General features: G+C 43.5%; 1 protein-coding gene, 2 long non-coding RNA genes and 1 pseudogene across 42 annotated transcripts in view; all 4 read left to right on the forward strand.

Annotated features, from left to right (window-relative positions):
- Positions 1-6,417, forward strand: part of LOC148003991 (uncharacterized) — a 34,629-nt gene extending 28,212 nt beyond the window's left edge. Inside the window, exon 3 of the long non-coding RNA XR_015627559.1 lies at positions 4,829-6,417. This is a non-coding gene — a long non-coding RNA (uncharacterized LOC148003991). The remainder of the gene's footprint in view (positions 1-4,828) is intronic.
- The window catches only part of Bbs9 (Bardet-Biedl syndrome 9), a 423,050-nt gene extending 404,618 nt beyond the window's left edge, over positions 1-18,432 (forward strand). For all 34 annotated transcript variants that reach the window (XM_087561778.1, XM_087561774.1, XM_087561752.1 and 31 more), the window contains 2 exons: positions 17,740-17,847; positions 18,021-18,432. In XM_087561778.1, coding sequence (XP_087417904.1) covers positions 17,740-17,847; positions 18,021-18,052 — 140 coding nt within the window. In that variant the 3' untranslated portion in view covers positions 18,053-18,432. The remainder of the gene's footprint in view (positions 1-17,739; positions 17,848-18,020) is intronic.
- An 8,791-nt stretch (positions 18,433-27,223) lies between these two features.
- Positions 27,224-28,312, forward strand: LOC148003992 (replication factor C subunit 4 pseudogene; annotated as a pseudogene).
- Positions 28,313-48,438: 20,126 nt separating this feature from the next.
- Positions 48,439-58,907, forward strand: LOC120094093 (uncharacterized). Of its 7 annotated transcripts, none has more exons than XR_015627561.1 (6): positions 48,439-48,532; positions 48,658-48,705; positions 48,989-49,275; positions 52,291-52,324; positions 54,237-54,321; positions 58,628-58,907. It is a non-coding gene; the product is annotated as an uncharacterized LOC120094093 (long non-coding RNA). The 7 variants fall into 7 exon arrangements; XR_015627564.1 differs by lacking the exons at positions 48,439-48,532; positions 48,658-48,705 and adding exons at positions 49,779-50,480; positions 52,814-52,986 and having other exon boundaries at positions 49,039-49,275; XR_015627562.1 differs by lacking the exons at positions 48,439-48,532; positions 48,658-48,705 and adding an exon at positions 52,814-52,986 and having other exon boundaries at positions 48,896-49,275.
- Positions 58,908-72,089: the final 13,182 nt, after the last annotated feature.

Raw genomic sequence — 72,089 nt, forward strand, 5'->3', positions numbered from 1 at the left:
TTTTGAAATTGCAGGCAGGTGGCCCGATGTTTCTTCTCCGTGTTTGTGGAGCTGGGGTTGAAGTGATGCAGTTTGGGGACCATGATCGGTAAGAAGAAAGACTGCCGGGAAGACCGCCATTTTCATCTTCAAAGGAAACAGAGCTGGCTTAGTCCAAGTTGTTTTACTGTTGGAAGGGAATCATAGTACCATAGTTTGGACAAAGCCTGGCATTTTATTGCCAAAAAAGTATAAGATAAAAATGGAGTTAGATGTGAATAATTCAAGGTAATGTTTAAACATTGAAGATATTTCACCTTCTCTGGAATCAGAGATTCAAGTTGGACAGAACTAGGGAGGAATCTGAAATGTTTATGTTACGAAAGCATAAAAAAACATTGTCCAGTTGTTTATCTAATCTTTCCCTGGGCTTGATTTTTAAAGCATGCTTAGATTTGAAGGAGCCTGGGAAAAGTAATCTGTCCCAGGCCATAGCTTGATGGTCCACCAGAAAGAAGATGGATTTAAGAGGCTTCCCAGCAGACAGATGTCTCTGTGCCTTCCTCTGGAGTGTGTTCATCTACAAATCACTAGCATGAACTAGACTCCCAAGTACTCTGTTACGCCTTTTAGCGTCAGCTCCCACAGAAATCACCGCTGACACCTGGCTTCTGGTGAGGGCTGAATGCGCCTGCTCCCTCTCAGAGTCTCCACAAGTTGTCATCCTGATGTCATGCCAAGCCCGGTTCTCACACTCTGGGTGTAGCAGCAAACAAAACAGACAATGGTCTTTGCCATGCGCAGCTCTCATTCTCAGGGGGAACAGAGAACACTAGGCATCGTGAGTAACCTGTGACCCACTTAGTGTCCTAGAAGGCTAAAATGATCCGTGTTACAGAAAAAGAAATGTGTGTGAGGCGTCAGGCTTTGCCCTGTTATAATTTTAAGCTGGGTGGTAAGAGCAGGCTGTGTTTAGACGATCTCTTTTCAGTAGAGATTTAGAAGTTTAGGGATTGGTTCATGTAGTGACCAGACAAATAAGTATTGTGGGTACCATCCACAGGGTAGAAATGTCCCTGGCATGTTACAGGGGGCAGCAAGGAAGCCAACGAGACTGCATGGTTAGGCTGCTGTTTGGGAAGTCCAGTGGGCAGTGGGTAGAGGACACAGAGTCTGAGTTACCCCTGTTAACAGTTAACACTGTTGGAGTGGACAGGAGACAACGGTGAGAACTACCACAGTGGTCCTGGCCGGGGAGATGGCAGAGTCTGGATATATTTTAAGCATAGAAACAACAGATTTAATGATTAGAACCAGAATATAGCCTAGTATGACTTCAGGAGTTTTGGTCCAAACCACTGGACAGGTGGAGTTCGGCTGGGAATGGGTTGAAGAGGAAATCAAGGGTAACATTTGGGATGGGTTGAGTCTGAGATGCTGTTAGAGTTTCTGCCCCCCCCCTTTTAAAGCAAGCCTTATTTCCTTCTTTACACTGCCATTTCCCCCAAGTCCGACCACTAAGTCAGACTTCCATTTGAACAGCTTGCTCAACAGTTCCCTTTCCTGGGTCAGATACCCCAGATACTCTCTTAAATGTACCAGTCGCACTTCTCTCTGCTCCCCAGCTCACCACACATGAGAATCTCAGGCTTTGCTGGGGAAATACTGCAATGATGGCAGTGGTGACTTACCGTAAGTCAAGCTCATCGTTCTGAACCTGACCGTCTAGAGCTAATTACCCCATAATTAGCTCATTTCATCTTTACAGTTTTCTCACGAATTGGCCATAGCTGCCATCTGCCTTTTACAAACAAGGAAACTGAGGCACAGAAAGATTAAGCATCTAGTTTCTTTTAAAGTCGGCCAATAATGGCAGAGCTGGGTTTAAAATTTTGACAGACTATCTCCAGAGAACTCATTTCTGAAGATGCTAGAGAATTTTCATTTTGAGAGGTAGCTGTTAGAGACTATGTCCTACACGGTATAAGACTTTACAAGAATGAGTAAGTTAGACTCAGGGAAAATAAGGTAGAACACAGAGCACAGCTATCGTCTTGGGATTCCCGAGCCTGCACACCATTGAGCTGTGTTCTGCTCACAAACCTGAAAATCCATGGACAGGCATTTTTCATGGATGGCGTTCCTTAGGACTCTTTTTCCTCAAGTTGTCACGCATTCTTTTTGAAGTCAGCAGCCGCATAGTCGTTTATGAGGACTGTCCAAGCCGACTTCCAGGATAGCTGTCTTAGCTTGTCTCTGAGCACTGTCCAAGCCGACTTCCAGGATAGCTGTCTTAGCTGTCTCTGAGCTGCAGTGAACACGGGCTTCCCTTCCTCCATGTCCTATGTCCTCCCCGACACTGTCACAGCTTTGATGACAGTCGTTCCGATGGGGTGAGGTAGGGTCTCAAAGGAGTTGTAACTACTTTCCCCTGATGTCTAAGGACGTCGAACACCTCTTAAAATAGTTGTTGGCCATTTGTGTTTCTTTTCCTTTTGGGGAGAAACTATTAATTTCCTTGTTCTATTTGCTTACAGTCAGTATTATCTCCTTGCTGTTTACTTCCTGCAATTCTTTGTAATTTTTGCAATTAGCCCTATCTGAAGTAGAGTTGCTATTTTTTTTCCTATTCCATAGGATGTTAGCTCCCTTTGCTGTGCAGAAACGTTATACTTCCTGTAGCTTCATCTGTTGATGCTTGGGACTGCTTCCTGTGCTGCTGGTAGTCTGTTCAGAAGATTTTGCCCTACCCAGTGTCTTAAGGAATATTCCCTGTGTTTTCCTCTAGCAGTTTCAGCATTTCAGGTTTTTAACTCGAGGTCTTGAATCTATTTCAAATTGACTTTTGTAGAAGATTAAAGTCATCAACTCAATGTCACTCTTTGGCAGCTGGATACCCAGTTTTCCCAGCACCATTGGTTGACAAAGGCGGTCTTTCCCAATGGATATCCTTGCCTCCTTTGTCAAAGGTATAACTTTGTTGTGTTTCCACATCCGTTCTGTTCCATTGGTCTACCTGCCTGCGTTTATGCCAGGCCCAGGCGGTCTTCATCCCTACAGCCGTGTGGTGTGATTTGAGCTTGGGTACTGTAATTCCTCCAACAACGTTCTTACTCCTTAGGGCTGCTTTTCTCATTCATAATCATTTGCAGTTCCACATGATTTACTGAGATTCCTCAAAAAAGGTTAAAGACTAAAAACAGAGCCACCATATGACCTAGCTGGTTCACTCCCGAGCATAGATGTCCAGAGAACTCCATAACCCACCACAGAGATATTTGCACCTCCACGTGTTTATTTTGGTTTATTTGTCACAGCAAGGAAATGGAACTGACCTAGTTGTTCATCAGCAGATGATTGTACGATGCCAGTCTGGTGCATACATAACACGAAATACTTTTCAACTCTAAAGAGAGACTTAATCACAAAATTCACAAGAGAATAGGTGGATTTAGACACCGTAATATTAAAAAAGATGGCCAAATCTCAGAAAAAAACTTCATGAATCCTAGTCCACTGTAGATATATGGATGATAAACAGATGTACACATGGGTTCCACGAAGAGAGGAAAACAATAAAGAGTCAGAAGAGGAAGGGCTGAATGGCGATAGTAGATGAAGGGGTCATACAAGAATTTATGAAGATAATTTATTCCTATAGTGTTTAACTGTGCTGTAGAATTCTCAGGGTTTTTTTTTTGTGGTGGATAAGTATGTAAAAATGTAAAGTAAGATCCAATGTGAAAATGGCCGTGGTGGCACACACCCATAATCCCAGAATGTGGGAGGCAAAGACGAGACTATGAGTTTGAGGCCATCTTGATCTACAGAGTGAATTCCGGGCTGCCCAGGGGCCACACAGTGAAATCGTGTCAAAGAAAAGAAAACAAAACGAAACGGAAAAGAAAAGAAAGAAGAGTAACAGGAGAGAGAAATGGAGAGCCCCTCAGCTTCAGAATGGATGCTCTAATTTATTAGAGTCCATTGGTAGGTGCAAGCTGAGTCTAGCTAGTTTCACTGTGTATTTTTTTTATTGTTTTTTATTTTATTTTTTTCAGGGTCTTTTAAATCCATGGTTCTCAACCTGTGGGTCACAACCCCTTCTCAGGGGTCGCATGTCAGATGTCTTGTATATCAGGCATTTATATTACGACTCATAACAGTAGCAAGATTACAGTTACGCACCACCAACAAAAATAATCCTGTGACTGGGGCCGCCACAAGATGAGCAACTGTATCAAAGGTCCCAGCACTAGGGCGGTTGAGAATCGATGTTTTAATAAAGGTTTAGTTATGAAAAAAATTGTTAAGCACCCAGTCTACCCAAAAGGGAGAAGAGCTCAGCCCCGCCACTCTGTGTATTGGTTCCGGCTGTGGGAGTTTATTTGTTTATCAAATGCGCCATAGAAACACACATGACAGGGATCATATATCTGGCCGTGCTACCTTCTACTATGTTTGGAAAGATTCTTCAGGCTTCTAAGTCTTTTGGAGATGAGGTGTAAACTAAATGCTTCTTTGTTAAGAGTTACTTCTCAGAGTAGTGGTAAGTGGTTGCCACCAAATCCTTCATTAATAATCCCTTCCTTTTCCAGAAGGACTTGCCAACACCCATAAAGTATTCACTGGGAGAATTAAAGTCATATAAAAATAATTGGTGTTTGCTTCCTTCGAGGCATACATTTAAACGCGCTGCTCTGCTCCTTGGCTGCCTCCTATGTTTAGTAACACTGGGTCAGCACACTTCCTCTCTCAAGGTTCATCTGCTGGCCAGCTCAGTTTCCCATGAGAAAGCGAACTCACCACCATTCCAGTCTTCCGCCTTAACGCTGCTCCGTTTATTTCACAGTGTCTTGTGGGCTTGTGTTTCCCCGCAGTAAGTGACGCACCATAGACTGCCACCATCACAGCCACCATCATCATCACCACCACCATCACCGCCACCATAATCATCATCACCATCATCATCACCACCACCATCACTGCCACCATAATCATCATCACCATCATCATCACCACCATCATCACTGTCATCCTTTTAAAATTCCTGCTGTGATGTCAGAAAGAGCGGTTGTTTGACAGTAGCATATTAGTACTTTCCCCCTAAAAGGAATATGATTTTTTTTAATACATTGTTGATAATTTTTCCACTGGCTACCAGGTCCTGCTATAAGCATTCCACCATCGGCCTATATACCCTGTCAATTTTTGCCTAAGTGGATCTTAGAAAGTCACATTTAATCCATGCCGGCCTCATGGCTTGCTATGTAATGTGCAGCTGGCTGACTGACATCGGCTGGTGCTAATGCTGAAAATAATGGCTGACATTTATTGGTGGGCTTATGGTGTACTGAGCACTACGACAAATCCATTCCAAGCCTCAATTTAACCCTCATCTCTCAGAAAGGAAGTGCTACATTTTCTGCATGAAAAAAGCTACACATGCCTGTTATCCCAGTACTCTGGAAGCTGAGGCTGGAGGATCAAGAGTTCAAGGCCAGCCCAAGATACATATTCCATATATGTACACACACACATATATATATATATATATATATGCATGTGTGTAATACATACACACATACCTATGTGTATGTGTGTACATGTGTACATACAACAACACACAACATACATATGTACATTAATTCACATATGTGTGCTGTGCACATACATACATCCATGTGTGCTTTCCTGCATAAGGAAAGCAAGGCTGGGGTCACGGCCTAGCCACACTGGCCTTCATGCCTTCTTTTAGAACGTTTCTTGTTCCAGTTGGTGGTTCAGCTTTCTATTCTGTGTACACTTTCTTATTCTACAAAACATGCTATTGTTTAACAAGTGTTCAGATCACCAAGCAGTACAGTTGCCTTGGAATGGGTCCTGGTTGTTTATTCTGTTTCCTCATTGTGTGTGAAAGGTGCAATGTTCCCTCTTCAGCAAGATTTCGTCTCTCTTCCCTTAAACTGATTGTAAGCTAGTGGCCATCTGAACTCTTAATTTCATGATCACCTCCTAGACTCTGCCATTATTTAAAAAAATCTGATCAAGATTCTGGCTTTTAATTGGATAGTGGAATGAACTTGGATAGGATCACTTGATGTAAGAGCAGCCATGAGGAGCACAGCTCTTCCTGTGTGGTGTCCAGCCATGGCAGAGCTATGCTTCCGCTCTTCCAGTTCTCAGAAATTACTATTGCAGAACTACTGACTCCCTCTCCTCCTCAAACACAGCCATGTTCCGCTCGTGTGTGTGTGTGTGTGTGTGTGTGTGTGTGTGTGTGTGCGCGCGTGTGTGTACTGTGAGAGTGCTGGTCTCTGAAGAGTGTAGTAGGAAAATATTTTAAATGGAAATGTCTTAGTTATGCCTTTTTCCAATTGTACATTGAATTTCCTTAACATTTGAAAAAATAAAATGTCTATCGCAAGTGCTTTCATTTTGAACCAGAAGACACTTTGCTTATCAGTATAGAAAGATGTAGTAGAGAGACAACCAGTCTCACGTAGCCTGGCAGAGTGCTCCACACGTTGATCAGGTGACAAAGGAAGTGGATATTGGCTTTCTCCCCTCCCCCTCTGCTCCACAGTGACTGGGCAATCCTTCAGTGACCCATCTGGATGCTCTAATGGCCTCCCTAACATGTGTGAAAACATTGTGATTGGGGATGTTAACAAAATACCGAGCAGCTCTTTCAAAGTTTCCATGTTTATGTTCTTACTGGGCGTGTTTCTCTCCGAGTGCTGCAGGTTAAGAACTTAATGTGTTAGAAAAACAGATGTAATGCACCCAAATGTGAGAGCTCTCCTTTCCTCAGAGCAGCAGAACTCTTGGTCCCCAAGCCATGAGTTTACGGGACCTTTCTGCTGCATCAGATGTGCGGATCCCTTCGTCCTTCCCCTGAGCTCCTGTTTCTGAACTCATTAACAATCTATACAACTGGTCAGCCATGCTCCTACACACAGCAGGGTGCCACGGTGGACCAGTCCAGGGTAGAGATAATTTTGCCAGCCATTAATTGGGGAACTTGCTTTATGAAACCCTGTTTACAGACTGACATCTGGAGAAATTCTTAGCCTGGATCCCTTCCAGTCTGTAGGATTTATGGACTGTGCTTGGGGTTTTTTTTGTAAGTAAGACTTCTCTTTTTTTTCTCCTTTGTACACTCTGTTTACACAATCAATGGATGGAAATATCTGTGTTCCTGCAGTTCCTCAGTGCTGTCCACCAAGTAGGCCTGCATTCTAACTGTGGTCCAGCTACAACACTTAGAGACCCAATGTTATTAAAGTTGTGGAATATCTTAATGCCAGGAGCACCCTGCTCTCTTAAATCCAGACTCTCTGACTGGAGCCCATATACCCTGAGGGACTGAGTGTTCAGCCTTTATGGGGGTTTTAAAACTTGTTGAGACACATGCTAGACCTCTTAAAATATAGTAGGCTCCCTTTTATTCACACGCTTGGTCTCTAATGTGAGGTGTGAAATGGAAATATTTTTAAGCATTGGGTGCATGCATAGTCTTGAATGTGTTTTAAGTTCTCACTGTGTGGGGGGATCAAAGTTGGTTACTAAGCAACAGAATGGAGCTGCACGCATTCCACAGGGCTTTATACGGGGCACGCTCACCAGTGACCTTCACGTGCCTCTCGATGGCTAATGATTATTTTCCCCATAGCTTAGGCTGGGCTATTTCCAATATGTGTGGTTTCTCCAGTGACACGAAGAAAGCAGAGTTGTAGAATGAATTCACAGGGAACAGAGAAGTAGAAATATGGCACTGAATTGGAGACCCAAGACTGTACCGAAGGGCATTTCGTTTCTGCCTTGCTGAGTTTTAAAGCCGTATAATGGCGCCAAGTTAATGTTTCCACATTACACACAGTAGTGGGTAAAGTGAGAATGGAGGTGAGAGATTGGTGTGTGTCCTCCAGCAACAGTATTATTGGTCTGGATGTGGTGGCACATGCCTGCAACCCTAGCACCTAGAAGATTGAGGCATCAAGAGTTCAAGGCTAGCCTGGGCAACATAGTACGTTCCTATCTCAAAAATAAAAAACCAAAAAGAGTAGGAACCATGTTAGATGATAGTAGCCTGAGTATCCACGTGTGGCGGAAACCCATGAAGGAGAATAACTACACGCCCCAGGACACCATCTCTAAGGCAAGCTTTGACACATCTGTGCCTATTATCCTCATTAACCTGCTCCTGGATGTGAGGTTTTCTGGAATGCAGCTTCAGTGAACACCTTTGAAAACCCAAATTCACACAGTGGTGGCTTTCCCAATTGGCCTGGGGACAGAACAAGAACATACATGCTCATGTACACATGCATGCATACATGTGTTCATAGGCCAGAAACATTCCAATAGTCAGAGTGTTACGAGTCATGGTGTGCTCTTAAGGCAGTGCTGAGTCCCAGTTAAGGACAGACTGGGCCCAGGGGTGTGCAGTAGGGGCTGGAGGAGGAGCGTCGTAGGAGTTCGTCAGGACTCCTCTCACTTTCTCTCCAGAGCCTTCCACCACTGTTACATCCTTGTCTGTGTTTATCCACACTTCTTTCTACCGGCTCTCTCTTCTGGCTTAAACCTTCTAACCTTCATCTATTTTAATGTTTTAATATTTTGTCATCCGCCCCTTCAGAAAGTCACCTTGGTTGTCTTACGTAGACGTATATACTGTGAAAAATGAAATTCCTAGCCGATTTTCCTTTCCTTGTCTCCCTACCTATCCTCTGTCCTCCTCTCCCCTTACTACTCTGTCTCCCATTCTCCTATTTTGCTAAAATATTTCTAAATACTCAAGCTAAGCTGCTCTTCAAGCTTAAAGCAGGATGCATTCATACATACTTTCCCCTCTGCCTAGAAAAATTATATTTGTTTTAACATAACTAGTAAAATGATCACAGAGAGGATTATCAGCAAAGTCTTTGTATGAGCAGCTGTTGCCCCGTCCCGAGATCTGCAGCGGCTGTGAAGGTGTGCAGTGCGAGCTCACGGAGCCGTGGGCATGGGTGCGATGAGATGCAAACTTGGTTACAGTCTTGTTTTCTTCCTGACAAGTTCACGACTGCGAAATTTGTTCTCTGTACGTTCCCCTTTTTCTTTAAGTCAAAGTTAACGTCCCCTTCCACTTCTGGGAAGTCCTTTGCAGCCTCTGCTTGTCATATCCAAGTGACAGAGCCACTCTGCTTGAGCTTGGGGTCCTCACCAAGCATAGTTAGTGAGACATGAGCCAAAAGCATTACATACTGCCGTGGTCGGTCTTCTAACGAAGATGAGTCCCTAGGGGCTGACAGGTCAGGCAGAAACCAACATGGCGGCCACCAGATACACTGGACACAGGGACAGTCACACACTGAGCTGAAGAGGTGGGTTAGATCTGGGTACTGCAGGATTCTGCTGTGCCCTCCATACCTGGGCACAACTGAAATGCTTTTATTTGAAATTTTTCATCTACTATCTTTAGGCTGTGGTTTATCGCGTTTGACTAAAACAATTGAGCGTGAAACCATGGATGGGGGGTCACTGCAGAATATGAGCACCCATGTATGAACATGTAGAAAAGGAAGAGCAAGATGGAGAGGGGAAGGAGAGGAAAGAGGGATCAGGTTTTAAAGTGAATGTCCTCAGAGAGAGTCCCTGCAGGAAGTACTTCCTATTTAAGAGTGTGGTTCTTGATTTCCCCCTCCCCATGAATTATAAAACTATAAAGTTTGAATGTTAACATCAAAAAATGGACCCAAACTTTCTTAATCAAGTATATCTTAATCAAAAGAAAAGTGACCTTGAAATATATTTTCAAGGTTTCTTCTGTTTTACCTCTTAGCGGCAGTTCAGGCTGTGAAAACTGGCCTCTGGTTGTCGTGCAGAGAAAGGGGCCCATAACCACATGGAATTCCTGGTGATTATCTGCCCATTTGATTTTTTTTTTAAATGCATGAAGAAGAAAGAAGAAATGATGCTCCCCTTGCACTCCAATTCAGACATCTTTAAATACACCCAGGAAGAAGCTGGCAGCCCTCCACTTTTCTCATTGTTCGTTAGAATGGATGCATAAAGGCTGAGTCAGTCCTGGAAAAGAGGCGTCCCTTTGAAAGCCCTGATGACGCTGCTATCCTCCCTGAGCTTCTCTCTTGGGGTCTCCTAAGTGAAGTTGCTAGAACTAAAAACCAAAGTTCTTTGACTCCACAAATGTATACCAAGAAAATTATTTTTTTTAAGAAAGTAGAGCTAAAGAAAATGCTGTGTGCTAAAGACAGCGCTGGGGTACCTGGCCCAGGGGTGCCACCAGTCTTCTGTGATCAGTGCCTGTCCCAGGTCCTGCTGAGTCCACTCTTAAGACGTAGACCTCCATACTGCACCTCCTGCCCTGGGCTTTGCCTCCTTCCCCTCTGTGGCCTCTCACTTCACTACCTATCCAGTTTCACCTTCGAAAGCAGATGAAACACCCAGCAGCCATGTTAATGTAGCAAGTTTATGAAAGAACTTGCCCTTAGTATTTCCACAGTCTCAATGTAAGGAAAACACTGCAAACACCAGAAGGAAGGCAGATAGGCTAGAGGTAGAATCAAGTGTTAGGAGTAGGCGGACAATGGAGGAAGACAGAGAGTAGGTTGAGTATGAATTCAATGGAGAAGCCAGTTGCCTGGATTACCACACAGCAGTATAGGTCAATAGACCTCAAACCCATCAAGACAGGAAAGCTGTTGCAGCTAAGGAGAGCCAAGAAGACAGAGCCACCAATGTCATTGGTATTTTGGACATTATACAGAACTGAGGAAATCCTAAAGCATGGACTTTTGTCAGTGGGAACACACCAGCACTACCTCATTACCGTGAGACCACACCACACTGATGAGAGACTCGGGGAGATTACAAAGGATGTATGGGAGCTCTGTACAACCATTGTGATTGAATCTATATAGCTAAAATGATTGCAAACAGCAAAGTCTATTAGGAGAGAAGTTTGTGGCTGTATATACAACAGCATGGTTTTGTGGTAGAGCGATGGCGGTAACTATTGGAAACTATGATGGTAACTATCTGTTGGTGGTGGTAACTATCTGTTGGTGGTGGTAACTGTCCGTTGGTGGTGGTAACTGTCCGTTGGTGGTGGTAACTGTCCGTTGGTGGTGGTAACTGTCTGTTGGTGGTGGTAACTGTCTGATGGTGGTGGTAACTGTCTGTTGGTGGTGGTAACTGTCTGATGGTGGTGGTAACTGTCTGTTGGAGGCAATGCTCTGAGGTAAGGCATCTATCTATCTGACTGATAAGTGCCTGTAGGGAGCAAGCCTGAGAAGTATGGTATGCCATTCTATTAGCCTTGTTAGGTCGGGAATGTCAAACGATTGCCTGTGGGCCAAGCCTGGGCCACTACCTGCCTTAGTAAATGAATCTCTGCTGGGACCTAGCCAGCACACATTCACGTGTACACGTGTCCTTTGTCACAACAGTAGCAGTAGAGACCAAATGGTCTGTAGATCCCAAACAGTATTTACCGTCTGACCAAGCTCCTGGTTTAGGCTAAGTCCAAAGTGAAACATGAGGCAGGCTAGTGGGGCCACCGGGATTCTCCTGGGGCATGATCAGATGTTTGGAGGAGATGGATGAGGGGGCACAGGGAGGTGGCAGGTAGGGCATGAGTTGGGAGAGCCGCCTGGGAGGCAAAGGTTTGCAGTGTAAGCGGTGTCTTAGCTCCAGGCCTTGTCAGTCTACATGAAACCCACCTCTCGAGCTCCCTTCTAGATATTTTATCTTGGCTCTTAGTTCTATTATTTTGCTGTTCTAGCTGACCTGAAAATAAATCACCAGAGATAAGTACAGTATGGCCGTGCTACTGTTTTATATCATCAAGCTCCATATTTGCTGATTTCACATTTGTTGCTTAAAACTGGCCTTCAAAATGATTATATTGCCTGTTACCAGTATCTCTGTTTATAAATACTGGGGTTTGCAGACACATGTACACACACATGCCTATGCACATACACACAAGCACACACATACATGTATACACACACACACACACACACACACACGCACAAGCACACAGGCACAAGCACACAGTTGTCCTTGATGAAGGCTCTGTATCATGAACATGGGCAGACAGAGGACTCTGTCTGCTGGTCCCACCCATGCCAGCCGCCCCACAGTCACCATAACACTGCTCACCTTGCAGTCTGGTTTTGGTTTTCAGTATTCTGGATAGCAGCCACGTTTGTTTCTGCTTGACCTTCTGTCATAACCCCTAACCACTGTCAACTGTGTGACATAACCCTGCAGAGAAATGTGCTCATTTGTTTGCCATTTAATTTTTAAAAATTTTTCTAGTGTAATTGTAGTGCTGATAACAGGCATCCTCATGGTAAGAAGGAAGTCTGTCCATTTTACAATTTGCCTTTGAATATGGAAACGGATTTGAGAATCGCTTGGACTCCCAGCAAATACAGGGGTAATTGGTTGAGATTTTTTGCTAGATTTTTCTCCTTGATTTTCTGAGCAGAAGAGTGTTTCCATGCATGTGTTTGAGACTTACCAGTTTACAGAAGCGTAGGTGATCACATACAGAATGAAGAGAACCCTGTGAATGGCGGGGTACTTCAGAGTCTTACTCTTCTAAGGTCCTCTGTGTAATTTCTACCTTACAACCCTTTTTTATAATTCCTCTATTCTGGTTGCACACGACTCAAAATGCATGTGTCATTTTTGAAATTTACTATATTTAAGTTTCCAGACTGGCACAGAAATTCTCCAAAGCAATATAGTTTCGTTGTAATAGAACTCCGTGATGTGACAGCTACTTTAAACATTATTCTCTCCTGAAAATGTATCCAGAGTTCTGCCTTCCCGTGCCAGAGCTCCTCAGAGAGAGCCCATCTTGTTAAAGATCTCAGTAGAAAGTGGAAGTGGATCTCCCATCACTGCGGAGGGCACAACGGCGGCAAAACCTTGATGTCTGCATTACTGCTGGAGAGATTTTCTGAATGCTGTGGCAACTTGGAAATGGGATGCGTGCGAAGAGGGTGTGGATGAGTGGGTGATGTGGGAGAACCCTGTGCTCTTGCCAAAGAGTCACTGGCTGCAGGGGTCTAAGATAAGTAAGATTCTGTTTTGTTCTGGCACTGTTATAAATGCCCCAGTTCTATGCATCCTGTTAGTTACGATCGACCACGTCTTGTAGGTGGCACTGCTCAGGGTGGCCAAACACTAGCATCTGGTTGTAGACTTTCTATTGCCCAAAACAGAAAAAAAAGATGTTGAAAATGTGTAGCAGTTGACAAGGGACTTTGCAAATGCTGACTCTAATTTTTAAAAATTAGAGCTGGCATTATTTTTCCTTTCATGTTCTTGTAATTCCTTTAGCACACTTTAAATTACATTTTTGAAAAAGTGTTGGTTTAAGCCAGGAGTGGTGGCTTAATTCCAGAACTTGAGAGACAGAGGCAGAGGGAGGCAAATCTTTGAGTTTGAGGCTAGCCTGGTCTACAAAGCAAATTCCAGGACAGCAAGGACTACATAGAGAAACTCTGTCTCAAAAATATAACAAAACAAAACAAAAAACATTTTTAAAAGCATTGGATTGGATCGGAAACTTGAAAAGTAAGTCTTTCTGAGAAATGCTGATACATTCGAGAGCTGGGCTTCGGGCAGTATAGACTTTCTGTCTGACCTTTGGCAAATGACATAATCTCTCAATTTCACTTTGTAAATTAAGATTTTTCCAACAAGGTTGACAGCCCACTGCAATGTCAAGGCAGGATGCAAGAAACGTCAATTTCTTAAATAGCAATCCAATCCTGTTGTTAGTACACACCTGTTCCATCTGTCCCCCTCAGAGGCACATATGCGGGACTCAAAAGTAAGGGACTCTAGGACTCTGTGGTAGAGGCTGTCACTCCTGTTGCTCAGGCCTTCCAGTGTCCAGTGCCCTGTCCTCTAGGCCTTGGGACTTAGCCTTGGGCTAGTCACAGTTCTACCTTTCCTTTGATCTTTGTCCCACCCTTGCCCCAGTGTGGCTCTCATATCCATCACCTCATTGAGCCTGGGTATGGGAAAACCAAGGCCAAAAAGGGAAATACAGATGATGTATGATGGGGGCCCCTCTTGATTAGCCTGTGAAAGCTGAAAATGACATAAATGGGTAGGTATTTAAGCTACTTAACCTCCCAAGACTCGAAGCTCAGCAACAGGGTGCACTGTCTCTGACGTTTTTTTTCTCTCGGGATGGGATGGTTGTCTGGGCTCTGAAGCTCGATGCTACCACCAGGTGTCAAGACAGGACGATGCTCTATGTCCCCAATCCGGACAGAGAACAAAACTCAGAATTCTAAGTAGGGCTGGCAACAAGGCTCAGCAAGTAGAGGCCCTTGTCACCAAGCCTGACAACATGGATTCAACCCTTGGGGCCCGCATGTTGGATGAAGAAGACCAAGTCACGTGATTTGCCCTCTGACCTCCACATGTTGCTTGTCCTGGCACACACACTGTACCCCACCACACATATAAAATAAATAGGTTTGTAACTCTAAAAATCTATGTACAGTTTCTACTGAATACTCATTGATTTTTGTACCATCATGAGTTGATGTCTTTATTTCTAAGTTTCTTATGGTTCAACCCTATTCCAAATTTCCTGGAGTTAAGAAAGTAAAAAATGGCCTAGGGTTTGGGGGTGGAGAAAATGGCCTGAGGAAACCTTGAAAAAGAGATGGTGAGAGAAACATCAGAAATGGGCATATTACTACTGATGCAGTCAGCATCAGTGGTGTGAGAAGGAGCTCTTCTCAGTTTGGTTGTTTGATAGAATGAATTAGCACATTGCACTGCACGGGTACCCAGTGTGCAGTAAGTCCACAGGACTGGGGAGCTCCAACCCTTCTGGAGTTCCTTGCCAGGTCTTGGGTCAGGAATCCCCATTCTTCCTGAACCTACCGGTTTGTTGGCTCCTGTCACACAAGCTGTTTGTGTCTGGTTGATTCCAGCCAGCTGTGGGTTTTTACCCTTTCTCCTCTTGTGGGTGGGCTCTAAGCCAAGGCTATGTCAGTTGGCATCCATGGGACCCAGGCTTCACTCCATGGACGAGCTTCAGAGGGTCTGTTAGTTTGATAGTTTTATGTCTTAATTTTCTCTTTTTATTGCTTACTTTTAATATCTTAACACACACACACACACACAGAGAGAGAGAGAGAGAGAGAGAGAGAGAGAGAGAGAGAGAGAGAGAGAGAGAGAATCTCCTAGCAAAATTCTCACCAAATAAACTCATCTGTCTTTTGCAGCATTGGGTTTGAATTCGTATGGGATTTGGTCTTAGGATTCTGACTTTTTAACCAGATCCTAGGTGTTCCTTCTGGTGCTGGTAATATGGTAAGCTGGCCTCACTTAGACTAGTGAGACCAGGAGGGTGTCTGACTTTCCGTGTTTACCTTCCTTGGCCTATTAGCTTCACTAAGCCTGCCATTTTCCTTTTGCAAGTTACCTGGTCTGCAGGATCAGCAGCCCCACATGGAGTCCTTATCACTATACGTGTTTCCATGCCCCAGAAGATGGGTCTCCGTCTTGACCTCTGCATGCACACCTCTGTTAACCAAGGATGAGCAATTGCATACCAGGGTGATTACCATTCCTTTAGCAGCCAGACATGAGTCCCTCATTCTCACAGAAGAGTGGCCATCCTGACTTCAAAGTTTTGAAGACTTGATTTCTGTAACTTGATTTCTTGATTTCTATAACTACTTCCAGTTTCAGTTTTATAATCAAATAGGGCCCAAGGCAAGGACTTGGTTGGGAAGTCTGGGTACATGGAGGTACAAGTGACCTGTATTGTTAGAACGGGTGACTGGTCAGAAAATGGGACGTTCTGAGGGATCGAGAGGAGCTACACTTAGTCACCGCCCATTTCAGCATCAGGAGGGCAGGGCATTGGCCACAGAGGTGAGGTTGGTTGTTCATCTATAGCCATGGACTTCCCTTTTGTGTCCATGTAACAAATAGGCATACTTAAGCTAGGATACCTAAGTCTTCAACTGCAGCCTTGCCTCATAGTGAGTGAGCCAGAAGCCAAGGGGGGCAGTGACTCTTCCATGGAAGCTTGTGTCTCTCATGCACACAGCAGGTATGGTGGTTTCCCACCTACTGGAGACATGGCTCTGCCATACTCCTGCAGTTTGCTTGTTTGTGTGTCATTCCTCGTCCCTCTTTCTTCTCTTTGTCTGTCCTGGGGATGGAGAAGTCACTGATTCGTGAGTCTATAGTGGAGACTGGACTTTGCGTTTCTCTGTGGGGACAGTGGTCCTTCAATGGGGAGTAGGTGTAACCGGCATGCCTGCTCTTCCCTGACACCGGTCTTACCAGTGTCCCAGTCCCTCAACAGAACCATCACTTGCTATGCTTTCTCACCTAAATTAATGGGCGTAAACAAGGAAGAAAGGCTATCCCATGAGTTTCTTAAAAAAGCCAACCAGTGCAGACATGTGTGACTTTGGCAATTTACTGAATCTCAAGAGATCTACGTTTTCCCTTCTTTAAACTGAGAATAATATCTACTTCTGGTACGATGTACAAGGATTACCAGGTAATTCACAGGGAGCTAGAAAGTGCATAGTAAAAATGGCTCCAATTATTACTGAGCTTGGAAAGAGACTAAACACCCAGCCTAGTTCTCCTCACAGGCGGGGCCTTGCTGTTTGCAGAGCTGGGCCAGTTCAGCCCCACCTACTGATGGGAAATCCCGGGGTTCCCAGAGAATCTCTCACTTTGTCAACTTGGAAACTCCTTTCTCTCCTGTTTCCCTCAGTGCGGATGCAGGGGTGTGGGTGGCGAGGTGCCTTTTCCCTCAGAGCTGGATTTTGCCTCTGCCCTGTTTTCTAAAGTGATGTGAAGGCAGCTGTTCACGCTGTCTTCTCAAAATGTCATGAGCTTCATAAAACTTTTCACACATAAAACCAAAGTTAAGCATCGAGGCTTTGGACTCAGTGTGTGAAAGGACTCAAAATCACACTTCATTAAGGAGAAGAAAGGCTTCGGAAAAATATGTACGGTAAACTTGCGCTAGTCCACTTCCAGAAAGCAGTGACAAAATGGACCACATTGCTGATGGTGTCAGGAAACTCACAAACGATTTTGAGTTTCCCGTACAAGATTTTGATGCATATGGTGAAGTGGTATATACTATCCAGGCTTTGAAAAACAGCTTATCCCCAAATCACTCATATTGAAATGTGTCCCACAAGGTGTTTCATGGCTTTTCTGTTGCATTATGAAGTGAGGGTGTCTGTCCTAGAAGGCGTGGGACTCAGGGAGAGAATGAAGTCCAGAGAAGCCCCACCGGGGGCACGGCCATAGAACCCCGGTCGCCTTCCTCCACACAGGAGAGGGTGCTCTTTCTCCTCCGGTGTGTACTCTGTCTGTTTCATTGTTTCTGATAGTCTGCAGGGAAGAGAAGTTCTGCTGGGAGGTTGCTATGCTATGGGTATTGTATTTGATGTAGATTTTGTTCTTTCTGACCAAGCAAGGAAATCTCAAAACCAATGCTGTTGTCGCTGCCACCAAGTTCGAATCCTGAGACCATGTCTTCAGTGTCAATAATACATCCCCCAGAACTCTCACCATAACAAGACATTTATGAGAACGTTTCTGGTTCACTCTCGAAGATCGCTGTCACATCACATATTGTCACTGTTCAGTGTACTTCTAAGCCGTGGTCACTGTGTGGGAAGGCAGGTTTCCTTAGCCGCTGCTTAAACTCCTTTTGCATTTTTTGTTTAGGTGGCTGTACTCCAATCCCAGAGTCAGACCTAGAGGAAAGATCGCTAGATGACGCCACAGAGCTGTTTACCAACCACAAGCACCTCATCGCCGAGCCCCCCGTGCCTGGTAAGGGAACGCCAGAAACCGTGACCCTGGTCCCCTTCGGCCACGTTGGAGAGCGTTTTGCAAAATGACCGTTTTCTAACATCTAGGTCTTGGTAAGGGCGCTTGGGCCATCTCTCCATTTCTGTCAATATTCAAACCTGTTTCTTCTTCCCCTCTCTGTTTCTCCTTCCCAGAAGTCTCAGCCCTCCAAGGAGTTCTGGAGTAGTGCTAAGCAGTCGGGAGGAAGAGGCCCTTTCTGAGGCTGACCCTGTGTGGACACTGTGCTCCCATCCCGGGACTGTGCCAAGCTCACCCCTGGAGGCGACTTCGTGAAGATGGGGTCAGGGCTGTTGGTTGCTTGGAGGACTTGGGATGTCACAGACAGGTCAGCTGAAAGATGAGATTTGTCTTTTCTTCCCAGGAAAACGACTGCTGCCTTTAGTCACATGCGCTTATAGTCAGGATTTAGCAAGGTGACAAAGTTTGGAGACAGACTTTATAATACAGGGATCCCAATGTAAAATAATTTCATAGCCCATTTTTTCACAGGATTCTTACGTAGTAACTGTATCAAGTTTAATAAAGCATCTTATTGTCAAACAATAACTTGGACTGAATTTCTAACAAGGGTTGTGCATATGATTTCTCTCTATTTTTAAAGAGGAACTGAAAAGTTTGCTTCTCTGCAGTAAGACTTGGATGTGGTTATTTAATAAGGAAGAGAAGTACTCGGGAACTGTCATCGCATTTGCTCTATTGAGCTGACACAGAAGAGGGTGATTCCTAGCGGGAAGGAACACACTAAGTGTACATAAGGAAGCTGGTACATGAGAAAGCTGGTATGTGAACATCCTCTTGCAGTCCACCTCAGAGTGATGCCTTTTACACATCCAGGTAATAAAGGAATCCACACTTTATTATTGTTGAAATAGACATTTATACATAAGGAATTATAGATAAGGGGTCCCGGAGGCTTTACCTACTAAAGTTCTGCCTAAGTAAGGACTCAGATGTGATTAGTTAGATTTGTTAGTTTCAGAACACCTTGTGTGATGATCTAAATATGCTTGGTCCAGGGTGTGGCACTATTAGGACGTGTGGCCTTGTTGGAGTAGGTGTGTCACTGTGGGTATGGGCTTAAGAACCTCATTCTAGCTGCCTGGAAGCCAGTTTTCTAGTGGCCTTCAGATGAGATGTAGAACTCTCAGCTTCTCCTACATGCCTGCCTGGATGCTGCCATGCTCCTGCCGTGATGATAATAGACTGAACCTCTGAATCTATAAGCCAGCCCCAATTAATTAATTAATTAATTAATGTTGTCCTTTATAAGACTTGACTTGGTCATGGTGTCTGTTCACAGCAGTAAAACCCTAACTAGGACATCTTACAATCAAATCTAAGGGGCAAGTGAGTTACAATTTGTTGTTTTCTTAATATGTGAAGCATCGAGAAATGCAAACAAACAATGCCTTATTTGTTGTTTATAATGTCCTTTTGTAGGAGACACAACAGAAAATGAAGCAGCCTTAATTGTCTAGGGCGCAGCTTCTGGCCTGTGGTTAAGTTTCATCTAGCATAGGGCCTGGAACAAAGATACTGTAGCCTCCAGTATGTCACAGCACTCTGGTCAACTGAAACACCTTTCTGGAAAGCTCATAAAAGAGCATGTGTGAGTGGGAGGGGTGTGTGTGTGTGTGTGTGTGTGTGTGTGTGTGTGTGTGTGTGTGTGTGTAGGGGTGTTTTATGAGCTTTTTGAATCTGGGTTGCCTCTACTTGGGAAATTTTCTTCCATGATTTTATTACAGATGAGTTCTGTATATTTTGCATGAAATACTTGTCCTACCAGCATGCCTAGGATACATAGCTTCTTCCATTTCATGGAGTTCCAGGGTTCTTGAATGTTTCATTTATGCCTTTAACAAAAATACTGACCCTGACTAAGTATTCTAATTCCATCTCCATACCCTGATGCTCTGTCTTCTGCATCATCCACTCTATGATAAGGCTCCACTGAAGTCTTTATTATTTAACTTTTGTTTTTCATTTCCTTCATCAATTTGGTTAGAGTTGTCTTCTGTACTGGTATTTCTTTATTTTTAGTAGATTTATTCATTTTATATTAGGTGTGAGTGGTTTGTCTCAGTGTGAGTAAGCTTGATGCCCTTGAAGGTAGATAAGGTAGATAACTCCCTGGATCTGGAGTTATGTATGATTGTGAACCACCACGTGGGTGCTTGGAATTGAACCTGTAAAACGTCTTTGTAAAACATATCCTGACTGCTGCACCATTTCTCCAGCCACTGCATTTCTTTTAACTCTGTTTTCATGAATTGACTTCCTTCTTCTATTTGGGTGTCTGTGGTCTCCTGGAAAATTATTGAGGCCTTCTATGAGTTGTTTTTACCATATTTGCAATAATTATTTTGAATTCTGTATCTAGAATTTCATCATATCATTTTGATCAGGATCATTAGTTATGGGGTTGGTAATTTTTTGAGACAATAACTTGTTTTGGTTTTCATATTACTTGTGTTTTGCTGGGACCTGCCCGCCTGGGGTTAGGTCATTGGTGAGATTTGCTGTTGCTTTCACTCTATTATTCCTGGTTACTTCTCTTCTTTCAGTGGATGTATTTTCAATGTTTAGGAGAAACCAGGATATATTACAGTGTGTGGCACTGAGCACCAGGCTCTCTCTCTGGTCTGCCTTGTGAACACAGAGTTGAGCACAGTCTGCAGTAACAGCCACTCTCTGGCACTTAAACCATTTTAATACTGCAAGACAGACACTTGTTAAATAACAGATAGTTTAGGGTATAAAGGATCCTGTTGGTTAATATGTTAATATGTTAGCATAAGGCAGTGGAGAAGAGGAGAAGTAAGCAATTACAGCAATACTAGTGTTTAGTTAGGGTTTTAATGCTGTGAACAGACACCATGACCAAGGCAAGTCTTATAAAGGATAACATTTAACTGGGGCATGGCAGCATATAGGTAGGCATGGTGCAGGCAGAGCTGAGAATTCTACATCTTCATCAGAAAGGCTGCTAGCAGAAGACTCACTTCCAGGCAGCTAGGGCAAAGGGAGGGTCTTAAACCCATGCCCACAGTGACACACCTATTCAAACAAGGCCACACCTCCTAATAGTGCCACTCCCTGAGCCAAGCATATACAAACTGTCACAACTAGCGATAAGTATCTGTTATTAGATGGATAGTAGGGGAGCCGGATATGTAGGAGTGAGAATAATTAAGCAAAATAGAAAAGGATAGGATGGATACATGGGAGTTTTTGTTAGTGGTGGACTAAAAAGGAGGAAAAGAGATGTGCCCACATATCATAAGCCATAAGCCAGATCTACCACTGTGCTATAGATGTAGCTATGACAGGAGTTGGTATAGGAAAAGAGGAATGGAGAAAGAAATGAGGAGGGGGATGGTGTTGGCCTGCTACGGTGTTGACCTGCTATGGTGCTCTTGCTGCAGTCCTTTATAGCTAAGACAGGGCTCTAAGGGAGTGAGCAGAGGGGTGTGGAGTCGCTGGCAGATAAGGAATGTACGCAGTGGGGAAGGAGAGCTGGGTACAAATAAAGATATATATGAGATCGTGTCCTGAATGTTGCTTTCCTCCTTCTGCCTGGTCTTCTGGAGTGTCTCCTTGGTTCTGGTTCTGGTCTGGACTATTCTCCACATGAATATTTTATCAGTCCTGACCTCCTTTGTCAGGATCCCAGCTACCCTGTGTTTGTCTTCCTGACTCTGTTGTCTTAGATGTTGTGGATGGCTGAAGTGAACTCTCCTCATTCCTGCATCTGCACAGGGTTGTGAGCAGCAGATGGCTGTGCTGGGTCCAGAGCCCTGTTTAGCCCTGTTTACACAGCTTTGCCTTTTCTACTTTGGGGTGCTGATGGTGGTCCCATCCTCACATTCTGGGAAGGCCACCTGTAAAATCTCTATTGCTGCTGATTTCGTCATGCCAGCTTCCCCAGGGAGAAACACTTCCGTGGCAGCCATGTCTGCTCTCATTGTGGTGACAGCAGAAAGTCCTGTCCAATTGGAGGGGAGTTAGGGGGACAGTAGGAAAAAGCAGGCTCTCTTCTTTGCAATGGAAACTTCTTATTCCCAGAGGACACTGCAAGGAGACATTAGCAGGAAGTCTCGAAGATGGGTGTCTAAATAGTACTAATAGGGAAAGGGAGGGGATCCAAGGGCCCTCTAAAGTATGGAGGTACAGTCCCATTAGCAGACTCCTACTCCTAATAAAAGTGTCCCTTTCCTTTCTCTGAAGCCCTATCTCCTGTCATTCCTGCATGCTCAATTCTTTGTCCCCCCTGAAGAATGGCCCCAGCCATCACACCCTAGACAACCACCTATTGCACAGCGGTGGAGAAAGTTTATGGGTGCCAAGTGTAGTAGAGGTTTGGTGCACTGATTCCCAGACTGGGCCAGTAGTAGATGGAATGATGAAATAGCCCTGTTCTCCTCAATTCCCAGACTATAACCCACCCTTCTTACCTTCATGTCCTCTCTTACAGAACAAAACAAAACCACAACTCTTTTATGTTTTGACTATCCTTCCCTCTTCCAACTCAGACCCGCTCTCACTCCCCTATCCTACCAGCTTCCAGTACACTTCTAAAATCAACAACATACAAAAGCATCTTGTTTGTGTCACCTAAATGCCCTTGGGTGTGCAGTCTGTCCTGGGGTTTGGTTGACCTCCCAGGGGTCAAACTGTTAAAGAAACTGACTCTCCTCCTCCCAGAAACCACCATGTTTGGACAGCTCCTCAGCTAGTGCTGGCACGTTCCTCCTGCCTCCCTCACTCTATGTTGGAGTTCTTGTCTAGCTTGAGCTTTAGTAGGTCTTGTGTGTGTTGTCACAACCACTGTGAGTTCATATCGTGCAACTGCCCTGCTGTGTCCTGAAAACACTGGGTTGTGTTGTTGTTTAAATCATTTCATTCTGGGTCTTACAATCTTTCCAGCCTTTTCTACTACATAGACCTCCAAGCCTTAGGGAGAGCTGTGTGACACAGATGCTCCATTTAGGGATGGACATTGCCTGGCCTCTATTGGCACACTTATCAGTTATAGGTCACCTTGCTAATTGCCTTCTATTGCCAGAAGCAGCTTCTCTGATGAGGACTGAGGGATGCACCAATCTATGAGTGTAACAGTAAGTCATAAAGAATCATTTCAATATTGTGGACATTTTGGAGAATAATCTTAGCAAGTTTCCCCCTAGAGCCTATGACAATTCTAACTACAGGTTCTTAGCCCCATTAACACTGACAGGTGCGGATCCTGTCTCATGGAGTGGACCGTACATCCAATTAGAAAATGGCTAGTTACTCCCTAACATTCAGAGAATAAATATGTTTAACCTTATTTAAACATTTCACAATCAAAGCAACATATAGGTTTATAATTTTTTAAAAACTTATTAATTATTTGTGAGTTTAACATTGTGTACCCCAATCCCATTCATCAGTGTATCCCCTCATATTCACCCTTTGCCCTTGCAACCTCACACACCACACACACACACACACACACACACACACACACACAATTAAATCATAGAAAACATATCATGGAAATTGTAGTATGTCATAGTGTATTCCACAGTATATCCCTCTGTCCACATGTTTTCACTTGCAGATGTTCATCACAATGAGTCATTGGTTCCAGATCTCTGACTTCTGTGATGCCATCCATATTGGATTTTCACTGGACTTCCTCCCAGTTATCCTGTTATTGCCTTGTGTCATGGAGATCCTGGAGCTTTGGCTCTTTCACATGTCCCAACCATTTGCAGATGATGCAGATTTGGGGTTGGCCCAACTGAGAGCTGGGGACCTCTTTATCCACACCACCAGGGCCAGCTCCACTGTACTACCCAGTCAAGACATGAGTCCCCCTCTCCCATGTGTTGCAGCCTATGAGGGGCAGGACCCGCTCCCTCAGGACTGGCTCACCTGTGCTTTGCCAACAGGGCCAGCTCCACTGTTGCCCAGGCAAGGTGTAGGCCTGCTCTCATGAGTGTTACAGCCAGTGAGGGGCAGGGCTAGCTCTCCTGTTCTTATGCTGTAAAGGCCAGCTCTCTGGACTCTGCTGGTGTCAAGAGGCAAGGGCAGGGATGGGGAATCACTCCCAAACCCTGGCCACCTCACTATAGACAAGTGACAGGTCTGGTTATCCCATGATCTCACCAGGGGTCAAGGGGCCAGCTCACCCACGCCCCTCCACCAAGGCAAGTACTACTGTGCTACCTGGGCAAGATGCACAGCCCACTCTCTTGAGTACTGCAGCTGGTTACAGGCAGGGCTGGCTCTCCTACACTCACGATCCTGTGGGCAACTTTCTAGACTGCCGGAGGTGATGAGGAGGGCAGGTATCACCTCTGTGCCCTTGCCACCTCCCAGCAAAGGCGTAGTGGGGCCAGCTCTCCTATATCCATGCCTTCAGGCTGCTCACCCACATTCCCACCAACCATGGCAATCCCCACTCTGCTGCCTAGATGAGGCTCAGGGCCCCCTCTCCCAAGCGTTGTCACAGGTAAGAGGTGGTGCCAGATCCCCAGATGGCTGCATCCAGTGAGGGACAGTGCCAGTTCTACACAGCCCTGGGCATCCAAGTGGTCCCTGGTGGCTGCCTGGACCAGGGGTGTTATCATGTTCTTTAGTGGTAACATGAGCTACTGACATTGATACAGACCCTGCCTCTGCCTTAGCTGTGGACCCAGGCATGGCTCTCAGCAGCAGCTCAGGCTGGGACCTCGCCATGGCTCCAGGTGGCAGGGCCAGCCATTCACTTATTCCTCTCCAGCCTCGAGTCTCCAGTTCTCTCCATAATGCTCAACCCGCTCCCTTTTGGTTTCCCATCTGACGACCTCGTACTATCATATTGTGGTTGTTCCTACTGGAAGCCTGGACCCAGGGCTGGCAGACCCTTGGGTGGCATTCTCCAGGAAGCGGTTTCTATGGTCTGCCTGTGCCAGGGGCAGGACGGCAGGCCTGTGGGTGGCACGGTGATCCAGCAGGTCTCTCCTCCATCCATGATCTGCTGTGTGGTAGAAGGCGGGTTCTGTGGGTCTATGGCCTGCCGCCCATAGATTAAAAGATTTCTGTTGTTTGGCAGTAGTTTTTGTTCCGTTATTCTCCGTATGCTTGTGTACACATGTCCTGGAGTAGTTTACAGAACTGGAAGACGACCCAGGTTCTGAATTAGTCAGATAGCCTTATTATTGCCCAATCTGTCAGCATAGCTTAATAAAATAAACAACACCAACTAACTTATTACATTGTCCATTCGCTGCAGTGTTTAGCTTTTGTACTGGAGAGTCTGCTCCTTCCTTTTAATGGTATGCAGTGTAGGTATTGTTGTCTCTGCTTTGCACAACAGCGTGGAGGGTTCTCCAGACTAAATAATTCATTAAATATCCCACCATCCACAGGAAGGAGAGCTGGGGTTCTAGCCCAGTGAGAGTCCAAAGGTTCAAATGCACACTCATATGTAAATGTATTATTAAAAATACAATGGAGGACATTTTAAAGCCAAGCCTTCTAGCACACGATGGTTTGTGTTTCTCCTTCCATTCTCTGTGAAGTAAGCAAGTGGTAGCCATGATGACATAGGAGGCTCACGTGCCATATTATGTGGAAATGCTCTCAGCTTTCAGCTGATCCTGCTTGATCTAGACATTGTTTTCAACTTTCCACACAACTTTTATTTTCTATGCGGGTTTTCTAATATTTGGTAGTCAAATCTATTAATCGATTTTTTTTTTTATTGATTTCTGCCTTTAATAGAAGCCTCTGAGGTCTGAGAGCCTCTTGCTACTTCTGTCAGAGCTGAGGTCCTGTTCAGGCTGCTTGGCTCAGCGCTGCTTCAGGCCTTGATTGTGATGTGTTGGGTAATATTTACCACCTTTTTCTTTTTTTTTTTTTCTTTCTTTCTGTTTTCCTGTCTCTGGTGACTTTATATGAAGTGCCTGTCAGGTTTGCTCACTCTGTGTTTGTTATCTGTTTTCTCTAAGGGTTAACCACTAAATAACACACACTTCACTGCATTCAAAACCCTTCTCACAGCCCGCATGCTTGGAGCACAGGTGGAGACTCTCCTTCCGTAAGATTGCTTTTCCCAGAGGAGTTGTCAGTGCTCTTGTAACTAGCCTGATGCAGTCCTTCTCCAGTACTTACGCATGACCAAACATGCCCAGTCCTGTAGGAGAAGCTTGGGTTGGGCATGCTTTCATGGTTAAAACCATACAGAGGCTGGCAAGTCATGGAGGGTGCATCCTAATCCCCCAGTTCCCTGGTGTTTGGGTTTGGTTTGCCAGTCACTCTAGTCACTGGCTTGTGAAAAGGGGAGGCAGGTCTCAGGTGATAAATTCCTAGAGCCACTGGGTTCTGCTCACTCCTTCCTTCCTTCCTCCCATCCTCCCTCCCTCCCTTCCTTTCTTCCTCCCTATCTTCCTTTTTATTTCTTTCTATAACTTTTTATTAATTTTGTTGTGAATTTCATATCATGTACCTGAGTTCCATCCATCTCCCCATCATATCTGCCCTTCACCCGTGCTAACTCCCCCACAAAGGAAAATAAAAATTAAAAAAATAATAATTAGGGGTTGGGGATTTAGCTCAGTGGTAGAGCGCTTGCCTAGCAAGCGTAAGGCCCTGGGTTCGGTCCCCAGCTCCAAAAAAAAAGAATAAAAAAAATAATAATTAAAACAAGGCATCTTGTCATGGAAGCTGTAATGTCACAGTGTGTCCCACAGTATATAGACCATTTGTTCTACTTATATGCCAGAAGTTATATTTTCTTTTTCTGATGAATTGCAAGCTCCACAGACATAATTGTTCTTGGATTTCTCTCTGCTACTTAATAAATTTTTATTTATTTGAAGTTGGCCTTAAAGAGAAGATCCATTATTTAAAATTCAATATTTCATGATTCTTTGTCAACTTGATGACTTTAACATGGGGTTCCTATTTTTAAAAACGTAACATTGAACACTGAAAATGAATACGTATCTAGAACGTGACTAAATAAGGTAAAGTGTTCACAAAGATATTGTCAGACACACCTTTGACATTCTGCTGCATTGTTTTTCTTGTGCACTTTTATTCATCTTTTTTACTTATAATTTTTGTGATCTGATTTCATGATCAGTAAGTTTAAAAATAAGTTGATTTTTCTATTGACCTTATTAACATTTTTAATGGATGATAGTTTGCATAAGTTTTCTCCTGATTTGCTACCTATCAGCAATACCGAGTAGTATTAAAGTTATTGTCAATTTTTAGAAAATTCCTACAAATCTTCTGCATATTTATCCAATAAAATGGTGGTTTTTTGTTTTGGAGTAAATTTTAAATAACTGGGGGAACCGTGGCACCAGGGGGACGGCAACAACTGAGAAGAAACGATGCAAGCATTTCTGAAAGGCACACCTGTCAGTACCAAACCACAATCGACCAAGGAACGGGGGATATCTTCCTCTGCAGGAAGCAGTGTAGAATCCAAGAAAGTCAAACCAGTTCCTTGGGTGGAAAAATACCGTCCGAAGTGCGTGGATGAAGTTGCTTTCCAGGAAGAAGTGGTCGCAGTGCTGAAAAAGTCTTTAGAAGGAGCTGATCTTCCTAATCTCTTGTTCTATGGGCCACCTGGAACTGGCAAAACATCCACCATTTTGGCAGCAGCTAGAGAGCTCTTTGGGCCTGCACTCTTTCGATTAAGAGTCCTTGAGTTAAATGCATCTGATGAACGTGGAATACAAGTAGTCTGAGAGAAAGTGAAAAATTTTGCTCAGTTAACTGTGTCTGGAAGTCGTTCAGATGGGAAACCATGTCCTTCCTTTAAGACTGTAATTCTGGATGAAGCAGATTCTATGACTTCAGCTGCTCGGCAGCTTTAAGACAAACCATGGAAAAAGAGTCTAAAACAACCAGATTCTGCCTCTTTTGTAACTATGTCAGCCGAATAATTGAACCCCTCACTTCTAGACGTTCAAAATTCTGCTTCACACCTCTGTCAGATAAAATTCAACAGAAGCGATTATTGGGTATTGCTGAGAAGGAAAATGTCAAACTTGGCGATGATCTTGTTACAATATCAGAAGGAGATTTACGGAAAGCCATTCCACTTCTTCAAAGTGCAACTCGACCAACAGGTGGAAAGGAAACTCCGGAAGATGTGATCACAGACATTGCTGGGGTAACCCCAGCTGCAACCATTGAGGGAATAGTCACAGTGGCTCTTTTGACAAACTAGAAGCTGTGGTAAAGAACCTAATAGACGAAGGGCATGCAGCCACTGGGCTTGTCAATGAACTTCATGATTCAATCATAGAAAAGGAAAATCTGTCTGATAAATGGAAGTCCGTTATTACAGAAAAACTTGCCGAGGTGGAGAAGTGTTCGGCAGGTGGTGCAGATGAGCCTCTGTGCAGCTGTGGAGCAGCAACTGACTCAGAACTGTTAAACATCTATATTCTTTTGTATGATGAATAGAAATAAAGGACCAAACCACCTATAAAAACAATTTAAATAACTGGAAACGACAGCTCCTAAGAGCCAGTCATCACAATCCCTACTGACGTGATCTTTACCACAACCAGTTCATGTCAGCCCAGTGTAGCAGGATGCTGAAGTCTCTCTGAAGTGTTCATATGGTCCACTCACTAGTCTGGTAACAAGAACCATAGAACGTCTATTTGAAATTTTTCATCTCATTTTTGTGACTTAAGATTGATGTGGACAATCTCTCCAGTCTCATCCTAAGCCCTGTAGCAAACTGCTTGTAAGGACTTCCTCTCCATCCTACCTCCACTCCCAGGGGTCTTTAACAAACACCGTGCCAGGTCCAGCATTCCCTTTCCCAAGGACCCTTTTCTAGCCCATTCTTGTTTCTCTAATCAGTCAACCATACCTAGAAACACTCTGCCTGGGCCCCCCAGTGGCCACACAGAGCTAGGACCCAGGGAGGTGATGCTTGGTCTCCTTTCTGTCCTACACCATAATCTCTCCAATTTCTGTAACAGACTGCTGCAGGGGTCTCAGGTCCCATCACTGAAGCTCCATTCACTGGAGCTTCAAGCTCTTGTCACAGAGTCCCCATAGCCCTTTCATCCCTGTCTTTCCAGATCATTCTTTGCCTTACTGCAACCTACTTGCAGGATTCTCTCTTCCCACCACATACACATCCCAGTGCCTGGAGACTGCCTCCCCACCCCGCGCTATGGACAGACTCCCCTTAGCTCTTCCTGAAGTCCACTCGATGTTTCCTCCTAGACCAGCTCTCTTTCTCACACACACCCCACAGACCTGCAGAAGCATTCTGTACCAGGTAGCCTACATCCACCATACTCTTCTAAGATCCAGAGAGGGTGGCAGACACAAAAGAATGGAACACCCAGCCAGCAAAGGCAAAATGAAACATCAACACCCAGAATTGATTAAATTCATCTCAAGTCCAGATGCTTAGACTCCAGCAGAAACCACAAACACTAACACCCAAGACAGTATGCCTCCACTAGAAGCCAGTAACTCCACTATAGTAGACCCTGAGAAATGCAGTATAGTTGGAGAACAAGACAAGGACTTCAAAATAGCAAATATTAAAGAACATGTTCAAGGACCATAAAGAGAAGATTAATAAATATCTTAATGAACTATGTGAAAACAAAAACAGTAGAAGTAATGAAAATAGTTCAAGACATGAAATTAGAAATAGAATCACTAATTACAACCCAAGTGAGATAAAACTGGAAATGAACAATTTAGGAAGTCAAAGAAGAGCCTCACGAATAAGCATTAACAACAGAGTAAAAGAGATAGAAGAGAAAATCTGAAGACATAGAAAAAAATCGATATGTCAGTTAAAGAAAATGCTGAATCTAAAACTCTTTAAAAAAAAGAAGGAAAAGAAAGAAAAAAAGGCACAAAATCAGGGAATCTGGAGCACTATGAAAAGACCAAATTTATGAATAAGAGAAATAGAGGAAGAAGAAACCCATATCAAAGGCACAAATATATTTTCAACAAATCATAGAAAATTTTCCTAACCTAAAGAAGGAGGTCCCAATGAAGGTATAAGAAATATGCAGAGCACCAAACAGGAAAGAAATTCCCCACGATACATAAAAATCTAAATACTAAGTTTATAGAACAAAAAAAAATATGTTAAACCCATTAGAACAATACCCAATGTCTTGGAGGCGTCTTTAAAAGCCAAAAGGGCCCAGATGTTCTACAAACGCTGAGAAACCACCAATGCCAGCCCAGACGATTATACCCAGCAAAACTATCATAATAGACAAAGAAAAATATCCACAATAAAATCAAATTTAAGTATCTATCCACCAATCCAGCTCTAGAGAAAACACTAGAAAGAAAATCTCAGTCTGAAGAGGTTAACCACACCCAAGAAAACACAAGGAACAAATAATCCCAGAACAGTAAGTCAAAATAGGAGGGAAAAACCTACCCCATAACAACAAAATATTCGGTATTAATAAATACAAATCACTAATAATTCTCAATGGTTTCAGTTTCCCAATAAAAAGACAGACTAGAAGATAGATAAAAGATAAGACCTGATTAGAAAACAAGTTCCATCTTTCTGCTCCATCTAAGAAACACACCTTACCATCAAGGATAGAAATCATCTCATGGTACAAGAATATACAAACATGTTTCAAGCAAATAGACCCAAGAAGCAAGTAAGTGTACCCTATTGTCTGACAAAATAAACTTCAAACCAATACTAATCAGAAGATATTACAGAAGAACACTGCATACTCATCAAAGAAAAACAATCTACCAAGAGGATATTGGAATCCTAAACATTCATGCTCCAAACACAAGGGCACCAAATTTCATTTTAAAAAAAAGAAAAGATTACAGCTAAAAATCACATATTGACCCTCACACAGTCATAGTTGGTGAGTTCATACCCCAATAGATATGTCATCCAGACAAAAACTAAAACAGAAAAATGCTGGAGTTAAATAAAACCACAAGACAAAGGGACCTAGCAGACATTTCCAGAATATATCACCCAAGCAAAAATAAAATTTACCCTCTTCTCGGTAGCACATGAAACCTTCTCTGAAGTTAATCACATACCTGGTCATAAAGCAAGTCTCAACAGATATAAGAAAAGAGAAATAGCTAAGAAATGTTAAATAACACTCTCCATCCTGTGTGACTACTATGACAGATCAAAGCTGGATATCAACAATAACAGAAAGTTTATGAACTCATGGAAACTGAACAACTCACTAATGAGTGAAAAATGATTCAAGACAGAAATTAAGCAAATATGTGCTCACGAGATGATTCAGCTGATAAAGGCCAGGTTCACAACCAAAAATATAAGAGGAAAATTTAAAACTTTCTCTAAGTGAATGAAAACGAAGACACAACATAACCAAATCTATGGAACACAATGGAAACATTTCTAATAGTCGATTTCTAGCACTAAGTGTCTACATTTAAAAAATAATAATAAATACATGAATGAACGAATGACTAAAACACCTAAAAGGAGTTAATGGCAAGAAATAATCAAACTCCAGAAAAAAATAATCAAATAGAAACAACAACTAAAAAGTACGACGAATAGAGGAAATGAATAGTTGGTTCTCGGAGAAAAGCAATAGGATTGATTAAACCATCAGCCAAATTAACTTAAAGATGGAGACGGAAGAACCAAATTAGTAAAACTATAGGTGAAACGGGAGACATCATAACAGACACAAGAAACATTTTTGGAAGTTTGCTTCATGTTGCTTTGGGCAGTTTTTAAAAAAAACCTTTGCTGGTGGATTATGGTTTCCAGTTTTATATTTTTATGGATGTCTTAGGTTTTTACTGCTATAAACAGACACTATGAAGAAGGCAATGTTTTTTTTAAACATTGGTAGAAATATTTATTTTTTTAATTGAGTATTTTATGTATTTACATTTCAAATGTCATCCCCTTTCCTGATTCCCTCCAATCCCCTTCCTCCGCTTCTATGAGGATGATCGCCCTCCCACCCACCCACTCCCACCCCAACACCCCAGCATTCTCCTGCATTGGAGAAAGAAGCCTTCCCAGGACCAAGGGCTTCTCCTCCTATTGATGCCGAGCAATGCCATCCTCTGCTGCATATGCAGCTGAAGCCGTGGACCCCTCCGTGTGTACTTGTTGGTTGGTGGTTTAGTCCCTGGAAGCTCTGGGGGTGGGGGGAAGGTTTGGTTGGCTGATATCGCTGCTCTTCCTATGCGGTTGCAAACCCCGTCAGCTTCTTCACTCCTTTCTCCAACTCCTCCTTTGGGGTCTCCACGCGCAGTCGGATGGTTGGCTGTAGCGTCCTCAGCTGTATCAGTAAGGCTCTGGCAGAGCCTCTGAGGAGATGCTTGCTCTTCCGTGTTTGCTGCTCTGTTTACATTAGTTAGGAGATAGAAATAGCCTAGATGTCCAACAACTGATGAATAGGAATTGATAATGTATTTAGGAGATAGAAATAGCCTAGATGTCCAACAACTGACGAATAGGAATTGAAAATGTAGCATATGTACTGATGAAATATTATTCAGCTGTTAAAAAATGAACTTAACTTCTCAGGTATATGGATGGAACTTGAATCAATTATCCTAGTGTTGTAACCCAGGGTCATGGTTGCCTTCTAGACCTTGATGGACCAATTGTTGAAGACACCACATACTTACATCATAAAGAAGTCAAGCTGATACTCAACCAGAACCTTCAGCACTACTAGCAAGCTTTAATAATCAGTGGAGGAAACCAATTATCAGTCTCACACAGCTGCGAGCCCTGTGAGATACAATAACCACAGGCTACAGTAACCACAGGCCTGATGAGTCATGTCCATTGGTGCAATAGTGGCACAAGTGTTATGGATATAACCAGTCATTTGATCAGATCTAGAGCCTACTCCTTAAGAGGAAACACATACCTGGCAGTATAAATGGGGTCAAGTACCCACAGGTACTCATGGGTTAAAGTTGTGGCTTCAAGGACTTAAGAAAAAAAAACTATTCTTATTCTTCTAAATGTATATAATATTAAAACACTCCTAATACCTTACTGATATATTCATAGATTAATGAATTTCTCAACCCTCATCAGAGAAGCTGCTTCCTACAGTATACGGCAATGAAAACAGAGACTCTCAATTGGACAGTGCATAGAGAGTAAGAGTAAAAGGAGTGTTCAGCACAAAATGAAACACCTGTATCTGAATTAGCTACTTTCCGGTTGTGATAAAACACCAGGGACAAAGCAACCTATAGGAAGAAGAGTTTGCTTGAGCTTATGGTTAAGACGGTTGAGTTTCCATCATAGTAGGGAGTCATGGTACGAAACAACTGGCAGCTGGAAAAGAACACTGAAGTTATAATCCTTTCCTTTAAAATGAATTAAAAATACAGAGGGAAGAAGGGAGGGAGGGAGGGAGGGAGGGAAGGAGGGAGGGAGGGAGGAGGGGGAGAAGGGAACACACTCTAAGAATGGCTAAAGGCTTAAGACCTCAAAGCCCACCTTCAGTGATGTATTCCTGCAGCAAAGCTGAAACTCCTATATCTTGCCAAACAGCACCACCAACTAGGGAGCGACTGACCCAACACAGGAGCCTCCTGGGGGCATTCTCGTTCACACTACACAGATTTGCACCTCTCCCCTCAAGGCTGAGGGATCTTCTTGGAAAAGAGTATGAGCCAGAAAGTGGTGAATCTCAGAAAGATTGTAAGAGCCAGAGACAGTGGATAACTTCAAGAAAACAGTGTTTTCCAGGACAGGTGCACATAGAAAATTATAGCATTGTGACAGCATACACAAGCTAACAACAGCCAAAATCCTATTAGAGAATGTCATAGTTGGGAACAGTGAATTCGGAGCATTAGCTGAGGAGCTATTTGTATTTGATAGTGGTTAGGAGAGAGAGAGAGAGAGAGAGAGAGAGAGAGAGAGAGAGAGAGAGAGAGAGAGAGAGAGAAGAGAGATTTTTTTTCTAGTGGTATGGCCCTTGGTATGTCAACCACACTCTGAGGCAGCTCAACTCCCAAAAGCAGTTGGTCAACACAAATAGGATTCAGTGGATTTAAAAGGCAAAGAAGAGTAGGAGGAGAAATGATTTGCTGAGTAGGGAGGTGAGGGTAGGGAAATAGATCTGAGAGAAATCAGGAAACAGAAGATGAATAGGATCAAAATCCACGACACTTCCCAGAACTAAAATGGACTAGAGGGGTACAGCCAAGTTTCAACCAGTGAGCAGACGTTGTTACACACTCAAAGGATTTGATAAATGTTCCCCAAGGGTAATAGAGTAATAGACTATGTGACCAAAGTCACACAAGTAAGGACTATACTGTCTCAGCCGTAAGAAGCCATAATAAGCCTCAAAACCATGCAGACGAGCTCATCTGCAGGAGTTTAGCTGTCAAAACCTCAGCATGCTTCAACACCAGCAGCTCACTACGCTGCTAAAATATTGCTGAGGTAAACAAGCAGTCAGTGTGTTAAAATTAGGAATGTAAAAAAGTCATGTAGTGGAAAAGGTATATTCCAGAGCCAGGAGAAAATCAGTGGAAGAGGACCCAGAAATAAGAGAATGGAGTTATCAAGCAAGGGTTTTAAAACAAAAATTATAAACGAACTCAACTATCTAAAAGAAAAGCACAAAAAGGAAGTAAAGGATTCAATATACGATATATATGAAATAAAATGCAAATTAGACACTACAGAAGATAAAATCAACAAATTTTAAGACATATTAATCTTATCCAGGCTAAAGTGAAAAAAGAAAGAAGTATGAAAATAAATATCTGGTGTCCCATCTGAAAATATCAAGGACTTGAAAGTCATTGATCTGAGCTGGGGAAATGGTAAGAAAAGGGAGATGCCAAAGAGAAATACTACACAAATATGGATGAACTTTTTTCAAGTTTGATGACAACTATAAATTCTGCAAAGCCAAGATGGCCAGCAAATGCCAAGAGAAACAGAGTGATTGTGTCAGCACTTGTCAGAATCAATTGGTGGGAAATCATTGATATAGAGGAAAATTTTTTTTTAAAGCAGAAAAGACATTTTTTATATAAACAAATGACAAGAGAATTGACAACTTCCCATTGAAACAATGTGAACCAGAAGACAATGTACACACCTAATATAATGAGAGTCTAAGATCCTTAGCCACGAAGTTTCATCCATTGAAAGAATTCCCTAAGAACAAATAGAAGGCCTGGGGCGTCCAGACAAGCAAACGGATTGCCTTCATTGCTGCATAACTGTACTAAAATATGCATTTTGCAAGTCCTCCAAGTTGAAGAGAAATGATCCCACATGAAAACTCAGATCTATACCAGGGAATAAAAAAATACAACAAATTGTAAATGCCAGAAAATAGACAAACTTTCTCATTTATTTGTTCAAACAAAATTGCTTCTTTTGTAAAAAAAAAAAATAGTCGGAATATATTTTAAATGCACAAACAAAATTATGTCAGCATAAAAGATAGAAAGAAATTTAATGGTATGTTATTAGAAGTTTCTTATATATAAAGTTATGTCATAATATTGGAGAGTAGACTGGAATGTATTTAAAATACTATGTGTTACAGCAGTGACTAAATCTTACAGTGATAGAGTACTAAGAAATATTCAATCCAAATGACAAGACAAATTAAAGGAGCAAAACATGAAAAAATAGTAAAGAAATAGCAAGATGATAACCTTACACCCATCTATATAATAATTATATTCAGTGTAATTTATGCCAGACAGGATTTCTATAAATCAAGACCTAACTAAATGCAGCCCACAAAGTATAAAGTGTAATATAAAGACACAGGTTAAAAAAAAATCAAAGGAAGAAAAACCTGCACCGTGCCAACACTAATGATATTGTAGCCAGCACATAAATGTGAGACAAAGTAGACTTCAAAGCAAAGCATATTGCCAGAGCAGAAGAAGAGACATTTAATAGTAAAGGGGACAGCTCATCAAGAGAACGCAACAGCGGCTGCAGGTGAATCTCTACAAGAGAGTACTTGCCTTTCTTATAAGGCCCTTAGATTCACTCTTCAGTGCTGGAAGGAAAAAAAAAAGGACAAGACAGACAATTGTAAATGATGATGTATCTGGTAATACAATGAAATATATAAAGCAAAACCCCAGAAGAGTTTGAAAAAAGGAGCAAAATATCAACATCTGTTAGAGACACCAACAGTCCCCTGTCAATAACTGATTACAAGTACAAACAGAAAATTAATAAATTAACAAAGACATTACTCTAGTTAGCATCTGTTGACTATCACATCTAATGTAACATGTCTAAGTGAACACAGACTACTTAGGGAGACCATATCTTTGTCCATTTACATTTTAAAGGATTAAAATAACCAAGAATGTGTCCCATGTCAAGTAAAATAAATTGGAAATCAATACAAGAGAAATTGAAAAGTCCCTCTATTTAGAAATTATGAACATACACCTAAATAGGCTATAGAAGAAATTATAAAGGAACTTAGAAAATACCATGCATGAAGTGATAGCAAAACAGGGTAGCACGATTTATGGAATAAATCCAATGTGGTTCTTTGATATGAGAGTAAATTTAAGTGTTTATATTAGGAAAGCATAAAGGTGTAAGTTCAATTATTTGTGCTTTCATTTAAGAAAGTTAAAGCTAAAGAAAGAAGAAGATAATAATGAATTCAAGGAAATATAATAACAGAAAATTATAAAGAACATGGGAATCAAAGCTAGTTTTTGAAAATGTAAAAAAAAAAATGGGAGTAGATCCATGTTGCCAATACTAAACTAAAAGTGGAGTCATCACTACAGAGCCTACAGACATGAGAGGGTAGAGAAAGGTTTGGACTTCTTATGCCACTACATTATACAGTGTAAATGAATAGACACATTTCTTAATAGGCCTATATTGCAAAAACTGATACAGAAATAAGAGAAAGACCTGAGCAGTCCAACATTAATTTTAAAAACGACCATAATTAAAAGCCTGCACAGGTAGTGAGTCCATTGGTGAATTTTGTCAAACATCTAATGAGAGAAATGTCAACCCTTTACAAATTCAAAAGTTGGATGTAAAAAAAATAATTTCCAGATTTTTTAAAAAAGATGCAGAGTTATAAATCATCACATTTACAGGTAAATGGATGGTGCTAGGGAAAAAAAATCATCCTGAAGAAGGTAACCCAAACACAAAAAGTCATATATTGTATATATTTGCTTATGTGTGGATTTCAACTGTTAAGCTTTCAATAAGGAAGATACAAGCCTTATAACCACAGAAGTTAGGTAAGGAGTAAGAAACTAAGAGGGGTTGGGGATAAATCTCCCAAGGAACAGGAAAGAGGATAGTTATGAATAGACAGGTGAGGGGCACTAGAATGGGAAGACCAAACGAGAAGAGCAAGGGAAGAGGGGGTGATGGAGGGAATACAGGAAGCAGATTTAAAACTAAGGGCTGTTTGAGGGAACATGTAAATCCTAATACAGTAAAAGCTTCCTAAAATCTATGCAGACATGAAGGTGATGTAGATGAAAACACCAAATGCAGGAGACAGCCTCACCTGGAAAACTCCCGTCACCAGATGAAGCCTACAGGTTTAGTAAAGGATCACAAGTAATCCAATTGTTAGCCAAAGAGGTCCCATGGGAATCCCCCAAATAACCCATCCCAGGCCATTGTGAAGGCTGCTTACCCTCCACAAACTGTTGGTAAGGCCCTACACAACTCATTAAATGTGAGAAGTTAAGCTGGTGCTTACCTAGGACCTTCACCCCCACTGACTAGTATTCATGGAACTAGAGGGAGTACTTTGCATGATACCAAGGAGGAGGTAAACACCAAGGCAGATACAAACCCTCTGACCTACACAGGTGACCTGCTTGTAAGAGAAGATAGTGCAATTGTGGCCCAAAGCTTAGGGAAGTAACCATCCAATATGTTTGAATTTAAGGTCTACAACATGAAAACCTGTTGTGGTTTGTCCTGAAGCTATCTGTATTTTGATGCTAATTCCACTGCCCCAAGGACAGCTGCCTAGTCGCAGACTCAGAACTCAGGTGACATCACCAGAACCTTCTCTCCATTGAATTTGTAAAGTACAGGTGAGGGGCAGGTACAGGATAGAAGGAGGCCTGTCATTGGATGAGAAGGAAGGATGGGCGGGAGAGAAGTTTGAAGGAAGAGGAGGAGACGAGAGAGAGAGAGAGAGAGAGAGAGAGAGAGAGAGAGAGAGAGAGAGAGAGAGAGAGAGAGAAGCTGTGGCAGGACAAGATGGCAGGTGATGTTAAGATTCTGCTCTGTGTATCTACAGGTTGTTATTAATGTTCCTAAGGGATGGATGGTACTGGTCTTTGTATGTTTAAGTGGGCAATTATATCTTACCGATTGGGTCAAAGATTATTGTGTTGTGTGTTCTTTTATGTGAGGGTTTGAGTGTAGGAAAGTGTGCGGCTGGGATGTTTTTCTGCCAAGATATCTAGCAGATATCTTGGGGCACCGAGGTGCGGACCTAGCAGGGTAAAAGACAATGATACTTCTTTTATTTTTATATTTTTACAACAACAAAAACCAAAGAACACAGTTCTGCTAACAGAACACAACAGTAAAATAACTCCTGATGACATCATTGCTACACTCATAGATCAGTGCCTTGCTCAGCCATCATCAGAGAAGCTTCTTCTTGCAATAGATAGATAGAGAGAGAGAGAGAGAGAGAGAGAGAGAGAGAGAGAGCGCCTAGATAGGGAGAGACCTTGTAACCCTCTATCCTAAATGGGATCTGCATCAAATCCCTCCCCTCAGGGCTCGGAACATTGTGGAAGAGGAGGCAGGAGGATTGTAATAGCCAGGCATGAAAGACATCACTGAAACAAGACCTTCTAGATACAGCAGGATCAATACACGTATAAACTCACAGAGACTGACACTACGCACTAGGCCTGCCTAGGTCTGGGCCAAACGGGGTCCCAGCTCTGAGAGGGGAAGGGAATGCAAGCTCCCATCCCTATCCCAGGAGCTATCCCAAACTGGTAACTACTCCCAAGGGAAAACTTTTTTTCCATTGGAGTCTCACCTGAGGCCAGGCCTCACACCCAGCAGTAGAGGGCCAGCCAACATGAAACAACTCAGTGGCGTTTGGGGAAGCTTTTTTGAGCCATAAGCATTGTCAGGATCTTGAACTTTGTCTTTGGGTCTTTTTCTTCTCTTTCTTTCTGTCCTATTCCAGTCGGTTTGGTTTTATTTTGCCTAATTTTATTTTACTATTATTATTAGGTACCTGCTTGTATTCAAATGTGTGTGTGTGTGTGTGTGTGTGTGTGTGTGTGTGTGTGTGAGAGAGAGAGAGAGAGAGAGAGACAGAGACAGAGACAGAGACAGAAAGAGAGGGAGAGGGAGAGAGGTTATGAATTTGGGAGGGTGAAAAAGTGGGGAGGATCTGGGGGAGGGGGAAACATAATCAGAATATATTCCATGAGAAAGTTTTTCATTTTCAATTTTAAAAGATTGGAACAAATCGACAAATATCCTTCTAAAGCCAGACTTGACGATGCGTGCCTGTAACCTCTGCACTTGGAAGGTGGAGGCAGGAGTTTGAGGCCAGCCTGGACTACTGAAAGCCCTTATTGGAAAAATATGTTATTTATAAAACAAGCAAACAAAATAAGAACAGGACCGGCCAACCAGGAGACCAGTGCCCATCGTGAATGTAGATGTGAAATTTATATGAAGAGATCAAACAGAATCCAGTTGTATATAACACACAAATAAGCTGTGCTCATTTTCTCTGTTACTCTGGTAAAACACTGATTAAAGGCAGTGTAGGTGATGAAGGGGTTAATCCCTCACCAGGAATATAGCTTAGTTCCTCACCAGGGAAGACAGGGCAGGAACCTGGAGGTAGGAGGTAAGCAGAGACCTGAAGAGGAATACAGCCTAAGCTTGCTTCCAGGCTCACATCAGTGACCCTGATTATAAAACCCAGGCTTTCCTGCCCTTGGGTGATACTGCCACAGTGGTCTGAACACTCTGTCAGTTGTCAGTGAACAAAATAAATACCCTGCAGGCCAATCTGATGAAGGCAATTAATTCCTCAAGTGAGAGCCTGTTTTTCTAGACATGTCTAGACCTGACTATGATAGTAATTAGACTAAATGCAAAGTTGTCTCAAATCCCCAAATTGACCAAGGTAAATTCGTCATATTGATAGAATATAGGTGAACTAATACTGTCTGAAGAGATGGAGCAATGACATGTGATGGATTGCAGCATCTGTTGTTGGTGAGACTCCGGTAAGCTAGGTATGGCACAGCATGGCTGTAATAACAGCATCCGGAGGCAGAGGCAGGACTGTGAATGTGGGGACTGCCTGTACGACATGGAGATCCCCTGGAGAGCCTCGATACCCTGTCACAACAAAGCCAAAACAAAACAATAAGCACATTCTGAAAAAGTACCGTGTCCAGGTATGACCTGAGGCAGAAAGAGAGGCTGGAGAAAGAAGGCTAACTCCAGCTGGCTTAGGTCACTGTCCGACCCAAGGTCTAGTCCAGCATCTGTTCACTATTAGAGTAATACTGTTCAGTATTACCCTTAAATTCTGCTGTCCTTCTGAGTTGTGCTAACATGTCTAGGTCTACCTGTCTGCCTGTCACCTTTTTTCCTCCCTCCCTCCCTCCCTTTCTTCCTTGAGTGACTGTGACAAGGACCCTGGCACGAAGGGAGAGACTTGGGGGGGTTGCCACCTGCTTCCTGTGTAACCTCAGACAGTACCTGTCACTTTCTGAACCTCTGTACTATAGCTGCAAAATGAGCTCGGAGTCTCTGGCTCCAACCAGTTATGCTGTCCAGCATGAGCTGAGATGTAAACTTGAAGATTTGGGTACACTGCCTGGTGCCTCAGGAGCTCAAGCAGTACTAATATGCGTCCCCCCCCCCCACCACCACATACTTTAAAACTTAGTCATTAAACTTTATCAGAAGCGAAGTATTTAGAATTCACACGCAAAGCCATCACAGCAGCATACCCTTATTTAACATTAAAATTACATTTCTGTGAAGCTGTGTATCCAACTGAATCAGCCTTAAATAAATACAATCTTTCCTGCATGATCAACGAATTAGACTCTGACAATACACTTGCTACCGTGGTTGTCTCCGAGTTTGCCTAAAATGCTTCTGTATTTTATTGCTGTGTAAATATTTAGAAGACTTTAAAAGGCTAATTTCGGATTTGTGCTTTCTCCCGTCCACAGTTTATACTTCGAGTCTATTTCTGCACTCTGGGTTTTTACTCCTGGAGCGCGGTGTAGGCCCCCCCACATTGTTACTATTTACACTTAGTTTGCAATGTGCCACACGTTTATGAAACTTTCCATTTGAATTCTTGATGTGATTAGCTGCTTTTAATTACACCTAAAGCTTCCTTGCCAAGTAATGATGAGGCTGCACAGAAATGGCACAGTGGAGACATAACCAGAGCCAAACAGTTCTAAGGGCAAGCGCTTCAAGGGCCGGGACCAAGGCAATCCACCAAATCTGCACAAACATGGTGGACGCGGCTCAACTGAAACAATGCTAACGGGGCTGCAAATGTGGTGAGGGCTTTAACAGTACAGGCTCAGATGCTACTTTAAATGTCAGAGTGGAGTTTAGTATTTGGAGGAGAGCCTTTGGAGTAAAAATGTAAACTCCTATACTTGAAATTCAAAGAAAATTACATTTAATGTCTGCTGACCAGACTCAACTGGATCACTTGACCATGATGGCTGTTACTTGTGCTGTGTGTGCTCTCTGCGCTCTCTCTCTCTCTCTCTCTCTCTCTCTCTCTCTCTCTCTCTCTCTCTCTCTCTCTCTCTCTCTCTCTCTCTCTCTCTCGTTCCTAGTTCTCTAAGGGCTTAAGCACATTTCGGGTCTTCTGTGAGTTAGAGTTGCCAAGCAGCCAGGCCTCTATTGGAGATTCCTGGGCAGATCCTACAGATTTCAGCTCACCTTTGGTGGACACAAATTCTTCTGCAACGCCCTTTTCTCCAGACATCATCTACCCTGCACACTGCTGGGAGACAATGTCTCTTGCCCTCTGCAGTCTCTCATTTGTACATCCTATGAACTGTCTGGTTATCTATCTTACAAACATTTTGTCCGACATAAACCAGATTATGCTTGGGGATAGAAGTACGGTAGTATGCCCAAAAGAAACTCTTCCTGCCCTCTAGGAGTGACCTCCAAGAAGAAACGGGCTTTGCTCCAAGAATCCTACAGAACTTGCATGCCTGTATAGACTACTGTGGAGGGAAGGCACAAGGTAGGGCAGCCTTCTGCAAAATACAAGGCCCTCGATCTTGCTGGAATGCTTGGTTCTCAAAGTAATCATAGCCCAAGACATAGAGAGAGAGAACCAAGAAAGTGATTGGACCATGGGTTAGAAGACAAGAGAAGAGGGGGGTGGGTGGCCCACAGAAAGGGAAGAAACCATAGGGTTGTTTGACTTAATCAAGGGAGGGGGAAAGTCTGGCCATGCTGTTCAAGATTGTGATATGTGTTGCAGGAGTGACACATCTGTGTGTTCTTTCTTCTGCCTTTACCCATCAAGGCAGCCTCGGTTTCCTTCTCCCAGGGAGTAGTGCTTTCCTTTCAGTTCACTGCCCTTTTGATCGATGCCTCTTAAGCATCCGACATCAAGCAGAAATCACGAGACAGAGGGACAGAAGGGAGAGAAGCCAGGAGGGATTGCAAGGCTTAGTTTGCTGAGCGGAGGCAACTTGGCCCCTTGGCAAGAGTCTAATTTAGAGGTTTTCCCAGCGGGTGGCCCTAACTCATCCAGTCCCGTTCAAGGGTGCCCTCCCTTTCCAAAAGGCTGCTCCATTTTAATTCAAACCAAACCCCAGCTTTCTGTAATTTCAGATGGTAAGGAAACACTGGACGGGATGCGGAAGCCTGTGGTTTGTGCAGGAGAACTCAACCATGGCTTACTCTACACTCTGGGTGCAGGCCCAGTCCTCATCAGCTTCCTCGGCTTGGAGTCCTCATGATGAGCTTGAGTGCAGGGATGCTGGAGGGGAAAGTGTTGGCACTTGGGGACATTCCAGTGAAAAACTGGGGAATTAGGATGCAGAATCACAGCTGCTAATTGGTGCATAGAATAGAACAAATTCCCTCTCATCACAGAAAGTATTGTGTTTCATGTTGAGGAAAGAGAGATTTGCCTACAAATTAAGTTGGGAAGTGCACAGAAGAAACTGTCTGCTGTCCAGAGTGGTGCTTGGGGACTGTAATGAGATATGGCATAGAAGCAGGAGGGGAGGCGCTCAGTCAGTGAGTGCATTTTCCTTAGTGTCTCTTGTAATGTGGAGGGCTGGTCCTGCTCCTGGTGCTGTCTCTGGGCACTCAACAAACGCCCCTTAACACACGTGCAGCTTGAACTTCCTGTAAGCAATTGCTCCCAAACTGTGGCAGCCATAATTCTGAGAAACGGTCACATCTAAGTTCCGAAGAGCCACGGGGGAAGACAGAAGCTACTTGCCCCTTCTCTCAGCATCAAACTAGTGGAGAGGCGTTTGGATCCTTAGTTATGTCTGGCAAAACGAGCAACCAAGTCAGGCCAGTAGCACTGAGTCTGAGCTGGGAGCCACCCACAGGAACCCCAGATTTGGACCAGAGCCTGCTGCAACCCACCAGTGTTTCTGCTCACCCATGGCCTTGTCTGTTTGCTCCGTTCAGCTGGCCTCTTCCTCAGTGTCCTCTCTCTGGGTTTGGCAAGTGTCTGTGTTGGTCCTGTCTCACAGTGACCTTCTCAGAATGCAAACACTGCCCAACCACAACTCCAGGTCACGTGTTCTTTTCCATCTCTCCCGCGTAGCAGGGACGTTAAGGGAACACAGTTATACGTGCACTGACTTTATGGATAAAACTTTCAGAGAGCCCACGTCTACTCAGCGTTTTATATTGAAAATAAGTAAATAAACCGGAAATTCAGGGGTCAGAAAGCACAGTGACTCCATCTGTGGTTGGGGGAAGGGGAACTTGTCGAGATGTTCTGAAAATGCTTCTCTGGTTTAGCCTTCAGCCCTGGGGGGGGGGGGGTGGTAGGCAGTCTAACCCCTACCAATCATGTGACCCAAACTAGGATTAGCAAAAGCAAACAAGACCTTTGAGCTGTAGGCATTTTCTCCTGAGGAAGCCACTTGCCCACATTCTTGAATCCTGAAAGAGCCACGTACAAGTCAGTGGACGAAGAATCCTTACGAGGAATTCTCTCTCCACCCATGAGCTGATTGAATTGCCTTTTCTCATAAGGCAAAGTACAAATGTAGTCCCTGGTTTTACTAGAGATCAATTCTAGACAGTGGGATTTTGTTTGGTTTCAAAGGGATTTGAAAAGATTAAAAAGGAGAAAAGAAACGAAAATAAAGTCATTTTCAAAATCACGTGATTGCCTTCCTACCTTAACTGAAGTTGTACTTGGGGTGGGGGTACGTTTTAAACTCTTTTTTTTTTTTTTTTGTGGTCAATCACCTTGCGCTGCTCACATATTACTGGCTGGTCACTCATAGGTCATTATTTTGCATCACGAAGTTGGTAGAGTTAACTTTTGGGTTTGAGTTCTGGAAAAATACTGGGAGAGGAGTGAGGAAAGGGGTCTTCCTGAATAAGTTCAAAACTATATTTACGTTAACTGCATGGGTTACTCGGGCCTGCTCAAGATCTTGGAGTAGTGTCCTCACGAAATAACAACAGAACACTCACAGTATTCCTTCATATTCCTGAACCTTTTGCAAGTTCTGAGGAAAATATTTCTTTTCCTCCTACAAACAGCCCATGTGTAATTGTGTTGGGAGATGTCATTCTGAGGCCAGGGAGAAGGAGACTTCTTGCCTCCAGACGAGACAGTTAGAATTTGCCGTTTTCCCTTACCCATACCCTTAGCCCTTCCCGCACCTGCAAAAGCAGCAACCTTTACCTCACAGGAGGGAAGCAGTGGCAGACAGTTTTTACTATTGACGTTTTCTGGCTCCCAAGTGGTCCTGACAAGGGAAGTGCTTTTAGGGAGACCCATGAAAGAAAACCTGCAAACTCCTGCTTCTTCAACTGGCCCTGCCTGATTGAAAAGTGGCTGGGTTTCAGTGGGGTTGAATTCTAGTAGGCCTCATGAGACCTCACAGAGCCAGAATCTTCTGCCCGTGCATTGTGTGAGGTGGCGTGAGTGCACCGTAGCCCGGCTTGATCACACTTGTCTCCAGGAAGGCTCCAGGCCTCACCGCACACCTAATCTCTCTGAGTCCCTTTTTCCTTGTGCGATTCAGACATGATAATGCTTCCCATGTGGTTGAGGTGAGGATAGAATTGAATACTAATTGTGAAAATCGTGACGAGTTCATAGTAGGAATTACAAATAGCGCTTCCAGACCTTTCCCTGGTGTCTGTCTGAGGCTGCTAATGTCTCATTATCAGTGTGTTAGCTCACTGCTAACGGTCCCTCCTGCTCAACCCGCACTTGTGGAAGAACAAAGAGGAAGAATGGCAGGCCACAGTGTGAGACTCCGGTGACAATGTCCATGTCTTCAGCACCTGTGCTCATAGAGGACATTCACAGAAGCCAGGGCAGTACCTGGTCAGAACCTGAAACCTGTCATCCTAAGGTAAGAGGACTCAGTTCCATAATTGGGCTAAAAGACAACCCCAAGCAACTATGGCCACCAGCTTATTCTTCCATGCTGGGGAGATGGTGGACGGTGAACCCCACACACAGTCACTGAGGTGCTGATGGGAACAATCCGTTGCTTTCCTTCCCTAATGCACTTAGGGATTAGGACTGCCTCTGAGGGAAAGTCTACAGATGTGAAGTTGTCTGTGAGGCTTCTTCCTGTGGTCTCTAGTCTTCCCCTCTGTAGTAACGTCCTCTTCTGAAGCATCTGCAACATAGTCATCCTTCTTTCTCTGTAGATTTTGGAGCCATGCAACCCAGTTGTCGATGTTAAAAATTGAAATATTTTTTGCCTCTGTTCTGAACATGTACAAACTGCTCCCCTGTAACTAGCCTGTAAACTAGGTACTGTACAGCGGCTTACAGGGCATTTACAGTGTATTACAGTATATTACCTACTATAGGGGTCTAGAGATGATTTAAAGTCTATGTGACGGTGTGTGACGGTGACGTGCTGAGCTGTCTTATCCAAGGCACCTGAGCATCCTTGGATTTCAAATCTGAGGGAGTCCTGAAGCAAATCGCCATGGATACTGAGGGAAAGCCTTATTACTTACCTCATAGTCTCATGCGGGATTTCAATGTCTGGCCTGGAATTACCCTCATTTTGCCCCTCTCTGCTCAGAATCCCTGTGTGTAGACTCATAAGAGTAGAAAGAAAAAAATCAGTTCTGAGCTTCACCGTATCCCACATTGCTCGCTCTGGGTGGGCGCCAAATACATGCTTCATGGGATGGCTGAGAGGGGATGGATCCATGGAGAAGGTCCTTCCAATTTAGTTCTAGGAGTTGAAAACAGGGGCCATATCCTGATATCTGGAGAAAGCTCGTGTATGGAAGTGCTTAGGACCCAGCCAAGCCAAAATCAGTCCTGGGAAGAGATATGTCAGGACCTTACACTGAGTCCTGTCTTTCCAGACCTCAGAATCAGCTCTGTTCCTATAGCTGCAGCCACGCCATGTTGGGAGCCAACCCTGTGTCCTTCCAATAAGTGGCCCCATGATTGTCCTAAGCAGCCTGTGTGGCATTTCCGTTGCTTCTTTCTGGACAACTCCTGTTTGCTTTGTCTGACTCCACAGAATTGAGCTGTGACAGTCATTCCTAAGAACCTAACTGTAAGGAGTCCGTAAGGTATTTTTCTTTTAAGTATCTTCGTCAAAGAATAGCATTCAGGAAATAAGTAGGAAAAAGTATAAGACACTATTTTTTAAAGGATAAGGAAGATGGTGATTTAATTTTAGGTCATTACAGAGTACCAGTCAACAGACAGATGACCAGAAACCTGACAGAAATTAACGCTTATTATTGGGCCTCTGTTTCAGATATGACTGAGGTAAGGGTCTCTAATGGTATCCAACAGGCCTGTAAGATTGTAACAAGAATTTGAAAGCCACAAAGATGCTATCTTCACCTTAGAGCTCCATATAAGAAGAGAGGAATGTATCCAAAGAGATGGGGCACTAGGTAGGAAAGCCAGAGACCTCACTCAGGGCAGGGAAAGAAAAGCAAACAACAGAGAAGGGGTTGATGCCCCCATTGACTCAAAGCAGGGAAGAGAATAAAGTGTCTTCTTATATGATAATTCTCGACATGTACTGTATGAATTGGACAATTAAGTCCAGAAAGCGTGTGAAGATGGGCCTAGACTAAGTGGGTCAGCTCTGAGTACTCCTCAAGAGCACAGGAGTGGATTCTGCACACGTGATATGGGTTAGGTTTTTCTGTTCCCAGGAGGTAGACTCAGAGGAAGAGGGAGTAACGAATCCCACTTTGTCATAGCAGCCATGTTTGATGAGTGACTGACCTCCAGGTCAATGAGATCGAGCTGATGTCTTTTCTATCCTTACTACAGACGTGACCAGAACACAAGGAAACCATATTTGTTACTTTTCTGTTATGGTGACAAAACACCCTGACCAGAGCAACTTGCAGAAGGAAGGATATTCTTAGGATTATGGTTCCAGTGGTCCAGTCCAAAATGGTGGGGGAAGGCAAGGCAGCAGCTGGCTGGAACACAAAGCCAGAAAAAAATCACATTTTCAACCACATGTGTGAAGCTGAGGGTGAACTGGAAGTGCGGCAAAGGTTATCAACCTTTGAAACCCACCCTAAGCAACACCAGACCTCCAGCAAAACTACACCTCCCCAAACCTCTCCAGACGGTGCCACCAAGTGGGGAACAGGTACTCTCAAATACGGGAGACCCTGAAGTGATATTTCTCTTCAAACCTCCAAAGGGGCCTTGGGTAGGAGTTGGTGTATTGCTGTATTGGCAAATACTGAGTTTAGGTAACCCTCCCTTTACAGGATAGAAAAATATTGAAATGTTCCAACATAGTTTAATGAGAAAATATAGCTAAAGGAGCAGAATCATAAGTGTTAGAATAGAGTTCGCCATAGATACTGCAAGACATTTTTAGGGACATAATAAGATAGCCACAATTAGGTTAAAAGACAACACAAAGGAATGGCTGTTTATATAATAGTCACCTTCTTCCAGTAACTCTTAATTGTGTGTGTATTAAAATTGACAACGCTTTCCGAGTTCTAATCTGTTTGCCTCCCATGGCTTTTGACACACTGAATGTTTCAGCTTGCACTTTTCTTGTGTCTAATTTATTTCAAAAGCAAGCGCTAAGTGTTGTCTAAGTGAGGACAGTTTTTGGATGAATGCTGTCTGTGACCTCCTACTTCCTTTATGTTATGCCTGAGAAATGAGCCCTCTATAGGTTTTGTTTTGTTCGTTTTAGAACTTAGACAGTTTTTCCTTATGGATTATTACATCATCATTTTTTTGTAGAAATTCTGAAGACTCTTGATCTGTATGACGTACCACTGAGATTTGTATTTTCCATTACAGAAAATTTCAAACCCAAGACGGGAAGAAAATGATCAGTGTCACCAGGCTTCAGGTGTGGTCGGCTTACCAATTTGATTACAATCAAGATTTTATGAAATTTGGTAGAATTGTTTATCATATCATCACCATCACCATCACCATCTTGGTTTTGTAGCTAGAAGTGGTCAAGGAGAAAGAAGAAATTGACTTCAAAACTAAAAATATTCTCTTCATTCTGTGCTTCTAGGATACCTCGGTCCCTAACACATCTCTTAAAGAACTGAGCACATAACCGGTACACTTTTAGGTCTATGTCCGAGTTTATCTAACTCACTGTCTTTCCTACTATCCATATTGCCATCCTCTGGATTTGAGATGTGAACTCTTCCTAAAAGACACCTTTTCACCATTCCTTTAGAAAGGAAGGGCTCTGGCCTGACAATTTTCAGTGGATACTATTTACCCACAGATAAGATTCCAGCTCAAGAAAATGTTTGTCTCTTAGCTTAGCACTAGGATCATTACTTCTCAGCTCACTGTTCTAAGGGAGCTCAGATGCTTTTCTTGTTTGCTTTTAGTAATGTGTTCGTTCAGGGAGCCGTTTGTGACATACGGAGGTAAAACGCACAGAAGCGTCGCACCCAACTTCGAATACTACCTGCAGGCACGTCTGAGCCACCCCACGCCGCCCGATCTATCTGATGACCAGGCACAAAGACAGTATAATCGACAGACTTTGCCCCTCCTGGTTGATTCCCTAAATTCCCCTGAAGTGTGGGTTGCTGGTTGTCAGATGGATTCCAATGCTAGAGAGCTTGATCCCAGAGTGGCCCTAGCAACCTTCGCCTTCATTTTTACCCATTCGGTAAGCAATATTTTTCAAGCTGTTCTGTGTCTTAAAATTCAGAAGAAATCTGTTTTCTTCCTTTATGGTAATTTAAAGTGATAATTTTGTAGCAGCCACTATCACCCCTTCCCATCGATCCCACCATCGGCCTCTACCATCGGTTTCTGCCCTGCCCCACGCCCCGCCCCCCTCCCGGCCATCCGCCTCTGCCATTTGTCCCCCTCCCCACCACTGCCCTCCTCCATTCAGCCCCTGCTATCGGTCCCCTCCCTATTGGCTCCACCCTTGGTTTCCGCCCCGGCCCCCTGCCATTGGTCCCAACCACCAGCCCCTCCCCAACCTCCATGAGCAGCTTTTATTGAGTCCAGAGGACTTTGTTATTTACCTCCTGTATCTTTCCACTCTGAAAGAGCTGACTGACTTAATGCCTCTCTGCCTCACTTTTTTCTTTTTTCTTTTTCTTTTTTATTATTTATTTACATATTTATGTTTTGTCTGCATGTATGCCTGCATACTAGAAGAAGGCATTAGGTCCCATGGAAGTACAATTAAGACAGTTGTGAGCCATCATGTGAATGCTGGGAATTGAACTCAGGACCTCTGGAAGAGCAGCCAACACCTTTAACCGCTGAGCCATCTGTCTAACCCCTGGTTCACGTTTCTTGAAGAGTCTGTCGTTTTTCTAATTGGCTGGAGCAGAAAACTGTTTGGAAATAACAGAAGGGCTGAAGCTGTATCTTCAGTTTCTGGTAATTGAAGAGGAAAGGACAGTCTGCATTTGCTAATGAGCTGGATACAGATCTTACTTCTTCCCCAGTAGAATATCAGGACCCAGAACTGAGCCACAAAATAAGGCCTTGAGCCGAGAATAACAAGGGTTTTGTTATGTTGTCCACTCCAGGACCCATTCTGCTATTTTCATAACATTCTAAATGATTCCGCATCTGCAAGTAATTAGTTGCAAAATAATCTATCTTGGGACTGTGGGTTAGTGAGAGTTGGGCAATAGGAGTTCCAACTGTGACCTAGCAACGTGTAAGTCATGTTCCTCCTGCCTTTGCCTGCAACCGTAAATACATAACGTAGATATAGGCAGGGCCTACACAACGATGAGCATAGTCATTTGCCTGAGAACTTAATTATTGACAATTGCTCCCTTTCTACGAAGGCCCTTTCCAATGTTGTCTAGATTCTTTTCTACAACACCCTGAGAGACAAGAGAGGTAAGACCTGTATCTGATAGTGGTTGTTAAGGAGGTGGCATGGTTTTCTTTTGTTTAGAATTCACTAATAGTTCATTGACGATAATAACACACACAGAGAGAAAACCATAAGAAGAAATCATAGTCACATGGCTCTGTGAGTCATCACTGTTCATACAATCGCACACGTAACCAACACCGGGGTCAGGAAAAAGCAATGCTAACACTCCCACATTCCCTTCCACATACCCAACTCCAAAGGGAGCCCACCCTTCTGATTCTAAATCAATGACGGGAATATTTGAGTGAATTTTTTATGGCACTCGAACAACATCCTTGTCAGGTGTAGATAACGCCTACCTGCCTAGGACACTCGCCTCTTCTTGATAAACTGCACTTGCTGTGAAGAAACAACAGAGGGCCCAGCGTCTAGCTGGAAGAGAGCACCTCTGAGCTGGAGCCTACCAGCAGGCTCCAAGGGCTAAAGGACAGACAACTAGAACTTCTATCTGTCTCTGTCAAAGGCTGACCCCAAACTCAGTTAAGAGTTTTGAAAGAGAAATTGTCTTTAGGACTTGATGGCTACGGTGGCCATCTTTTTCCTACTGTGGACATCTAAAAATGTAGGCTGGGAGCACAAACTCCAAAATAATTTTGTTCTACCTAAACCAGAGGCGAGGAGTGGGAGGGTTTTTCAAAAGACTCTTCTGTTTGGCTATGTATTTCACTCAGTGACCATGGGGAAGTCTGTCCTGTGCTCTACAAGGAGAGAGAGATTTTGCTGGAATGTGGAAGCGAGGAACAAGTGCCTGGTTGACCTCCTGGTGTGGACGAATATATCCCCAGGGTGAAGTCTTGTGAGCATACTTGGGGTGGGCAGAGCCAAAGACAGGCATCATTTAACTCCAGCTGAAACCTTCTGGAAGCTTCCTCTCCCAACCATCAGGACTGCTCTCCTCTAATTCTCCCCACTATCTAGAGACTAACAAACTAGTCTTACATCTCAACTAGTGGCCTGCTTGAGAAAGTTTGGAGCCTTGTGAAGAATAGAGAAATGGATTGGGCCAGGTGCTGCATTTGGTATTTATTTGTTTATTTATTTATTTACTTACATGCCTGGGGTAACCTAGGCTGACCTTGAACTTACTATGTTACCGATTCTACCCCTGAACTCCAGATCCCAGAGGACTGAAGATGTTCTCTCCACATAGCCTGATTGAACTGAGCCTTTAAATGGAGCCCAGCTCTGCCTAGTATAATGAACTCTGTGCTCACACTTCCTCCACTAGAAATAACTGCTTTAGACCATTCAACCAACATGCCAGGGCTCATCAGACCTCCTTTCTCTCTGGAGTCTTTGTCTACCCCTCTACTCCACGCCAGACCCAAAGGTTCTGGGCTCAGAACCTTTACATGAAGAGAGATCTCTTGGGTTTGAAGTTTTACCCAATCACAGATAAGTTGTTATTGTTGTTCCGTCCCTCGAGGGATCAAATGCTTTTCATTTAATGACTTTTTGAAAAGTTGGAAACCTTACCACCTTACAAAATTTTCATCAGAGGACTAAGAGACCCAGGTAAGCTTTAAAGGATGTCAAGAATGTCCCATTTAGATCACCCTGTCCCGTGACTTCAGCAATGCCGATGTGGGGCTTTTTAATATGCTTTAGACCTCATTAAAAACAAATGTCAAATAGGTTAAGCTGGAGTGTAGGGGAGACTCGTTTCAAAAAGCTGACTCTTTTTTCCCTTAAAAATGTTGGCTCTTCTCTAGACAGCTGTTTCAGCATAGAGTTATGTTATTTTCATTAATTCCTCATTACGTCTTTCAGGTCACAAATGAAATCTGTGGTGGCAGATCCTAAGGTCAGTTCTGCAGTGGGTGACAGAAAGACAAGGGCTTCGTTTGTATCGCTCAGATTTTATCATAACACTTCCAGGACAATTTTGCCCACATCTGGAACATCAACTCTCGGTTCCTGAGTCTGGAATATCCATGCCAGTCTGAAAACATGACAGGGAGCCTGCGAGAAAGCGTGCGCTCAGATCCAATAATTAATTACTTTGGGCTAAATATTCAAATGTCTTTTTTCAGTAAGCCATTGTTTTATCACCTCCAAGCAATGTCCCTTACCTTTCCAGGGAAGGTTAGGACGCATGCTCACCCTATTGTGGCGCACGCAGGAAAACAGCATCGTTACTCTCACAGGGAAGGTTAGGACGCATGCACGCATGCTCGTCCCACTGTGAGGTAGGCTCATCCTACTGTGACGCACGCAGGTTAGGACGCAGGTTAGGACGCATGCTCATCCTACTGTGACTCATGCCGGGAAACAATGTCCCTTACCTGCACAGGGAATGTTTAGGTGGTATGCCTCTCCTGCTGTGATGCACACAGAGAAATGCGACGACGACGACGTTTCCATTTGAAAAATGCCCACATCAACTCCCCCTTCGTAGCAGGGGCTGGTTTCACAAGCCTTGTCGCAGGGTTACTCCTCAGATAACAGCTTCTTAAAATTCCCCAGGTAACCATATATAGGGCTGTGTAACTGAATGCTAAGCCTGTGAATATTTGGCAACATAAGAGGTTTCTGAATGGTCAATGACCAAAAATTAAATTCAGTCTTAAGTTAGTAACGAATCTGAAGTGTTTCTGGCAATACTCACCCATGGTACATCACATGACTTTCTTTGGGCATTGGTTTCGGCACACGCTGTGCACACTTTACACTGTTTGCCTCGTCACAACGGTGATCCCTGCCTGACACACACTGGCTCAGACACCAGGCTGTTGTGACTTATGGCAGCGTTTTTACTGTGCATTCAAAGGGGGGCTGTTCTTCTGGAAACAATGGTTTAAGTATGGAAGACAAAGGGTTTTCACACTTCCCTGGTGTCATTCCTCAGCATGTAATTATCAGAGTGATATATCTTTGGATTGTACTGGGTTAGAATTGATCTAAAAAATTGTTGTTTTAGTTGCCAACTTGAGTTCATTTTAAAATATCATTCCTTGAGTTTGGCTTGGGGTTAAACAGGATCTCCATTTCCGAAATACCCTTCAGCTTACTTCTGCTACTTTGTACTACATACGAATGCAAAGTGATGCCTTCAGCACTGATGACTATAAATTCAGAATATTACTCAGCCCTGAAAAATATTAAATATGCCGTACATCATGCTGTATCGACTACTGGGCTAAGATTTGATCATGCTGCAACTTGTTTTCATCTTGATTAAATTGTAAGATTATATGTAAGGCAAAGAATTGTTTCTTAGCAGTAAATGTTCAGCCTCTGCATCCTTATACCTAGGGCGATGTGAACATTGGAGGGAAAGAGGAGTTGTAACTGAAAAAGGTTCTAAGAAGTTTCCTTAGATCGTTCACACTCCCGGATTTCTAAAGAGGAAAAGGAAGGCATAAGGCAAAACTATTTACTGCATTGAATTATACAAGCTAGTTATCTAAAGTACATTGTTTTCATAAATAAAACATGCAAAGAAAAAAATAGCTAGAACAAGCAGTAACTCGATCGCCTTAACCTGACAGCTGCTCTCTAAGAGGAGAGCCAGGACCTCTCAACTGAGGCAAGACCCATGCGGCTGTCACACGGTGCGGTAAAGGACATTTTCAGCAACAGGGCCTAACCATTAGGTTGGGGAAAGTAACGAATAGCTCTGACAATAGCCTGCAATGTTTTGGAGTCCTAAGGGACCCCCTTATCATTTATGCCTATGTGTTTGTTTCTGACTATGTGCATGTGTTGGTATGCAGGTGTGTGTCCCTGACTGCAAGTGTCTGAGGAGCCCAGAGGTGTCCTCCTGGAATTGGCGTTATAGGCAGTTTTGAGTTACCTGAGGTGGGTGCTGGGAGCTGAAGTGGGATGTTCTAGAAGAACAGTAAGCGTTCTTAACCACTGAGCCAACTCTCTAGCCCCTGTTCTGTATGGCTTTGTGGTTCCCCAAACATTATAAAATGGTGGTCTTCTTGTTTCATCCCTAAAGAAGTCATCACATATCATCCAATTGCACACCCCCCCATTACAACCCTGAGAAAACCAAATGCTGATGAAGTACTATGAACTAATGTAAATATTAACACTTCCTCAGTGGTTCTGATACTGTTATAGTTTTAAATTTAACTTACGATCATTGGCCACTTACTATGTTATGGTTATTTTACCTCTTTTAAGTTTCTTCCATCTGGACTAGAATGTATGCTGTCCTTTTTTTTTTAAACTCTTCTCTCTCTCTCTCTCTCTCTCTCTCTCTCTCTCTCTCTCTCTGTGTGTGTGTGTGTGTGTGTGTGTGTGTGTGTATTCAGGACACGTGGAGAAAGTGGTCTTAAATTTGAATTTGCCTTTTTCTGAATGAATCTGTTCAGATTAAAAAATTTTGGCTAAAACATATATATTGTGTATTAAATTTCAGGGTGTTATTTTCTCCTTGTATTTCTAAGAGCTTGTTATTTAATTAAGTTTGGAATGTCTACGTTGTCTTAAGATTTGTTACTGCTTGGGGAAGAGTTATCATCCAATAAGAAGTTTGAGTTGGGGGCCCTGTTTTCTTCTCATTCTCTTTTCTTTTGAGGGTCTTGCTGTATAGCCCAGGATAGCTACAAATGCTTGATCCTGCATAAATTCTGAGATGATAGGCCTGCATCACTGGGCTTCTGTTTCCTCTCTCAGTCTACGTGCACAGACAGTTCACTGTCTCTTCCCCAGGCTGTATCTTCCATTTGGAATGGGCGTTCCTTTTCTGGGGTTATTTTCTCTTTCCCCCACCAAGCATTTTGCATTGGCTAATTTATTTACTTGCTTGGATATGTTGGTGGTTTTGCCTATCCACAGTTTCATATTTTGGCTAGACACAAGGATGGAGGAGGTTTCCCTTGATGGTCTTATTAATCTGCGTGGTCTTTTGGAGTATTTATAGAATGTAGGGTATTTTACTCCCTTAGATGTCATCACGTGTCCATTCAGTCGCTTCTCATTCCCTTTGTGTCGTTTTTTTAACCTCCGATCTCCCACGAGCCTGGAGACACACTCACTAATTGTCAATGGGCCCGTAATAGTTTCCCACACTCACAGCCTTGGCTGTGTTTTATTACTTTTCTTCGGTTGGAGATTTACATTGGAAAAGGAAGGTTAAGGTGTGTTTGGCATGAACAGACTCAGCTTGAGCCATTTCGAGGGACGAGCACTGGCTCAGAACAGCCACGCAATAAATCTTCGTAGAATCAGTGATTCAAAAGGAAAGCAAACTGGATAAAGTTGCCCAAATGTGAAGAAAACTGAAGTCTTTTTTTTTTTTTAAACATCGAGTGAAACATAATAAATCCCACATTTTCAGGAGTTTCATTAGCTGTTTAGACTTCTGAGGGTACCAGAAACAAATACCTTAGGATTGTCAGATTGGGAAAGCCAGATAATTAAGTTAGAGTTTGGTGGAGTCACGATTTGACACTTTAGAGTGCAGGCCTGGGGTGGGGGGTGCTTCAGCCTCAGGGTGACTTCTGTGTGGGAGACTCCGGGGGGGGGGGGGGGGGGGATTCAGGAACCACATGACCTTGTTAGTTTCTTGTCTCCCCAGGGTTCCGTGGGTGGTGATGGCTGACCAGAAACATGAATGGGGCTTGCTGCTCTGCTTGTGGTCAGTTTCCATAAATCATTTCTTCCATTGTCTGGATACATTCGGGCATCCAGTAGTTTATTTCCAGAATATATAAAGAAGCAGAGGCCAAGGGTGTAATCTTGGAGCTATTTAAATAGAGTGGTTCCAGTCAGGACGAGCAGCTGTTCCCAATTATTAGTCAATATATTCTAGGTGCCAGGGAAAACCCACAAGGGTGTCACTAAATTGAATTTTAAAAATGACCTTCTGTTCAGTTGAAAATCTCCTAGCTGCCCGCCCCCCCCAGCACTGGTCTCCTATTGAACAAGTTAGCAACACTCTTGTTCATGAATCACTGCGGCTGCCCATAGAGAGGATTTGGGCTAAGCTGTCACACAGGTTAGCTCTCCGGGAGTCCTCTGTGGTGCTGTTAGGTTAAAAGGATAAGTAAGGTCAGGCCATACTGATGGGTAGGCACAGTGCGTGTACGCTGTGGTAAGGCACACGTTCAAGCAGTGCCTCGCTTCCTGACATCCCAGTTTGTTTCACAAGCCCTGGAGGGACAGGGCAGAGCTCATGGCTATGCTACTGAGAAACACATATTTCCCTGGCGCTGATCACCGAGAACAAAAACCGCTTCTGCAGAGAAGACCTTGAAAACCTGGGGCCCAGAGAACAACAGAGCAGTCATTCAATGCAAAATGGTCTCACGCAATGCCCACCCTCACACGCCTTCCGCCTAATTTCTTTAGCTTTGGGACTAAAGGACAAAGCTTCTGGAGCAATGTTGCCTGCGATTATATCTTGGCTTCATTTTGAGTAGTGGGACCTTGGACGGGTTAGCTAACTGGTTTGTTTCGCTTTTTTTTTTTTAACTTTCACTTTTGTATCTACAAAGTGGGGATAGCAAACTACTAGCTTAATAAGGGATGGTAACTTAATTGTGAGCTTTTCATGTCTTTATGGCCATTTCCTTCCTGACCATTGTCACTGGCTATGGTCCTCCTGCACAAGGGGCTGGACACAGGCTGCCTTTTCCCCGCTCTTATCTCACTCTCTTTTACTGACACTATCTATGTACCGAACGTGGTCTACTTAAATTAGCCAAAACTATTTTCCTTCTCTCTTTCCACGTGTGTAGACATTTCCTAGAGCTAAATCTGCCCTTTGTTAGGTGAATGGAAACATCTCCTGAGGTCGCTGGCCAAGTTAAAATGTCACCATAGACAGATTTCATAGGTGACCTTAGATCAGCGAAAAATTCCTCCTTGTCCACTTCCCATGGTGACTTCAAAAACTGAAGCTTGGGGGGAGACGCGCTTGTTGTGTGCCAGCCTAAAACACAAAAGCAGTGTGTATGATCTATATGCCTCACGAAAAGCCTATCAATAGAGCTCTTCATTCACAAAATATGAAAATGGTCCATTTAATTAGTTGTCAGGGCTAGTAAGCTTCTGTGTTAAAGCGCATATGAAAATGCTTTGAACAGCGGCACAGAGAGTTTATTTAGCTGTTCTGTTTTACTGCAGCGAGGTGCCAAGCTGGCTCCAGAGAAATCTTGCCATGTGGTGCCTAGGAGTCTAAGTTCTAAATTGAAAGCCCCGGCTGCTCTCTGTCCTTCCCCTGTCAGGAGAGGCAGGCTTTTTATTCCACACAAATGAATTCTTAATAGTTGATGTTTGTGAATGTCTTTACATACTTTTTATGACCTATTTTATGTCTGTAGGTTTCCTAGATTATATGTCCCCGAGTTCAATGTTTCCCTGCTCATTCCCTAGACCCGACTGCATTCGATACGTGGCATTTGATATGCTATCTTTTATTATGCACAGGCCCTTTGATCTCTGCCGAGGAAAGGCGCCACATAAATGCAGAAATCCATTATAATCATACAGAAGAGTGGCTTTATGGGCCGAGTCCTGCTTAGCAACGCAGATGCATATGCAGTTGGGTGGAAGAGTGGACAAGGCTGTGGAATGCTAATGCGTGTGTCTATTCCGATACATAGACTTGCTTAAAGACATCTACCTTTTCAGGATGCATTTCACAGACACAAACAGGCACAAAGAAGTGAACGCATTGTAAACGTCTCAACCCACTCGATGCACCCGCACACCCGACGCTAAGATCAAGAGCAGAACCTTGCGCTATCCCTCGCGACCCACTTCCGCGTTGCTTTCTCTTGCCTCTGAACATCAAATGGGTCAGAGCAAACAAAATAGACGTCCTGAGGCCTGACCCCCTTTTTAATTTTTATTTTAACTTTTATTTTTTTTTGACACTATGTTGGTGGAATTCTATCCAGTAATTCTTAGGACATGTTTGCTGTATAGCACCCAGAGGTGTTTGAACCATTTCTAATTCTTAGTGGTTGGCTAGAGTGCGGCTAAAAAGTCTTATACATGTCTTGTGGTGAATGTTTGCGTGTATATATGTTACACGTACACTACCAGTAGAATTCCTGGGTTTTGTAGTATATGTGCCCATGCCTGGCCTTGGTAATGTTGCTGGAACAGTTTCATAAAGTAATTCTATCCGTTTTTATCCCCACAGTGGAATTCAGGTGCCAGGTAGCCCAACATCCTTACCGAGGAGAAGCCGTTTGCAGCTCCCATAAATACAGAACTTTGATGCGTGAATTGTTACCGAGATGAGCAGGTGCTGGTAGAGTTCTCAGACGAGTCCACAAGTTCTCCAGTTGGCAGAGCTTGACTTTAATTAAGACAGTTCTGTGTGGGGGAGACGTGTCCCTATCCCATAACGGTGCCGGAGAAGAGGAGGAGACACATTTACGTCTACAACATGTTTCATTAAACAATAGCTGGTTTCCATATTTTTCTGGTTCATCTTATAATTTGCCATCACCTTCCAGAACTCCCAGACCCCTTCTTAGTTTTAACCCGAAATGGTGTAAACACCCAAACTCTAAACACGCTACTGGTTACACTCATTCCTGGCTGTGCATGGGAACAGACTCCATGCGCTCACTATTTGCTCTCCTCTGTCTCGATGTGCAGCACCCCAGCTGGAGAGGCTACCATGGATAAAGGGAGAAAGCCCCTTCCCTCTCCCACCATCACTGACTCGGGCATCAGCCTTCAGTTCTGTGTTAATTCTTCTGTTGGGTGTGGAGGGGAGAAGTATCAGCTTCCCTTTACCTGCTGCAAAGCTCGTGGATGAGAGCAGAAAACGATGACAGACTTGTTTGTCATCCTCCTAACCCTACCTGCCCTTGGGGGTTGGGAGTGAGTTGGCATAGGGTCCACCCACTCTGGGAGCAGGTGAGAAACAAGCTCACAAGCACTGATGCAAGCTCCTTTAATACCCTCCACCCACGCCCCCATTGGTCCCGAGAAAGTATCTATTCTAAACAGCAGTTCCTGATTGGCTGATGTTATTTGCACCAGCAATCCTTGTCCTCTCAGGCAGTCCTCAACTAGGTCCTCCTGCAGGAGATGTTTCTGCAGCTGGACGGCCCCCAGCGTTTATACAGAAGCAGCCCTGCCGTTCCTGTCACACTGCCAGTAAATAGATTGTACTCGACAAAGGGCTGTTTATCCATGTTCTTCAGGCTCCCAATCTCTCTAATCCGAGAATTCTTCCATAGTCTGCATCAGGAGAGACTCAGGAGACTTCCTGCGTATGCTGCTTTCTCAAGTGTCATGTTTGGGATCATGTGACCTGAACCCTATCAGATACATTGTGGAATGTGAAGAATTGTTGTAAACCCCATGTGGTTTTAATTTTTCTTCCCCCAGTAACAACTGACTCTGAACACCTTTACCTATGTTTATTGGCCATTTTGTATGTTTCTTTTTGTGAAGTGTCAGCTTTAGGCTGTTATCTGTCTTATTGTCATGATACCTTGTTCTTTATTTATGGGAGTTTGATATTGTGGTTTTGAGACCTATAAATATCTTTATCATTCTATGGCTTGAGTGTCATTTCTTTCTTTCTTCCCTAAGGGGTAGGAGATTTCTAATAAGTCTGGGTGCTGGGGCGATAGCTCTGCTTTCTTTTTTCAACTTGTTCTCTTTCTCCTTCTCCCTCTTGCTTCGTGTGTGTGTGTGTGTGTGTGTGTGTGTGTGTGTGTGAGTATGTGTGTGAGTGTGTGTGTATGTGTGGTGTGTGTGTGAGTGTGTGTGTATGTGTGGTGGGTGTTTGTGTGAGTGTGTGAGTGTGTGTGTTTGTGTGTATGTGTGTGTGAGTATGTGTGTGTGTGTGTGGTGTGCTTGTGTATATGTGTGGTGGGTGTTTATGTATGTGTATGTGTGTGTGTGTGTGGTGTGCTTGTGTGTATGTGTGGTGGGTGTTTGTGTATGTGTATGTGTGTGAGTGTGTGTGTGGTGTACTTGTGTATGTGTGGTGGGTGTTTGTGTATGTGTATGTGTGTGTGTGGTGTGCTTGTGTATGTGTGGTGGGTATTTGTGTATGTGTATGTGTGTGTGTGTGGTGTGCTTGTGTGTATGTGTGGTGGGTGTTTGTATGTGTATGTGTGTGTGTATGTGTGTATGTGTATGTGTGTGAGTGTGTATGTGTATGAGTGTGTGTGTGTGTGAGTGTGTGTGTGGGGGGGTGCCATGTTGTGTTGTGGTTAGAGGAAAGCTTTGGCTGTCAGTCTTTGCCTTCCACCTGGTTTGATTCAGGCTCTCTCTCTCTCTCTCTCTCTCTCTCTCTCTCTCTCTGGACATACAGATGGTTATGAGCTATCCTGTGGATTCTGGGGTTCTTCTGTAAGAGGAGCAAGTGCACTTAACCACTGAGCCATCTCTCTAGTTCCAGAATTCCTCTTTCTTAATGGTATTTATTGAGGGGTTGGCAGTTTGTCTTGGCAGCAGCAGTAAGCGTGCATAGTGCTGTTGTATAGGACCAGGGTTGATCACCAGCACCCATGTTGAGTTGCTCATAACCGCTTGTACCTCCAGCTCACTGGGGTATACCCAAAACGTGAATATCTTACCACAGAGACAAATACGTTCTCAATCATGTTCATAGCTACTTGGTTCACAATATCTACAACATGGAAACAGCCTTGGTATTCATAAACTGATGAATGGAAAATGAACATATGGTCCCTATACATAATGGCACTTTATTCAGATATAAAGAAAAATAAAGTGAAATGTGTAGGTAGGTGGGTGAAGCTGTGTAGGTAAGGAACACATTAGGGTGAACGATACAACCCAGGCTCAGAAAGACAATGCCTGCACCCTCTTGCTCCTACGTGTATCTTGGTGTCGATTCTTTAATTTGTGTGTTTAAATCAGAGTACCCGTAGAATCCAGGACACTAGAAAGGGACCACTGGTGGGAATAGGGAAGAAAGATCTTAAAGGGGAAGTTGTCTTAATAAATACCATTTCCAAGGCAGCTTGGAAAGGAAAGGGTTTCTTCTGTTTACAATTCCAGGTAACAATGCGTCACTGAGGGGAGAAAGGGCAGGTACTTGAGCAGAGACAGAACCTGGAGGCAGGAGCTGATGCAGAGGCCATGGAGGCATGCTCTCTTAGCCTGCTTTATTATACGATTCAGGACCATCTACCCAGGGGTGGCACTGCCCATGATAAGCTAAGTTCTCCTACAACCATCAACAATCAAGAAAACGCCCCACAGGTCAGTCTGTCTGGTGGAGGCATTTTCTCAATTGAGAGTTCCCCTTTCAAAACGACTCTACCTTCTGTCAAGTTGGCGGAAAACTAACCAGGATGGGGGATAGTCGAACACAGCTGATATGAAGTAAATGAGGGATAATTGAATGGGGACGTATGTGCAGAGAGAGAGAGAGACAGGAGGGTAGAGTAGAGGAAGGGCTTCTAGGGAAGGGAGACTAATACAAAATATGTTTGGAAAAGTCATATGGAAACCTTCTATTATATAATCTTCCCACATAGGGAATTATGTTCATCCCAGAAGCTATAGGGGGAAAGGAAAAAGCCCAGTGTCATGTGTGAGATACCTGCCACCAGAACTCAGTGGTCTGACTCTCTTACTGAAGATGCCATGCACACGTATCACAGAACATGGGCCTATCAAGATGGTGCTGAGTAGAAAGACTCCTCACTGCTGGTTATTATTGGCAGTACTATATGACTGCGGGGGTGGGGGATAAGACACCAACAGTGTTATCCAACTGTGAACCCTGTAAACTCCAGTAATGACCTGTATGATGAGATAGGCCCATGGTGCAGTAGTGGTACAAATGGTATGGAGGTAACCAACTCCTTTCTGATGGGATCTAAAGCCCTCTCCACAGGAGGAAGGACATGCTCAAGTAATACTGGCAATCTAGCCAAGAACCCATGCTTGAGGAGTGACCTACTACTATTCTGCTAGCTAGATATAATCTCAAACTTTCCTCCCACAATGATTCAGCTCTTAGACTTCACCAGGGAAGTTTCTTTGTGTGCTTAACGCGAACACTCACCACTGCTCAGAGTATAAGTAAGTGCCAATGGCGTGCTCAGCCATAGAGGGGACATCGGCAGCATCCCCATCCAAGGCTGAGGAAGAGAGGTGGAAAGTCGTGAGAGCCTCGGGAAGAGTTGAACGAAACAATAGCATCTTTGAACACGACAGGAATGCTATGCTCAGGAACTCACAGCAACTGTGGATGCCTGCTCAAGAGCAAACCATTCAGAAATTCCCTCTCCATACAACAGCAACAACAACAGCAGCAGCAGCAACAGCAACAACGACAACAACAGCAGCAACAACAACAACAGCAACAACAACAACAGCAGCAGCAACAGCAACAACAACAACCTCATAAAGTTGGGGCAGAGAGGGATTTGAGGGTGGGTCTGGGAGGTGAATATTCTCAAAATACTTCTTATAAAGCCGTCAAAGAGTCAGTTCAAATATCTTTAATTTTTGAAAAGAAATTATGTCTCTTGCTAACACAAGTACCTAATTTTAACAAATTCCAATTTAGGTATACTGTTCCTAAAGGGAAAAGTAATGCCTCTTATCTTTAAATAAATGTCTTCCTTTTATATGTCACTTTCTTCTCAAAGAGCTATTGTTTTACGTTTTTCTTTTATTTAGATCTAACTGCTTTTTAGATTTTTGTTTTTTTTTTTTTTTTAATTTGTGGCTTGAGTGTTGGATACACTTTTCCCCTGTATCCACTCAACTTCTCTAACAACATTTATTGAGAAGACCACCATTTTGTGTTGGAATTCACTTTGGAAATGGACTTAGAGTTGAAATCCACAGCAAGGAGATCTTCCATTTTTCCTGCATAGGTTTTCTGGCTCTTGGGTAGTGGAATCAGAAGGCAATGTGTTCAGAGTGTCTCAGCTACACTCACTCAGGCCTGGGGGGGGGGCAGCCTCAGCCACACTCACTCGGGACCTTTTACTGGGGGTGTTAACCAAAGAGTTCCTCCTGCAGATGATCGCAGAAGGAACGATCTGAGTTAATTTGGGGGATTTCACTGCTTAGCTCCAATGTTAACGTTCTCCCACAAGTAACCATCCAGTGGGGCTACTCTGCCTCCTCCCTTATGTCCAACCCAGCTAACCTGAAAAGCAAAGCCTTTGAGTCAGTCTGCTTACCCCTGACTGAACTAGCGTCTGCCCTAGCATCTTCCTGTTGGATTTGTCACGTTCTATTAGCCTTACTGCATACTACTGTTTGCAAAGAATGTTCTAAAACCAGCACGATTCCTGGAACGAGGGCATTTCCAGCACAGGAAAAATATAACCTAGAAGGACACAGTTGAGGTTCTGAGATAATTTTCCATGCGCACCACCCCTCTAAAATTTGTGGCAAAATTACCACACCACTGACATTCAAACAAATTCAACCTCAAATACCAGATCAAATTTAAGTTGGTGAGATTTTGAGGGACGCAGGGTTAGCTGTCCTGGAAGGCAATGTCCCTCTGCCTTCAAAGGGTTTACATGTAGTTTATATAGTGGACCTTGACAGTTGATATATACAGTCCTATATCTGTAAACCAGCAGATACAGCCAATCACAGATCAGAACACTAGAAAAAATACATATATCCTGAACATATACAGACTTCTTTTCTTGTCACAAGCCCATAAGTAATTTGGTAAACATTACATAGCATTTACTTTATATTACATATTATAAGTAACCTGAAGGTGATTTAGGGTATAGGAGTGGATATGCCTGTTATTTATAAATATTGTGTCGTCTTATATGAGGTATTTGACCATCCTCATATTTAGGTATCGTAGAGGATTCTGGAGCAGCAACCCTAAAGCACTAGGAGACAATCAGAACTCTGTACAAGTGGGGGAGGGGAGCAGCCTATTGATCTTTGCTGGGCGGATGGACAGTGGGGACTTGCAAAGACAGCCACTCTTCCAAGAGAGACTATGGCCTCAGTGCCCTACTGCAGGGAAAGACATGGCTCCTCTGGTCTAACAGATACCATGAAGGGCAAAGGCCTGCTAGTTCAACGCATGAAGACGTCCAGCCACGACCACCTCAATCTGAAAGCAAAGCACGAGCCCAGCCTTTGAAACTGGAGGTAATTAGTTCCTCATGCAACGCCCGAGACTCGATTCAGACGTGCGTGCAGCCCGTTTGTTTTTCTTTTTCCTCCTTTCTTTTCTTGTTTTGCTTCTTTTTCTCTCAGGCAGTTTATGGCCCTGTAGGAAGTATAGCCATGCAGGCTCTTGGCGTGGCACAGGTTCCCTGTGTGTCTCTTTTTATTGCTCTGCTTATCTCGATCGGTTTTTACACGAAGATGCGTGTAATGAATTCAGCTCCTCCTGTCCGGGAGACTTATGTTTCCCAGAAGGCCTATTGCGCCCTATCAGCAGTCACATTGTTACTGCATTTCTCAGTCACCAAAAAGATCTCCAGACGAGACCCTTGACGGTAAACGCTGTTTAGTATTGAATTCTGATTATTTTTTTAATTTAGAAAAAAAAATCAAACCGTTTAGCAAAAATCAGATTTAAACTTGGGGTTAGCAAAAACAGGCTTCAAATAATTCTTATCTGGAGGATCCTAAATCTCCAAAGATTCCTACCTCTGAGGGTCTGCCTCTTAAACTTGCTCTGGAGTCAAGTTCAGATCTCTTAAATTCCCAAAAGAGGGGGCTGGAGAGATGGTTCAGTGGTTAAGAGCACTGACTGCTCTTCCAGAGGTCCTGAGTTCAAATCCCAGCAACCACATGGTGACTCACAACCATCTGTAATGGGATCTGATGCCCTCTTCTGGTGTGTCTGAAGACAGTCACAGTGTACTCATATACATAAAATAAATAAATCTTAAAAAAAAAAATTCCCAAAAGAGCACACAGCTCATATTCCCAGCACTGGTCTCTGCTTCCTCCATTGCCTAAGTGTGCCGTATTCTTACGCCATTGTGTCTCTGACAAGGGCTCACCACTGAAACTGGATTCTCTTCTCTTTAGCTATCTTGCAGTCTTCGGAAGTCCCTATGTTTCTAGGTCATAAGACAAAAGAGAAAAAATAAAACTAAGTATGAAATGGATTTTAACTCTCGGACTTCTCTACATAGACGTGTCTTTGGGGACAATTTGTTGGCTTTTATCCTTCCTGTATTAGATGGGGTCCAGGACAGGCTGCACTTGAGGTCATGGGATGAGCTCTAGTTGTACATCAAATGCTTGCTTGAATCTTTGAATGGGCTCCCATTCCTGCCGGGCTCCAGTTACACTGTGACCGCGCTCATCTCCTGGCAACCTTGACCTCGCCCCACATGTCCTTCTGCTTGCAGCTGGTAACGACATCACCTGGCTTTCCTCTGAGCTGTGGTTGGAATCTGAATTGTCAACCATATATGAAGGATGATGGGTACTATTCTGAGAGGTTCTGCAAACTTTTGGAGGTTGGGACCTAGCGGCAGAGTAGTCAGCAGGGTCCAGTCAGTGAGGGTTATATATTTACCATCTAGTTCCTGCGTTTCTCAGTTCCCCATGGTCTGCTGTGACATCTCTACTACATGACTCCATCACTATGGTCTTACACTGCAGTGTCCCTCCCAGACACGATGGATTGATCCTCTGATACTGTGAACCCGGATCTCTCCTCCTTTAAGTGACACCATCAGGGATCACCACAGCAGTGCTAGAGCGAGTGGATCCTTGGCTTGTCAGCTCCTCCTTACCAATATGATCTCAATATGGTATTCATCTTCTCCCTGACTCAGGAGTTCTGCTTAGGCCCTGGCACAAGGTTATTCTATGTCCTGCAAAGCCCCAACCCAGCATTAAGGTAACCCCTGAAGTAGACACCCGCCTACCCTACCTGTTGTGCTCTGACAGCTTGTCTTATGTGTTAATCATTTGGGGTTCCCATCCCCTAGCAGAATGTTGGCCATTATTTTCAATAGGGTGATTTTGAAATTGAGCTAGACCCTGAATTCCTCTTGGTGAGCTAGTCTGTGTTTGAATTGGCAAATCAATGTTAAGTTTCACACTTTCCTCAGCATTTTATAAAATTCGGTGTTGATACACTTAAAGGCAAAGGGGTCTTCTGATACCTGAATCCTAGCTCTGGGTCTTTTAATCCTTTTAAAGTATCGGGTTTCTTCAATAAAATAAGAACCACATCAGTTTGAAATGCTGACCTCACGCCTTCTTGGAGTGCTGATATTCAAATTTTATGGAATCAAAAAATAAGGAAAAAAGAAAGAAATGCCCTAGGTTTCTGGAGTCTTTAGTTTTGATGAATTTGTTTAAAAATATTTTGAGAATTGAATTTGGTTTTGTCTCACTTACTTTGTGATTATTTTCTTCCTTTGTTGTAGGTTTATTCTAAGCATCTATATAGATAGAAAAGTACCAACCTTTCCAAGGAGGTATGTAGAGTATTTGAATGGAATGGTCTAGAAATTCTCAGAATGGACTTTCTCTTTTTTTGGCATTTTTTCCCCCTCTAGATAGCATGCTTTTTCAGATTTATTTCTGTCTTAAAGGTCTAGGATATTTAACTTAGTATTTTGAAGATTAATCCTAGATAGAAAATTAATACTGGAATTAGAAACAGATATGGTCAAATTGCTTTGACTTTTTTGGTGTATTTATTTTGGTGACACCTTTGGTTCCTTTTAACAGCAGTAAGAGGGATGAGAAACAATTTTTGACCATATCCGGGACCCTAGAACAGCCTTGGACATTCAGATAACCTTATGAAGTTCCCAAGAACAATGATTTTTTTTCATAACTGTTAGTTTTAGGGGTAGTTAATATTTTTTGTTTATTTGTTTTGTTTATACATTTTACAGACAGGGACTCACTCTCTAGCGTATGCTGGCCTTATATCACAAGTGAGCCTCCTGCTTTAGTCCTGGGCATTGGGATTACAGATAGGATCCCAGGTGGAAGCAATTACTTCTTAATAATGATATTTGTCCTAATTTATGTCATATGAGGAGGTCTTAAATGTACACTGTCACTTTTTTTGTTCACCACGGTATAGCTTTACAGTAAGCCGAGTTTTTTAATTTCCACGTTTGTGTGTGTGTGTGTGTGTGTGTGTGCTTAAACTTTCATAACTGTAGTGAAATTGGATAGCAGAATCATTTGTGTTCAGTTTCTTTCTGTATGTTTTGATTAGTGTAGTCCACATTACTTTCGTGTAAAACGTTGAGTTTGGGGAATGAGTGCCTTTTGAGGAAGAAATGAAATGGTGTAAGGTAGGGGTGAGAAGAGTTTTGTTGCACCAGGCCTGGACATAGGTGGTCTGGTTGGCTCGACTTCTGGTTCTCTGATAAAAAGGAGCTGTCACAAAAGTGGGTCTTTTGTATCCACTTCATCTTTATTATCCCAATTATCTAAATGTATCCACTAAACGACACTGATTCATGGGCTCTGTGTGGGCAGGAGTTCAAAGACCTCGTCAACAAAAGATGGGGAACTGAAATGGAGCAGGATCCCACCCCCGCCCACCAACATGTTGGCTCTACAATAAATTAACTTCATCAAGTAACTTCATAACTTTCATGGGGGAGAAACTGGGAGACTCATTAACATCATTATCTCCCTCCCTTGGCACCCACTTTAAAGCGTAGCAGTGTGAGGGGCCGGCTCCATAGATTTGGGGGCTAAGAGAACACTGTGGAAGGCAAGCGGCATTTTGTTGACATATGAACCTGAAGCCCATTCAGCACTCTCCGTGAAGGAGAGAGTAGGGCCAGCTTTCTTGGGGGGTCGGGGGAGGGGGTACCGCAAAGATGTACAGAAAGGTTAGGTTGGAAACAAGACACTTTGAATTCCAACTCCAGCTGTCGCAGACAGGTTATGCCCCTTCCTGATATTCAGGATGTGGGGGTTGTGTCTAGGAGATTTCGCCATCACCGCCCCCGCCCTCACCCCCCGCCTCCATCATCTCCATTGGGAAGAGGTTTTCTTGCCAGTGGAGTAGTGCACAATGGAGCAGCGTAGCCAGACTAGCTTTAGGGTTTATCTTTGTACCAAGGATTTCACCTTACCTCAGGGAACCTCGAAGAGATTCATTTGGATGTTCATCCTGTCGACATTAAGGCCAAAGCCAGGCGCTGACTAGGGTGGCTAATAAATACCAGTGGTCGGAGCCACGCTTCTCAGATGTGCTTACTGTACTCCAGGTCTGATGTCACTTAGACGTGGCTCTGTGTGTAGAACCAACAGCTCAGAGCCCAGATATCTCCCATCACCACAAAGAACATCAAGTAACCACAAGAATGAAGCAGGTGCGACGTGCCCTCTCAGGCGCCATGTGCCCTCTCAGGAGCCGCATGGCAGCTTACGAAAGTGGAACTGGAGCTAAAGCCTGTTGCCTAGCAGATTTTTAAATCTGCTGGAAAAATTTAGATCTGAATTCAGTTATATTCCAGAGGCTTATTTGAGGGGATTTCCCCCCTTGTTATTTTAAGTCACAAAGCAATAAAACTATCATTCCGAGATTTTGCTAAAAATGTTTTGATGTCTTGGGCTTGTTTTTTTCCCAATAAAATTATGAGATATTCTTTGCCAAAACAGACACTGGGGTTTGTTGTGAAAGTCATTAAAATATAATTGAAGCCCACTGCTATTTTGAGTCATTTTGATTTTTTTTTTCACTTTCTTCAATGGGTTGATTTTAAATTTAACCAACTTGGAAAACTGGGCTGTCATTACCTATATAGTCTAGAAAAACACATGTGAGAGGAGCAATATCCTATTGAAACAGACCACAAATTGGGCTGGTAACCTGACGATTTAATACAAAACTCATTGTTACTTTAAAGGACAGTTAATGAACCGGAGTAAATAGTCCGGCTTCCTGTTGGCGAATAGCCCAAGGAACCTGAGGGGCCCCAGACACCTTGAGCTGTGGCCCTGCTCAAGATGAGGGTGAGGACCTCAAATTCTCAGTCCTCTACCTGACCGTCTCTTGATGCCACCTCCAAAAAAAAATGGCTTTACACTTGGTCCCTCAGAAAGTGAGAATTCAGAGATGATGGTGAACGCCTGAGCATGAGTCCATGAAGGGCGAAGGGAAGAGAACACAGGAATGCCGTGTATTGGGTCAAGCCCGGCAAATACAAAAGCAGGCATTGGTGAGGAAAGGACCTTGACGTGGAGTTTAGAATTCACTTTAATATGGCTTTCTATAAAGTTGGCTGCAGAAAGCTTTTTCCTGTGGAACATGGTGCTGGAGGTGTACATTTTCAAAAGGGGCGGAAGGAAATGGCTCCACTAGGTAATAAAAATCAGAGTTGAGATTGAAGTAACTTATAAACCACACGTTTTAGGATGCCTCCTCTACTCTCCCAGATAATAGTCCTAACAGTCAGGTATGCAGAAATGCAAACCCATCATGGAAACTGAAGCTATTTATAATCTATCATTTCCTCCTTCGGCTGACCCTTTGGATTGTCTGGTTTAGATACGAAAGTGAATTCTGTAAAATTTCAGTCTTGAAGTTAAATAAACAAGCCCTTGTGGGATTACCATCAGCCAACTTTAGGCTATGGGAGGATTAGTTTGGTACTGTTGGTACCAATGAGGTATGCTTGCTCCGAGGGAATCTGATACTACCTTTTCCCGAATTGGCTCTTGTCTACAATCTCACAGGGTCTAGAACAATGGCTCTCCCTCTTTAAAGCAGGAGGCAGTTAAGCAACAGCCACTCCTCCCCAAAAGATATGTATAAGTGGTGTGTTTATAAAAAGATAAAGAGAAGGGAATATGTTCTGGTGGATTGTGGTGAGGTGTCGGGGAACAGGGTGCCTCTGTGGGCCCATGCTGCGGCATCCGTTCTCTCTGAGGGACCAGCCGCACGACGGTATAGAATAGAATAGAGTTTATTCAGGGCACGAGGAGGGGAATCAAGAGGGTAGTAGAGGCAGGGAAAGGAAGAGAGAGTAGAGAATTGAGGAGTAGAGGCTGGCCTTGAGCACGTGGAGAGTGAGGGGGAAGGGGAATGGGGAGAAAGGGGGAAGGGACAAGAGCAGGAAGGCAAGAGCAAGAGAGAGCAAAAGAGGAAGAGGCAAACAGCCCCTTTTATAGTGAGTCAGGCATACCCGGCTGTTGCCAGGTAACTATGGGGCGGAGCTAAGACAAATGCTAACAATAAGTGTTCTCTTCAATGCTTCCAGGGCAAGTATGGTGGAGCAGTTTCTGGACCCATATATTTTGCCTGTGTTTTGAGACAGGATCTTGCTATATAGTCTAACTCAGATTCCCATTCTCCTTTTCTATGTCTCAGATACTGAGATTGCGGTGTGCACCACCATGGGTCATGCGCTTGACTTTTTGGCCCCCAGTTGGTGGAACTGTTTGGGAAGAACTAGGAGGTGTGTCACTGGAAGTGGACATTGAGGTTTCAAGGCATCCATGGAATTTCCGTTGTGCTCTCTGCCCCCTGCTGGTTGGTTTGAGATATGAGTTCTCCACAGTCCCTGCTACTGTGCCTTTGCGCAGCCATCTTGGATTTTAACCCCCAGGAACTTCGCAAGCCCAACTAAATGCTTTCTCTCATACGTTGCTTCGGTCATGTTTGTTATCATAGGAATAGAAAAGTAACCAAGACACTCATCATGCACAACTTGGCTCCTCACGCTTTAAAATTGTCTTCCCACCCCCTCCCACACACTTCAAGTGATAACGCCGTCAATTTGTTTTATTATGGATAACAAAGCCCTTGGATCTGTATCTTTACGACATAGATGATTTAGCACACACTTGTGGAAGTTTCCTTTTAACACATACCTACCAGAATAACTGAATATCCAGCTATGCATGGAGGTGGCTGAAAATCATACACCGTATACCACAGATCTCAAACTAAATATACTGTGTCCTCGGCTTAAAGCCACTTGGTTTTTCTCAGCCAGGGTGAATATTTGCCTTTAATCAAAACAATTTTTTGAACTAAAATTTGATTATATAATTTTCCCTCCCCTTTCTTCCCTTCAGCTTCCCCCATATATCTCTTCTTGCTACCTCTTGAGTTCATGACCTCTTTTTCTTTGATATTTATACCTAAATATATAAGTAAAACATGGTCATTCTGTTTAATGTTATTTGTGCCTTTGATTTCGGGGCTGACCACTTGATATTGGATATCCAATTAGAGGGTTCTTCTCTGGGGAAGACCATTTCTCCGTCTCCCAGCATTCATTAATTACTTACAGCTCTTCATCAAGGGATGAAGCTCCATGAGTGCCCCCCCCCCCCTGCTTTGCAGGTTAGCATGTCTGTTAGTGATGTCCTTGTTTAGGCCTTGTTTAGAAGCCATATTGCTGGGCTCTCATGGCTGTAGTTTCCCTGTCAGTTCAAGGATACTCAATTTCACAGCAGCTTCCCTGGTCCTCTGGCTCTTTATGACCCCCTTTCATGTTTCCTGAGCCTTAGGTGAAGAAGTTGTGTTGTCGGCTCTCAACTTGATCTTCGCACTCCATAACCACATATTCTCTACAGTTTGACCAGTTATGGTTTGTCTTTAATTGTCTCCATCTGTTGCAAAGAAAAGGCTTTTTATTTTGTGTTTTTGTTTTTTTATGAAAGATAAGAGCTACACTTATCTTTCGATACAAGGACTG

This window comes from Rattus norvegicus, chromosome 8 (assembly GCF_021556685.1).
Source record: "Rattus norvegicus strain SHRSP/BbbUtx chromosome 8, alternate assembly SHRSP_T2T, whole genome shotgun sequence".
Lineage (NCBI taxonomy): Eukaryota > Metazoa > Chordata > Mammalia > Rodentia > Muridae > Rattus > Rattus norvegicus.